General features: G+C 51.0%; 3 protein-coding genes across 3 annotated transcripts; 1 reads left to right on the forward strand and 2 right to left on the reverse strand.

The window, feature by feature from the left end:
* Nucleotides 1-4,618: 4,618 nt before the first annotated feature.
* SDF2L1 (stromal cell derived factor 2 like 1) lies at nt 4,619-6,760 on the reverse strand (the record flags this gene model as incomplete). Its single annotated transcript, XM_080717958.1, has 3 exons — nt 4,619-4,900; nt 6,171-6,367; nt 6,574-6,760. 3 exons carry the CDS (start codon nt 6,758-6,760, stop codon nt 4,619-4,621), a joined length of 666 nt encoding a protein of 221 aa, XP_080574084.1.
* Nucleotides 6,761-11,295: 4,535 nt separating this feature from the next.
* Nucleotides 11,296-16,414, reverse strand: CCDC116 (coiled-coil domain containing 116; the record flags this gene model as incomplete). The annotated part of the gene is made up of 4 exons (XM_080717827.1): nt 11,296-12,219; nt 13,247-13,840; nt 13,935-14,471; nt 16,337-16,414. The coding sequence occupies 4 exons, from the start codon at nt 16,412-16,414 to the stop codon at nt 11,296-11,298; spliced, it is 2,133 nt and encodes a 710-aa protein (XP_080573953.1).
* A 2,259-nt stretch (nt 16,415-18,673) lies between these two features.
* Nucleotides 18,674-20,163, forward strand: YDJC (YdjC chitooligosaccharide deacetylase homolog; the record flags this gene model as incomplete). Its single annotated transcript, XM_080717828.1, has 5 exons — nt 18,674-18,837; nt 18,915-19,074; nt 19,194-19,293; nt 19,368-19,545; nt 19,713-20,163. The coding sequence occupies 5 exons, from the start codon at nt 18,674-18,676 to the stop codon at nt 20,161-20,163; spliced, it is 1,053 nt and encodes a 350-aa protein (XP_080573954.1).
* Nucleotides 20,164-70,774: the final 50,611 nt, after the last annotated feature.

A 70,774-nucleotide genomic window follows, 5' to 3' on the forward strand; every position in this document is an offset into this window, starting at 1 on the left:
GCAAGCTGGTCAGGGCACCTGCGCCAGCAGCAGGAACCCGTGCCCCCAGTACACTCCAGCCGGGCTGGGTGGCTCCACGACACCGGAGAGAAGGCGGCCCCAGGGCACCCAAGCCGCCCCTGCACGCCCCAGCTTGCCATGGAGGAGAGACCCGGGCCTGGGGCGAGGGCCGACGGGCCAGGCGAGGGCGGGGGGCACACACAAAGGAGAGGGGCCGCGCTCGGCCCAGTCCCAAGCCCGCTCGCCTTTGGGGCGGGAGGGCGGCCGCACCCCAGGACCGTCGTCCTGTCCGGCGCGGGACCCCATCCCCGGGCCGGCCCCTTACCCCCACCGTGGCCTCCGCAGTCAGTCCTAACAGACCCCTCTGCCAGGCGACCCGGAAAAATGGGGACTGCCCGTTCTTCTGGCGTCTCCTGCCCCGGGGGCCGTCGAGGGCCGGGAGACCCCTGCACCTGTGGGACGCGGTGGGGCCCGTCCTGCGCGCGCGCCCCCTCCCAGACCTGGCTTCACTCACGACACTCCTCGCCCTGGCAGACGCGGGTTGGTGGGAGGGTCCTGGCCGCAGTCGGTGCCCTCGGGCCCCAGCCCGACGCCGCCGCACCTCGTGGCGCCCTCGGGCCCGCCAGCTCCCTCTTTAACTCGCTGACAGGCGGCGGGGCCGACCCCCCACCCCCCACCCCCGGCTCGGTAGCAAAGCGCCGCGCTCATTGGCTGATGCCGGCGCGGGCTAGGCCTCCTGCACGTCTATTGGCTGCTATTGCAGCGATTTCAAAATAGCCTCCGGGCTCGGATTGGCCCCGCGCCCGAGTCTGCGGCTCCGCGGTTTTAACAATGAGTTCTACAAACACTGTCTCTCCATTCATAACTTATCAAAAGGAACTTTTGCCCTTGTGTGCGTGTGCGTGTGCCTGTGTGTAAATTGGGGTTCTGGGGATTGAACCTTGAACGCAGGGGCATTCTACCTCTGAGCCACACCTCCAGCCCTATTTTATTTATGTTTGTTTGTTTGTTTGTTTGTTTGTGGTACTGGGGGTGGAACCCAGGGGCTTTCTACCTCCAGGATATACTCCCAGACCTATTTTATATTTTATTTGGAAACAGGGTCTCACTCAGTTGCTGAGAGCCTCAATAAGTAGCTGAGGCTGGCTTTGAACCTGTGCGATCCTCCTGTCTCCCAAGCACAGGGATTACAAGCGTGCGCCACCACGCCCGGCTTTATTTATTTTTGGAAACAGGGTCTTGCTTGGTTGCTGGGGGGGGGGGGGTCATCGCCAAATTGCTGAAGCTGGCCTCGAACCTGAGGTCCTTCAGTCTCAGTCTCCCAAATACTGGGCTTACAGGCAGGTGCCACTACTCTCGGCTGCCCGCCCTTTCTCAGCTCCAATCCTGCAAGTTTCTAGCTGTACCAAAGCGAGGTCGCTTCTAAACCGGGTTGGAGGCGCCCGCCGGGGAGGGGGCTGCCACCACGAAGAACGTCCGAACCCGGGGCCAAGCCAGCAGTTGAGCGGGGTTGCAGGCTGCTTCGTAAATCCCCAGTCCAGGAATAAAAAGGTTTTACGTGGTAAACTGGGCAGAGTGGCGCAGGCTTGTAATCCCAGCATTTGGGAGGCTGACACGGGAGGATCCCGGTTTGCAGACAGCCTCAGCTACTTAGCCAGGCCCTCTGCAATTCAGTGAGACCCTGTTTCAAAACAAAGAATAAAAAATAGTGTTGGGAGTGTAACCCGGAAGTCGAATGCCTCTGGGTCCCATCCGCAGTGCCGAAAAGTTTTTATATGGTGCTCTTCCCAATCTACTCCTTCTAACCACTGAGGCCTCTTCTTGGGGCCCTCTTTTATTCTCCCAAGGAAGCATCACTACTCCCAGCAAGTCCCTTAATCCACTGTCTGCTGAGGTCTAAATCCGGGAGACCTGCGGTGCCTGGCATCACCGCTAGAGGGCACCCACATACCAGCAGAGCTAAATGTTTGATTTGGGCCTTCCTATTTCTTCTGCTTCTGCCTTTATTATTATTTGGTGGTACTGGGGATTAAACTCAGGTACATTCTACCTTTGGTCTACACCCCCAGCCCTATTATTTATTTATTTATTTTTGGTGGTACTGGAGGTGGAACCCTGGGGCTTTCTACCAATGGGCTATACTCCTAGACCTGTTTTATATTTTATTTGGAAACAGGGTCTCACTAAGTTGCTGAGAGCCTAAGTAGCTGCAGCTGGCTTCCAACCTATTAGAACCTCCTGTCTCAGCCTACCTACCAAGCATGGGGATTACAAGAGTGCACCACCACGGCCCGCCAATCTTTTATTCTTTATTTTGAAACGGATTCACTAAATAGCTGAGGCTGGCCACAAACCTGTGATCCTCCTGTCTCAGTCTCTCAAGGACTGGAATTACAAGCACGGGGCACCATCACAGTTTATTGTTATTACTAACACTGGGAATAGAACACAGGGCACCCTACCTCTGAGCCACACCTCCAGATGTTTATTAATTTATTTGTTGTGGTACTAGGGTTCATTGTACCTCCAAGCTACATCCCCAGCCCTATTTTTTTATTTTATTTTTTGTGGTACTGGGGGTGGAACTCAGAGGCTTTCTATCTTCGGGCTATCCTACCGGACCTATTTTATATTTTATTTGGAAACAGGGTCTCACTAAGTTGCCGAGGCTGGCTTCAAACCTATGTAATCACCGGGCATGGTGGCGCATGCTTATAATCCCTGTGCTTGGGAGGCTGAGACAGGAGGATCGCGCAGGTTCAAAGCCAGCCTCAGCTACTTAGTGAGGCTCTCAGCAACTTAGTGAGAACCTGTTTCCAAATAAAAATATAAAATAGGTCTGGGAGTATAGCCCTGAGGTAGAAAGCCTCTGGGTTCTACCTCCAGTACCACCAAAAATAAAAATAAAAATAAAAAAATCAAACCTATGCAATCCTCCTGTCTCAGCTTCCCAAGCGCGGGGATTACAAGCGTGCACCACCACACCTGGCCAAGAATGACATTTATCTCCCCAAGTACTGGGGTTACAGGCATGCTCCACCATGTCAAGATTTATTTTTATTTGGAATCAGGGTCTCACTAGATTGATGAGAGTCTCACTACTTGCTGAGAGTGTGTTTGAACCTGTGATCCCCTGTCTCTGTCCCCCAGGTACTGGAATTACATGGATACGCCATCACACCCAGCCTGCTTTTGCCTTTAAATTGCAGTACTGAATCAGACGTGGTTATCTACGCTTGTAATTCCAGCATTTGAGAGGCTGTGACAGGAGAATAGGGGTTCACAGACAGCCTCAGCTACTTAGTGAGGCCCTTTGCAACTCAGTGAGACCCTGTTTCAAAAATAAAGAATAAGCCGGATGTAGTGGCACACGCTTGTAATCCCCGTGCTTGGGAGGCAGAGACAGGAGGATGGCGCAGGTTCGAAGCCAGCCGCGCATGCTGGCTTAGGAGACCCTGTTTCCAAAAATAAAAAAGTATAAAATAGGTCTGGGAGTGTAGCTGGGAGGTAGAAGGGCTTCCAGGAACCCCAGTACCACCAACAAAAAAAAAAAAAAAAAAAAAAAAAAAATAGAATAAAAAAGGCAGGGGTGGTGGAGCACGCTTGTAATCCCAGCATTCAGGAGGCTAAAACCAGGGGATCGCAGTTCGCAGACAGCCTCAACTACTTAGTGAGGCACTCCGCAATTAGTGAGACCCTGTTTCAAAAATGAAGAGTAAAAAATAGGGCAGAGGGTGTAGCTCAGAAATCAACTGACCTGGGTTCCATCCCCAAACCCGCAAAAAAATAAAGAATAAAAAAGTAGGATTAAGCCGGGCGTGGTGGTACACAGCATTCTGGAGGCTGACACCAGAGGATCACGGTTCGCGGACAGCCTCAGCTAAGTGAGGCACTCCATAACTTAGTGAGACCCTGTTTCAAAATAAAGAATAAAAAACAGGGCAGGGGGTGTAGTTCGGAGGTTGAATGCCCCTGGGTTTCATCCCCAGACCCGCAAAAAAAAAAAAAAAAAAAAAAAGAGGATTAGAGTCGGGCGTGGTAGCACAGGCTTGTAATCCTAGTACTTGGGAGGCTGAGACAGGAGGATCGCACGGGTTCAAAGCCAGCCTCAGCTACTTAGGCTCTCAGCAACTTAGTGAGACCCTGTTTCCAAATAAAATACTAAAAAATAGGTCTCAGAGTGTAGCCCGGAGGTAGAAAAGCCCCTGGGTTCCACCCCCAGAACCACACACACACACACACACACACACACACACACACACACACACAAAGTAGGATTAGGGGTGGAGCTTGGAGGTAGAATACCCCTGGGTTCTGTTCCCAATACCACAAAAACAAACAAACAAACTGGAGGTGTAGCTTAGAGGTAGAGCACCCTTGGGCTGAACCCCCAATACCCTTTCCCAGGGGTGCGTGGAGGTGTGCAGCAGCCAGCGGCTGGAGATAGTTTGCACTGAGCAGAGATGGGGAACTGGGGCAGGCAGAGCTGGCATCTCCTGTTCACCCCCAGCCGCACCACAAACATGATCACAGAGCAACACTTTAATCACAAAGGCACTTGAGAGCCCCGAGGAACCAAAGTCTGGCTGAGAGCGGCCGCGCACGCCCAGCCACGTGCTCAGAGTTCGTCGTGGCCTGCAGAGGACTCCAGGCCGGGCTTGATGAAGATGCCCTCCATGGCCTTCCACGTGCTGTGCGAGTTGGCACTGGCCACGCCGTGCACCTCGTGCTGCCCACGGATGGGGTTCCCGTACTGCTCCCCGGAAACCGACAGGAACGCAGAGGTGCCCACGTGCTGGAAGCGCACGGTGGCCGCTCGCTCCCAGTGCTGCCCCGGGCAGCGCACTGTCCACAGGTCCTGGTCATCGCCCTCGCCGTCCTCCCCAAAGGCACTCACTTCCTGCGGGTGGGGAACAGTGGCATCACAGAGGGCATCACCGAGGCCCCTGCCTGCAGTGTGCACTGGGCCTCCAGTCTCATCCACCCCTGCAAAATGGGAGACCAGGATATCCCTCCCTCCCAGGGCTCCTTTCCCAGCACGGGCTCTTCAAATACACACAGCATGCTGGGTTGTGGCCGCTGGAGCCCAGAGAGCCATGGCCCCCTGCCCCTCTAAAGTCCAATCCCTCAGGCTGACAGACCAGTCTCTCTCCAAATTTCTCTCCCACAAACTCCCCCAAAGCACCCTCAATTCCTTTTTTTCCTTGGCACTGGGTATGGAACCCAGGGACATTCGACCTCCGGGCTATACCCCCAGCCCTAATTTTTATTCTTTATTTGAAAACAGGGTCTCACTGAGTTGTAAAGGGCCTCACTAAGTAGCTGAGCCTGGCTGCAAACTGGCATCCTCTAGTCTCAGCCTCCCAAATGCTGGGAGTACAAGCGTGCGCCACCATGCCCAGCTCTGTGCGTGCGTGCATGTGTGTGTGGGTGTGTGTGTGTGTGTGTGTTACTGGGAATTGAACCCAGGGGCTTTCTACCTTCGAGCTACACCCCCCAGCCCTATTTTTTTACTCTTAGACCTATTTTATACTTTTTTTGGAAACAGGGTCTCACTAAGTTGCTGGGAGCCTAAGTAGCTGAGGCTGGCTTCGAACCTGTGCGATACTCCTGTCTCAGCCTCCCAAGCTTACTCTTAATTTTGAAACAGGGTCTCACTGAGTTGCAGAGTCTCACTGAGTTGCAGAGGGCCTCACCAAGTAGCTAAGGCTGGCAGTGAACTGGGATCCTCCTGTCTCAGCCTCCCGAATGCCGGGATGACAAGCGTGCGCCACCACTCCGGGCCTCTCAAGTCTGTTCCAATCCTTCAACTGCAGTGACCTCCATGCCCTAGTACGACCTCCTCCCTCCTCTTTCTCTCGCTGGAGCCTGGGGGCTCCTACTCTCTCTCCCAGACCTCGCCTGAGTTCCTCGTACCTTATGGAGTTTCCTAATCCCCAGCCCAAAGGCTCTGTGGGTCCCCCTCCTGGGTCCCACCTGTCCCCAGAGGACGGGCTGATTACAAAGCCCTCCCTTCCCGCGGTCTCCCTGGAGCTGGGAGCTCGAGGGGGCGGACCAGGCAGTCCCCGGTGTCCCCAGGGGGGCGCGCCCTAAACATTTCTGAGTTGAAAGGCTCGTTGGCGACGCTGTGCCAGCCGGGAGCCTCTGCCGGGGCCCGGGAGGGAGCCTACCTGGTTGTTGGACAGCGGCGACAGGAAGTGGTGCGTGTGCAGGTTCTTGCGGGTGAGCACGTGCGTGAGCCGCACCGCCTGGCCGCAGCGCACCGGGGCGCCGCGCGCGCACCCGCCCTCCGGCCCGCCGCGGACCCGCCAGTAGCTGTTGGCGTCGTCGGACGCCTCCACGCCGGTCACCGACTGCTGGCCGCTGCCTGGAGGGCGACACCGCCCGCCCCGGGCCGTCAGTCGCCGAGCCCCGGGCCTCGCCCCGCGACCCGACGCGGGGCCTCGGCGGCTCACCCCACTCACGGCCCGACAGTTCCCCGGTGACCCGTCCCGCCCCCAAGTCCCGCCGGCCGCCGCCCACCCGCCTCGGAGCCCGAGCTCCGCGCTCCGCCCGGCGGCCCGCCCCGCGCACCCGATCCGTATTTGATGTCGTGAGAGTGCAGCCGCACCCTGTGGTGCGTGTTGAGCAGCTTCAGCACCGACCCGCAGGTCACCAGCCCCACGCCGGTCTTGGAGGCGACGCCGTCCCGCACCAGCAGGGCCAGCAGCAGCCCCAGAAGCGCGGGTCCCGCAGCCCTGCGATCGCCCGCGCTCCACATCGCCGCGGCCCCGCTCCGGCCTCTCCGAGCTCGGCCGCTTCCGCCCCCGCGGCTGGCCAATCCGGCTCTGACAGCGCCGTGCGCGGCAGCCAATCGCCGGCCGGCGCGGCGTTCTGCTTGCGCTGCCATTGGGTAGGTCTGGTGAAGACCCACCCTCAGCTTTCCAGAGCGGTAGCTGGGAGGGGACGGGGGACACGAGGAGAGTTTTGATTGGTCCACGCTCCGGAGGCCTCAACAAATGAATGTAAAAGAACAGGTAGGCGCGGCTGCAGGTGGTAAGCCAGCTTCGGGTAGCCGGGAGGCCCCGGCAGCTGAAGTCGCTGTACACCTGGCACAGCGTCCTAAGATCCTGGCATGGTAGTCAAAAGGTGCATGGGGCCCGATGGGTGTCACAACTCCAGCTGCAGGGGTCTCATATTCATGGATGAGCCATGATAACGCAGGGCAGTCTGAGCCAGTCTAAGGAGCAGTTGCCAAAAACCAGAAAACAGTCCCAAGGATTCCAACCCTGACCACCAAGGCCAGCCCCCACCACTTGTGAGCAACTCGGTCGGCTGTTCCCGGGACCAGGCACTACCCCCTCACTGCCTTCTTTGATATAAAAATTTCTCGCTTCCTCTTAGCGCTGTTCTGCAAAACACAGCCCGGGAGCTTAAAGTACCCTGCAATAAATTTTCCTAATTGAACCGGCCTCTGGGGTCTCTAGTCTCTTGGGTCGCGCCGATCGCCTTAAAGGTAGAACTTAGGGTCATTAGATGCTTGACCGACAAAGGCCAACAAGGAGCTGTGGTGTTGAGAAAGAAGACAAATTCTCAGGAGAAAGCCCCGGGGAGGAGAAAATCACAAGAAAGGAGGGACAGAAAGAACCAAGCCTGGGTGACTGCGTGGCCCTGGTCTCCCGGACACGAGTGGGTTCATGCCTTGCTGCATTCCCCAAAGGTCGTAATTCAGTGTGTGTGTGTGTGTGTGTGTGTGTGTGTGAGAGAGAGAGAGAGAGAGAGAGAGAGAGAGAGAGAGAGAGAGAGAGAGAGAGAAGGAGGAGAAAAAGAGAGACTGAACCCAGGGATATTCTAACGTAGAGCTACACTCTTAGCCCTCCCCCCCCCCCCCCCCCGCAATACTGGGGATGGAACCCAGGTGCATTCTACCTGTAGAATTCTACCATTCTACCCAGCTTCTTAACTTTTTTTTTTTTTTTTTTTTTTTTGCGGGTCTGGGGATGGAACCCAGAGGCATTTGACCTCTGAGCTACACCCCCTACCCAATTTTTTATTCCTTAGTTTGAAACAGGGTCTCACTGAGTTGCGGAGGGCCTCACTAAGTAGCTGAGGCTGTCTGCGAACTGTGATCCTCCGGTCTCAGTCTCCCAAATGTTGGGGTTACAAGTATGTGCCACCACGCCTGGCTCTTAGCACTATTTTAAAATTTTTATTTTGCACGCCTGGCTCTTAGCACTATTTTAAAATTTTTATTTTGCAACGGTCTTGCAGGCAGGCATGGTGGCACATACATGTAATCCCAGTACTTGGGAGGCTGAGACAGAGGGTGGCAGGTTCAAAGCCAGCCTCAACATAGTGAAATGAGACTCATATGGAAATACTGTTAAAAAAATAATAATAAAGCCAGGCGTGGTGGTGCACACTTGTAATCCCAGCATTTGGGAGGCTAAGACAGGAGGATACGGGTTCATGGCCAGCCTCAGCTACTTAGTGAGGGCCTTCGCAAGTCAGTGAGAGCCTATTTCAAAATAAAGAATTAAAGATAGGGCTGGGGGTGCAGCTCAGAGGTCAAATGCCTCTGGGTTCCATCCCCAGACCTGGAAAAAAAAGGGGGGGTTAAGAAGCTGGGTAGAATACACCCCCTGCCCTAATTTTTTTTTTTTTGTGGCACTGGGGGTGGAACCCAGAGGCTTTCTACCTCCAGGCTATACTCCCAGACCTTTTTAAAAATATTTTATTTGGAAACAGGGTCTCACTAAGTTGCTGAAAGCCTCACTAAGTAGCTGAGGCTGGCTTTGAACCCATGCGATCCTCCTGTCTCAGCCTCCCAAGCACAGGGATTACAAACCCGGCCCCTGCCCTAATTTTTTATTCTTTATTTTGAAACAGAGTTTCACTGAGTTGCAAGGGCCTCACTAAGTAGCTGAGGCTGTCCTTGAACTGCTATCCTCCTGTCTCAGTCTCCCAAATGCTGGGATTACAAGTGTGTGCCACCACCCTGGCTCTAATTTTATTTAAAAATTTTTTTTGTACAGTACTGGGGATAGAACCCAGGGTCCTTCTACCTCTGGACTACGCTCCCATACATATTTTATATTTTATTTGGAAACAGGGTCTTACTAAATTGCTGAGAGCCTCACTCAGTAGCTGAGGCTGGCTTCGAACCTGTGCGATCCTCCTGTTTCAACCTCCCAAGTACTATTATTTCTTAATTTTTAATGTTTTATTTATCTTTTTCTGTGGTACTGGGGATGGAACCCAGAGGCATTCTACCTCTGAGCTATACCCTCAGCCCTATTATTTTTATTCTTTATTTTTTTATTTATTTTTACTTTTATTTATTTTTATTTATTTATTTATTTTTTTTTTGCGGGTCTGGGGATAGAACTCAGGGGCATTTGACCTCCGAGCTACACCCCCTGCCCAATTTTTTATTCTTTTATTTTGAAACAGGGTCTCACTAAGTTGCAGAGGGCCTCACGAAGTAGCTGAGGCTGTCTGAGAACTACGATTTTTCAGTCTCAGCCTCCTGAATGCTGGGATTACAAGGGTGTGCCACCATGCCCTGGCTTATTCTTTATTTTGAAACAAGGTCTCACTAAGTTGCAGAAGGTCTCACTAAGTAGCTGAGGCTGTCTGCAAACCAGAATCCTCCTGTCTCAGCCTCCCAAATGCTGGGGTTACAAGTGTGTACTATCAAACCCAACTTTTGTTTTTAATTTTGAAACAAGGTCTTGCTAAATTGCTGAGACTGGTCTCAATCCTTTGGTCCTCCCGTCTCAGCCTCCCAAGTATTAAGATTACAAATGTGTACCTAATACTACATCTAGCAACCCAATTTTATTTTTAGTTTAAAAATAAACTGGCAGAGGCCGGTTGCAAATCTACAATCCTCAGGACTCAGCCTCCCAAGTATGGAGATTACAGAAGTATACCACCAGGCCTAGCTTCACCCTGTTTCAAAATAAACAATAAAACCGGGCCTGGTGGCGCACGCTTGTAATCCCTGCGCTTGGGAGACTGAGACAGGAGGATGGCACGGGTTCCAAGCCAGCCTCAGCTACTGAGTGAGGCTCTCAGCAACTTAGTGAGACCCTGTTTCCAAATAAAATATAAAAAAGGTCTGGGAATATAGCCCGGAGGTAGAAAGCCTCTGGGTTCCACCCCCAGTACCAAAAAAAAAAAAAAAAAAAGCAGGGCTGGAGATGTAGCTCAGAGGTGGAATGCCCCTGGATTCAATCTTTAGTACCCAAATAATCATAATCATAATAAAATAAGATTGGGGTTGAGCCAGACATCGGGGGGCATGCTTGTAATCCCAGTGCCTGGGAGTCTAAGAAATAGAATTACAGGTTTACAATAGGCCTCTGCATCTTTACAAGACCATGTTTTAAACTAAAAATAAAAAAGAGCTACTAGATGATGTGGTGGAACCTTCCTTCTCAGTAAGTCTGCGACAAGAAGTTTGCAGGTTCAAGGACAGCCTCAGCAAGTAGTGAGACTCATAGACCTAGCAAGACTCTTTCAAAATAAAATAAAATAGGGCTGGGGTTGTAGCTCAGAGGTAGAATGTCCCTGGGTTAAATCCCCAGTGGGGTTAAATCCTCAGCAACACACACACAACACTTAAAAAAATTGGCCGGCCGGGAGTGGTGGCGCAAGCTTGTAATCCCTACACTTGGGAGGCGGAGACAGAAGGACTGTTCAGGTTCGAAGCCAGCCTCACTGGCTTAAGAGACCTTGTTTCCAAATAAAAGTATTTAAAAAAGTAGATGTCTGGGAGTGTAGCCCGGAGGTGGAAGGGTTTCCAGGAACCTCAGTACCACCAAAAAATAAAAATAAAATTGTCCAGGCGTGGTGGCACACGCTTGTAATCCCTGCACTTGGGAGGCTGAGACAGGAGGATTGTGCAGGTCCGAAGCCAGCCTCAGCTACTTAGTGAGGCCCTCTGGAACGCAGTGAGACCCTGTTTCAAAATAATAAAAAATAGGGCTGGGGTGTCGCTCGGAGGTAGAATGCCCCTGGGTTCCACCCCCAGTACCGCAGGGGAGGGAAAAAAAGAAGACCCTGGGTTCAATTCCTACTGTGAAGAAAAGGAAAGCAGACAGTAAGGGCAATTGCACAGGTACAAGGGAAGGACAGACCTCGGGAGAGAAATGGACATTTATTTGTTCGCTGTTGGCTCCCTGAGCGGCAGCAGAGCCCCTGGCGGGCCTGCAGCCCATCCGCCTCCTGCGCGGTGGGCAGGGGCAGCTGATGGCCCGCCGCTGCGCTGGGGCCGGGGCAGGGAACGGTGCTCACTGCGGCTTAGGGACCTCACGGGGGGTCGCTGCGGCCCAGATCCACAGAGTGACTGAGGGAGGCTTGCACCCCAGGCGCGGAGGAACTCTGGAGCTCACTCTCGTCCTCAGAGACGTGCTGGTCCTCCTCATCCTCGTCCCCATCACCGCCCTCCACGGTCCCCATGTCCTTGGACTTGAATGAGCTGGAGTTCATGTGGACGATGGAGGTCACGGAGAGTTTGGGATCTGACACACCTGTGGGTGACGGCCCCTGGGATGCAGGAGGCTCCTTAGGGCTGAGCTGCTGGTGGACTGGCAGCTCAACGTTCCGGGAAAACCTGGGCTCCTTGTTGGTGGCAGTGGGGGAGTGAGGATGAGTGGAGGAGCTCTCTGTGCTGGGCCCGGCCGCACCCTCGGCGTTGGGGCTGTGCCGGGGCGTACCCTCGGCGTTGGGGCTGTGCCGGGTCCCACCCTCCGCGCTGCGGCTGTGCCGGGTCCCACTCTCCGCGCTGCGGCTGTGCCGGGTGGTACCCGGATGGGAGCCGAGGTGGGGCGAGGCTCGGTGGGCGGAGATGCCGGCCAGCTGGGAGGAGATGCTCGCCTGGGAGGCTCTGAGCCGGGAGGGGCACCTGGAGGTCTGCTGCACCAGCCGGGCCTCCTCCAGCTTCCGCAGCAGGCAGCTCCAGTCGATCTTGGAGGACAGGCGGATGTGGGAGCCCTTCACCTTCTTGAAGCCCAGGAAGAGGTCCATGAGCACTTCGGTGACCGGGAAGGAGATGAAGCCAAGCTGCTTGTTGAGGTTGTTCTCGAACTTGTACTTGCAGAGCAGCAGGGAGACTGCCTGCTCCACCAGGAAGTTGACCAGCTCCTCGTACCAGGGGCTGGAGAGGTGGGACATGCTGGACTTGGACGAGATGGAGGGCAGTGGCTTCTTCTTCGTGAACTTGCTGCTGGGGACCTGTGTGGCATCCCGGGAGGGAAGAGGAGACATGTCACTCCTTGTTGGCCTCATCCCTCCGCTGCCCCGTGATGCCCATGGCATCTGCTGCCCCACCTCGGCCGCCCCCTCATCCTGCCCACCGCAGCGCCTGCCACACTCCATGTTCACTCTGCTGGTCACTCAGTAGTCTGCCCCGCTGGGGAAGCGGCCAGCAGGCCGCAGCCTGACAGCCTGGGCCCCTGCGCTCACAGCCCGGCCTGTGTGCGAGGGACACGTGCCCGGGCCTGGGGACCCACCAGGGTGGGGCCGCCTGCGTCTTCCACATCCCCTTTCCTGGGCAACTTTCCCTCAGTGCAGCAGAGACGGGGAAGCCCAGCAGTTGTGTTAGAGGGACCTAGCCCCTAGGATGCAAGGTCCCACTGGGGGCAGAAGCTATCGTCCACGAGGGACAGGACCCTCACCATGAGAGAGGGGCTCCAAGATTCACATACAAACGTTAAAGTACCCAGGGTAAAAATAGTCTTTATTCATCTTTGCCAAAGCCCAGCGGTAGGTAGGTACCAGGTTCCTGGTCCCCAGCAGCAGGGACTGTACCAGCAGGTTCCCACCGTGCAAGGAAAGAGACCTTGTCCCTAGGCATCTGCCTGTGGCAGCGGCAACTAGGAGCCCTTCTTCAAGTCTCCCCCGGGGCTCCCAGCCCCGCTCTGGAGGCCGCCACCTCTGGACACAGTGAGTCGAGGGGAGGAGGGTAAGTCCTCACCATGAAGGGGAGTTGGGAGAACATGGGGTTCAGGTAAGAGGCAAGAGGGTGCGGGGGGCAGGTGAGAGGTGGTGGGGCAGGGCCCCTGAGGCAGGCCTGGCTGGAGGCCACCTCCACCCTGACCCCAGGCCCGGGCAGGGTGAGGTGCAGGCCGTGCCAGGGCTGGGCCCTCTGGCTAGGGAGCCAGGACCCGGGTGGTTTCTGTACTCTGGGGTCTGAGTTGGGTGCCTCCTGCCTCGGGTAGAATGGGTGGCTGGGGACGCTGAGCTCCTCTGTGGGTGTCACCTTGAGCTTGAATCTGGTGGCCACCTGGGCACTGGACACAGTAGGGGAGCCCCGTCTGCCCTTGTTTTTTCGTTGCGTGGTCTTGGGGCTGGAGGCCGAGTTGGGGAGGGAGTCATAGGCCTCCTCCCTCTCGGTGGATGTGGCCAGCTTGGAGTCTGGCAGCTGCAGATCGTAGTGAAGTGGCAGCTCTGGGGGCTCAGAGTTAGCAGGGTAGAGGGGGCAGCCGTCTGGGCGGCAGGCTCTGCTGAGCTTGTCCACGGCCTGGCTGACCACGCTCTGCAGGGCGGGAAAGAGGCGGTGCTTGGCCAGGAAGTCCAGGGTGCCACGGGGTTCCCGGAGGGCAGAGCCGCCAGGCAGGTCGAAGGCGGGCGGCTGTTTCAGCAATGACTTCATCTCCTGGTTGAACTTGTTGAGGAAAATCAGCTCCGGCTCTCCAGGTCCCAGCTCTGACGTTTCGGGGGTGCCTGAGCTGGAGCCCAGCAGCTCCGAGAACCAGGACAAGGGCTGCTCCCGGGTCCACTGGCTGCTGGCCTGGCTGCCCAGTGAGTCCCACCGCAGGGAGTCCCTCTGGGAACAGGAGCGGCTCAGGCCTTTCTGCAGAGAGAGGGGATTCTGAGAGGTGTCCAGGAGCAGCCCAGCCAGGTCTGGCCAGAGCTTAGACCCCCCCACCCCTGATCCCGGACCTCACCCCTTTGTTCTCCAGCCGCAGCAGCCGCTTGAGGCTCTTCTCCAGCAAGAGTCTGTCCCTCATCGGAGGCAGTGAGCCCACACCTCGGGCACCCAGGTCACTGTCCCAGCTGTGGGAGCCCACACAGCCCGCCGTGAGGCTGCTGTGGGAGTCAGACACGGAGCTGGAGCAGGATGGGTAATTGTTGGGGCGGCCAGTGCAGAGGCTGGGCTGAGCGCGGTGCCGCCGCACGGTGCTGAGGCTGGGCCGGGCCCGCCGCCTACCGCCGGGCAGCTCTATCGGGTCCTGCACCTCCACCAGCGGCAGCCCGGCCTGGGTCTTCATGGAGGCCATACGCTCGGTCGCCTGCTCCACCACCGACTGCAGGCTTTCCAGCACCTGGCCCTCAGTCAGGAAATCCAGGAAGCTGCCGAAGGCCTGTGGTCCCTTAAGGTTTTGGCGGCGGCACCTGCGTGCTGAGCTGCCATCCGCTGGCGGTGGGTGTGGCATGCGACCCGGCTTGGAGGCTGGCCCCATTTCTGGCAACAGCGACTTCTTGGGTGGGATGCCCTGTGGGGGGGGGGAAGGTCCTTAGGGTGCCATTAGGAGCTGGGTGGGGACAGAGCAGCGGAATGAATTGCATTCTTGTCTTTTGTTTGGTTTTGTTGGTACTGGGGATAAACCCAGGGTTTTTTGGGTTGGTTTTGATTTTTGGTGCTGGGGATTGAACCCAGGAGCATTCTACTTCTGAGCTACACCTCAGCCCTTTTTATTTTTTATTTTGAAACAGGATCTCACTAAGTTGCTGAGGCTGGCCTTGAACCTGTGATCCTCCTGTCTCAGTCTCCCAGGTACTAGGATTACAGGCGTGTGCTCCCACGTCCAGTTGACCCAGGGTCTTGAGCATGCTAAGCAAGGGCTCTACCACTGAGCTATATGCACAGCCCGAGAATTGCATTTTTTTTTATTTTTTTGGTGGTACTGGGGTTCCTGGAAGCCCTTCTACCTCCGGGCTACACTCCCAGACCTATTTTTATATTTTTTATTTGGAAACAGGGTCTCTTAAGCCAGCGTGGCTGGCTTTGAACCTGCGTGATCCTCCTGTTGAGAATTGCATTTTATTTATTTATTTATTTATTTATTTATTTATTTATTTATTTTGGTGGTACTGGAGGTGGAACCCAGAGGCTTTCTACTTCTGGGCTCTACTCCCAGACCCATTTTATATTTTATTTGGAAACAAGGTCTCACTAAGTTGCTGAGAGCCTAAGCAGCTGAGGGTGGCTTCGAACCTGTGCGATCCTCCTGTCTCAGCCTCCCAAGTGCGGGGATTACAAACGTGCGCCACCACGCTTTTTAGAATTGCATTTTAGAGTCAGGTAACCCTGGGTTTGGACCCTGGCTTCTGGCATCTTCAGATTTTGTGACAGTGCCCACACAAGTCCTCTTTTTTGTGGTATTGGGTATTGAATCCAGGGGTGTTCTACTCCTGAGCTACACCCTCAGCCCCCCTTCCTTAAAAAAACAGGGTTTTGAGCTGGGCGTGGTGGCACATGCTTGTAATCCCAGCGCTTTGGAGGCTGAGACAGGAGGATTGCGGTTCGCTGACAGCCTCAGCTACTTAGTGAAGCCCTTTGCAACTCAGTGAGACCATTTCAAAAAAAAGAATAAAGGCCGGGTGTGGTGGCACATGCTGGTAATCCCAGCATTCCTGAGGCAGAGACTGAAGGATCCTGGTTCACAGCCCCAGCTGATTAGCGAGGCCCTTTGCAACTCAGTGAGACCCTGTTGCAAAAAATAGGAAGACTAAACCGGGCATGGTGGTGCAAGCTTGTAATCCCAATATTCGGGAGGCTGAGACCAGAAGATCACAGTTTGCAAACAGCCTCATCTACTTAGTGAGGCCCTCTGCAACTCAGTGAGAACTGGTTTCAAAATAAAGAATAAAAAATAGGGCAGGGCGTGTAGCTCGGAGGTAGAATGCCCCTAGGTTCCACCCCCAGATCTGCATAAATGAATACATAAATAAATGAAAGAAAGAAAGACTAAAAAATAGGGCTGGGGGTGTAGCTCAGAAGCACAATGCTCCTGGGTTCCAATCCCAATACCCCCCCCCAAAAAAAAATAAAAAATAGGGTTGGGGGTGTAGCTCGAAGGTAGAATGCCCCTGGGTTCCATCCTCAGTACCACAAAAATAAGTAATAAATAAATAATGAATAATAGGACTGAGGTTGTAGCTTTGAGGTATAATGTCCCTCAGGTTGTTCCACTTCCAGTACCACAAAAACAAAACAAAACAAAACAAAACAAAGATGAGCAGTAGGGGCCCAGCAGGTCATAGCAGAGGTAGAGGCTATAATCAGGATTTCCCTAACAAGCCCAGTGAGATCTATAGGGAAGGGGAAAGTGGTGGGCCCGGGCACACTAACCCGAGCCATGTACGTGCTGTGGCCAGCCTCGTCGTCGGCCAGGTATCCCGAGTGGTGGCGGCAGCTGGCCATGATGCGAGTAGCCAAGCCCGCTGTCTGCCTCCCAGTTTCAGAGTGGACTCCTCTCTGCGCGGTGTGGGGAGATGGTGTGAGGGTCAGTCCGGGCCTCCGTGGGTCCGAATCTATCTGTCCCTCCCCCATTGTGTCAATGGCCCTGGGGACCCACGGGTTCCTCGCTCCCCGCACCCTGTATCCTTCACGCGACCAGCCCTTCCTCTAGCTCCGAGCCCCTCAGGCGACTGTGGACTGCCCCACTGCGGAGCAGTTGCAGCCAGACACCGGAGGATGTCCGCATCCTGTCTCCTCCGACCATCTCTGGGGTCTCGGTGCGTCCGATCTTCCTCCCAGACCGGGGGGTCCCTTAGAGCCCGCTCCTGGCCCACAGCCCACCCGCTCACCAGAGTCCCCTCGCTCCGCACGTCCCCGCTCGCTTTGCGCCCGCTCGAGGGCGTCTGCACCGAACTGGAGAGGCCCTGCCGATTTCCTGACCGCTCATTTACATACGGCTTCCTGATTGGTTAGCAACAGGCCTCTCATCCACTCGGTCTCCCGACACAATGGTCGGGGCGTGGCCTACGCTGGCTCCTCCTACACCCTGCAGGGCTCTCATAATCGCCCGCGACCGAATGTCCCGAGATGCGGCTGGTCCGGGTTCTGTCCAGCCTGAAGGAGCTCTGGAGCTGGGGCTCCGACCTTGGCTCGTCACCTATCCGAAAGGGAGGCCGAGGGCAAAGCCCACAGCCTCTCCTCGTGACACATACACACCTTTCTCATCGCTGCCTCTTAGCTGCGCCGCCCGAGCCCCCTGCTCTGACCTCTTCTTTCCAAGGGTCTCCTCCCTCCGCCCGGTGCGGAGCTGCAAGGGCCAGCCCCAGCTCCACTCCTCCTGGCAGGACCGTAGTCCCCTTTCGGACCCTTGGTCTCTTTGTGTGTAAAACAGGAATAACCTTACCAGTTTGGACACAAATACCACACTTTCCATTGAGACAATAAAAACATTACAATGAAAATGCTGGCTGTCACCATGGTGACTACTGATATGTCATGGGTTAGGAAAGACAGAAAAAAAGACGACTGAAAGCTAACAGTGGAAAGGGTGGAGAAGATTTATTTTTTCTATTTTCTTTTTTTTTTGTGTGGTACTGGGGATTGAACCCAGGGGCATTCTACCTCCGAGCTACACTCCCAGCTCGCGCTCTCGCTCGCTCTCTCTCCAGTATTGGGGATTGAACCCATAGCTACACCCGCAGCCCTACTTTTTTATTCTTTTTTTTTTTTGTGTGTGTGTGTGGTTCTGGAGGTGGAACCCAGGGGCTTTTTTACCTTCGGGCTACACTCCCAGACCTATTTTATACTTTTTTTTTGGAAACAGGGTCTCACTAAGTTGCTGAGAGCCTCACTAAATAGCTGAGGCTGGCTTCGAACCTGTGCGATCCTCCTGTCAGCCTCCCAAGTGCAGGGATTACAAGCGTGCGCCACCACGCCCGGTTTTTATTCTTTATTTTGAAACAGGGTCTTCTTAAGTTGCAGAAGTTCTAAGTAGCTGAGGTTGTCCTCGAACCTGTAATCCTCCTGTCTCAGTTTACCAAGTACTGAGATTACAAGCGTGGGCCACCACGCCCAGCTCTTATTTATTTATTTATTTCTGTGGTACTGAGGATTGAACTCAGGGGCATTCTACCTACCTCTTAGCTGCACCTCCAGCCCTTTTTAGTTTGGAAACAGATTCTCTCTTCTCTTTTATTTTTATTTTGAGGCTTTTTGGAGGGCTTTTTATAAGCACGTCACTTTTCTTTTTTCTTTCTTTTCCTTCTTTTCTTTTTTTTGCGGTACTGGGGATGGAACTCAGAGGCATTCTACCTCCGAGCTACACCGACAGCCCTTTTTTTATTTTTTATTTTGAAGCAGGCTCTCACTGAGTTTCGGAGGGCCTCACTAAGTAGCTGAGGCTGGGCGGGAACCGCGACCCTCTGGTCTCAGCCTCCCAAATGCGACAAGCGTGCGCCCCACGCCCGCTAGCGCATCACTTTTAAAGCTCCCCTCTGCAGGCAGGGGGGCATGGCGCGTGGGGGCGTGGCGCTGGGGCGTGGCGTGGCGCGTGCGGCGTGGGGGCGTGGCGCTGGCGTGGGGGCGTGGCGCTGGCGGTGGGGCGTGGCGCGTGCGGCGTGGGGGCGTGGCGCTGGCAGTAGGGCGTGGCGGGGCGCGTGCGGCGTGGGGCGGGGCCTGGCTTGTCAGCCTCCGCGAGGTCCCGCGCTGCGGAGCGCCGCGGTCATGTCCGGGCCGCGCGTACGGCTGGTGGTCACCGCCGATGACTTTGGCTACTGCCCGCGGCGCGACGAGGGCATCGTGGAGGCCTTCCTGGCAGGAGCCGTGACCAGCGTGTCCCTGCTGGTCAACGGCGCGGCCGCGGAGAGCGCGGCGGAGCTGGCCCGCAGGTGAGGGCGGCCCCTAGGGTCGGGCAGGCGCGGGCCCTGGGCCGCGGCCGCCCTGCTCCCGCCCGCTCCGCCCGCAGGCACGGCATCCCCACGGGCCTCCACGCCAACCTGTCCGAGGGCCTCCCGGTGGGCCCGGCCCGCCGCGGCTCCTCGTCGCTGCTCAGCCCCGAAGGCTTCTTCCTGGGCAAGACGGGCTTCCGGAAGGCGGTGGCGGCCGGGGACGTGGCCCTGCCCCAGGTGCGGACCCCGTGCGCGCGGGGGTGCCTGCAAGTCTAGGGCGGGGGGGGGCTCGGAGCGGGCGGCCGAGGGGTCCTCCCCGGGCTGGCCCGGACCCCTCGGCCCTGCCTCTTCCCCAGGTGCGGGAGGAGCTGGAGGCCCAACTCAGCCGCTTCCGGGCGTTGCTGGGCCGGGCCCCCACGCACGTGGACGGACACCAGCACGTGCACGTGCTCCCAGGTGCGCGGGCTCCGGCGGGGCGGGGGGCGGGGGGCGGCGGGCCGGGGCGCGCTCCTCACGCAGCGCCCCTGCAGGCGTGTGCCGGGTGTTCGCCGAGGCGCTGCAGCGCTGCGGGGTGCGCTTCACGCGGCTGCCGCTGGAGCCCGGGGTGGGCGGCTGCGCGTGGCTGGACGACCCTGCGCGCGCCTTCGCCTGCTCCGTGGAGCGCGATGCCCGGGCCGCGGCGGGGCCCTTCTCCCAGCACGGCCTGCGGTGAGCATCCTCCAGCCCCGCGCTCTGCCCCCAAGGCCCCGGGTGCGGTGGTCCCGGGCCTGCCCTCCTGCACAGCCTGTCCTGCCCGCCCCACTCCAGCCCCGCTGCGCCCCCTGCTCCGCCTTGCGGGTCCGCCCGGCCCACGGCTGATGCCCTGACACCCGCAGGTGGACCGACGCCTTCGTGGGCCTGAGCACTTGTGGCCGACACATGTCTGTTCACCGCGTGTTGGGGGCTTTGGCGCGGGCTCTGGAGACTGCCCCCGCGAGCCACGCGCTGACAGCCGAGCTGATGGCACATCCCGGGTACCCCAGTGTGCCTCCGGCAGGGGGCTGCGGTGAGGGTCCCGACACTTTCTCCTGCTCTTGGGAGCGGCTCCATGAGCTGCGAGTCCTCACGGCGCCCACCTTGAGGGCCCGGCTCGCCCAAGACGGTGTGCAGCTCTGCGCGCTCGACGATCTGGACTCCGGGAGGCCCAGGGAGTCCCCTGCAAGGCCGCCGTGGAACCTCCCCACCCTGACCCCGACCGCCGGCCGAGCACTAATGCTCCAGAGTGCGGAGGAAGGGCCAGGTGAAGCTGCCGCACAGCCTGGAACCAGGGCCGGGCAGGGCCTGTGACGCCGGGAGACTGCTGGATCTTCAGGGCCTTACACAGCCCCAGCCCCTGACATCCAGGACTAGGGCTTGCAGAGCATTTGGTGCCAACTCTTGTGGTGAAAACACCTGACTGCTCAGGGGCAGTGGGCAGAGATGGATGCATTAATAAAGTATATGTCTTCAGACTTAGGCGGTTTACAAACAGTGCCCTGAAAACCACAGAAACAGGAATGGACACAGAGGAACACCCGGTGGCCCAGACCAAGTTCTCTTAGGTTCAATCCCTAGCACCAAAGCAAACCAAACCACACAATCAGAAATGATATATAAGACTTTATCAGGAGATCACTGGACCAGGCTGCTTCTTGGGAGGCACACAGGGCAACCTCAACATTTAAGAAGGGTCACCTGTTCTGAGTAAGCCACTCAGGGGACAGGTGTGAGGCGGCTCTGGAGGCTTACAGGAGTGTGTTTAAATTCCAAGCTGGCATGGTGGCACACACCTGTAATCCCAGTATTCGGGAGGCTGAGATAGGAGGATCACAGTTTGCCACCAGTCTGAGTTACTTAGTGAGGTCCTGCTTCAAAATAAAGAATAAAAGCCGGGCATGGTGATACATGCCTGGGAGGCAGAGACAGGAGGATCGCGCAGGTTCGAAGTCATTCTCACTGGCTTAGGAGACCCTGTTTCCAAATAAAAATATAAAATATAGGTCTGGGAGTATAGCCCGGAGGTAGAAGGGTTTCCAGGAACCCCAGTACCACCAAATAATGAGAATAAGAACAAGAATTTAAAAATAGGGCAGTGGTGTAGCTCGGAGGTCAAATGCCCCTGGGTTCCATCCCCAGGCCCACACACACACACACACACACACACACACACACACACACACACACACAAATTAATATAGGGCAGGGGTAGCTCAGAGGTTGAATGGCCTGGGTTCCATCTCCGGACCAATACACACAAAAACAGGACTGTGGGTGTAGCTCAGAGGTAGAATGCTCCTGGGTCCCATCTCCAGTACTACAAAAATAAATAAAATTTAATCATTTAACCCCACAGGTCCCCATGTCATAGACCTAGAGGTGGGGATGTCAGAGCAGGGCTCTGAACCTATGAACTCACTTATTTGATGTGCACTGGGCCTTAGCTTGTGTCCAGCCACAGGACCAGGTGCCAAGAGAGCGTGCACCTGACCTGGGTAGTCTACAGGGACATGTGGCTTTCAGAAGGGGTGAAGCTTTTTTTTTTTTTTTTTTTTTTTGTGATACTGGGGATTGAACCCAGGGATGTTCTACCTATAAGCCACATTTCCAGACTTTTTATTATTTATTTATTGCAGGTCTGGGGATGGAACCCAGGGACATTTGACCTCTGAGCTACACCCCCTACTGTATTTACATTTTTTTGGTGATACTGGAGGTGGAACCCAGGGCTTTCTACCTCCGGGCTATACTCACATATTTTATATTTTATTTGGAAACAGGGTCTAAGTTGCTGAGAGCCTAAGTAGCTGAGGCTGCCTTCAAAACTGTGCAATCTTTCTGTCCCAGCCTCCCAAGCATGGGGATTACAAGCATGCACCACCACACCTGGGGTCTTATTTAAAAATTTATAGTACTGAGGATTAAACCCAGGGGCATTCTACCTCTGAGTTCCACCCACAGCCCTATTTATTCTTGGTTTTGGAACAGGGCCTAAGTAGTTGAGGCTGGCTGTTAACCGTGATCCTCCTGTCTCAGCTGCAAAGGACCCTCTCCTTGCCCCTGGAAAAGAGCACAGGTAGCTTTGCTATCAGCAGAGTGTGGCCCTGTCCCAGTGCCTGGCACTAGGAAGGAAACTTGGCCCAAACAAAGCAAACCCCAAAGCGCCCCAGGCCTTCCTGCAGTAGCACTGGGTTGGGAAGAGGAAGGACCGCATGCAAGCTGCTGTGCCCTCACTGGACACAGCAAGGTCCCGCTGCAGGCTTGGGCCGTTTGAACTCTCCAGCATGCCCAGTATTGATTATGCCAGGCTGTTTCCCTCTGGGGATGTAGGAACACCTGTGTGCCTCTCCTGAAGAGGCTGGGACAGGAAGGAGAGATCAAAGCCCCGGTCACTCTTCCTCAGTCTCCAGTAGCATGGGACCTGGCACTGCCCACCACAGAGGAAGAAGAAGCCCACACAACCAGACCAGTGTCGGAGAGCATTTTTATTAAGGGCAGCAGAACGGGATCGCAGCATCTTAGAAGCCTTTTCTCCGCCTTCATGGAGAGGAGCAGGGAGAGGACCCAGGGCACTTCAAGGAACCAGGCACACGTGACTGCCTGAGCCAGCATGGGTCAGCAGTAGGTGGCCGCTCCACGAGCACTCCCCTTCTCCAGGGGACACAGCCTTTTGGGGTAGGAGCAGCCAGCCGAGGCTGGCCGCCAGGCCAGTTTGCGTAAAGCCTGCCCCAGGGTGTGGCTGAAGGGAGGGCCACCTGCTACCTTGACAGCCAGGCCTCTGCTGCCAGGGCAGAGCGTCCCTGAGGGGCTCTCAGCATAAGGGTGCTCTCCCTGGGGAGCAGAGGCAGCGAGGGGTGACAGGCAGGCAGCGCAACGCCGGGACAAACAGGAAGCGATGGGACAGTTTCCAAGAATGACAGTAGTTTTGGACCCAGAGAAGCAACGAGAACAAATGGTAGCTTGTTTGGATAGCTTCTGACAGAATTTGGCATTTTATTACAAATCTCAGTGTGAGTGAAATAAAACCATTACCACCTTTCTACTAGTGAAGAGACAGGTGGAGATGTAGCCCGGTGCTGCAGCCATGCTGGGCACAGCGGCAGCTCCAAAACCTGACCGGCACACATGAGGCCATGCCGGAACAACTGAACAGTGCATGCTGCCCAACCCATCTGGCACCTGGCTGCTGCACAGGCAGGAACCCGGGCCAACTCACATGTCTGTGAGCCTGGACAGATGGAGTTATAAAGTGAGAACAGAAAGCAAAGCTGCTTCAAGTTGTCTTCTCCCCCAGTAGTGCGAAGGGACGCCGTCAGCAGAGGACGGGGGTGATGCTCGGCGCTCGATGGCCGGCTGACTGGGGTGGCAGAGTGGCATGTATTGGCAACTGTTTCGGGGACAGTCCCGCCTGCCTTGAAAAGACATGAACATTCAAATCCTTACAAAGTTTGTCTGATGATAAACTCTAAGGTCAATTTTTATTTCTACAAAAAAAGGCAATCAAAACAATATAAAACACATTGAAAGGATATTACTGAGCGAGCTTCACGCGCAGCTTGACTCTGAGAAGGCTGTGACTTGGAAGAGAGGGAAGGCCATCTTGCTCCTGGGCTGGGCCGGCGGCTGTCCAGTGGAGGGGCCAGCAGAGGTCCCAGCGACCCGAGACCGGCGCCGGCTTCGAAGCTGAGTCCTGATAATCCCGGTTCCCGCTAAGGGCCAAATGGTGCCAAGGGAGAGCTGTGGTGGGCTACGTGCTGAGGAGCTGGAGCTCTGGGGCAAGTTCGGGTGGAGCTCGGTGGCCGAGGAGCTTGCAACTCCACATGGGTGTTCGGGCTTTTGCTTTGCCTGTGATGACCAGGGGACCTTCTAGTCCAGCTGCAGGAAGGCTTGCTGACCTCCAGCCTCAGGAGCATTCCTGGAGGGAAACTGACCACGCAGGGCCACAGCGTCCTCAGCTGGCAGGCCTGGCACCGCAGGGCTTCCCCATGCAGGCCGGCCGGGCTGCAGTCACTCGCATCGGCTAGATCTTACACAAGAGCCAGCCTCCCTCTGCACGGCCTTTTCTGGGGGGCTGGGAGGAGTGTGGTGGTTTGCCTGTTTTGTGGTTTTTTTAAAAGGATGCTGTAAACTAGCAGCAGGAGTTGAAAGACCTCCCACGCGGGCAGTGGACACGGAAGAGAAAAGCCACCACGCCCTTCTTCACCTCTGCCTCTGGAGGAGAGGGGGATGGTCTGGGAAAGTGAATGCATTAGACAGAAACTAAATTAGCCAAAGTGGGATTTGGGGGGGCAGGGACGGGCAAGGGAATCACAACTTTTTTCCCCCAACCTTATGGGCTAAATGTAACTTGAAGATTTTGGGTAAATTTGAACAAGAAAAGAAACACCATCCTTTTAAAGTAGATTGAAGCAGTGGTTTTTAAAACAAAGAAAGCAGAACTAGAACATCTGAAAATTTTAATCCTTTCTTTACAGGTTACCTAGACCACTTTTGATTAAGAAAACTGTAGAAAGTTAGTAACTGCCGCAAGCGGACGCCAGGCGGTGGCCCGCGCCGACTTCCACAGAGTCCTGCTTTGCGGGGTGTCTGAGTGCGCTGCTCGGGGTCTCTGCTCACTCGGTGGGATCACTCGCGGCAGGTTTAGTCCACAGGTCGCTTTTCCCCATATTTCTTTGTAAACTCCTCAGCGTTCTTACAGAATTTTTTACGGTCCTTAGAGTATTCTTCAGCTAGGTCAGCCCGGAGCGGGTGCTCGGGCTGGGGGTCGTTCACCAGTGCTATGAGGGACTGGATTACTGCCAAGAGAAGGACAAGGCGTTTAGAAGACACTCCGGAGCATGACAAGAGGCAGCTGCTACAGGGAAGGAACCGACTTCAGCAGCCAGCCCAAGGCGGTCTCCTCTTTATTCAAAATTCTTTTTTTTTTTTTTTTTTGGGTGGTACTGGGGTTCCTGGAAGCCCTTCTACCTCTGGGCTACACTCCCAGACCTATTTTTATAATTTTATTTGGAAACAGGGCCTCTTAAGCCAGCGCGGCTGGGTTCGAACCTGTGCGATCCTCCTGTCTCCGCCTCCCAAGCGCGGCGATTACAAGCGTGCGCCACCACGCCTGGCTATTTTTTATTTGGAAATGGGAGTCTCACTATGTGGCTAAGGCTGACCTCAAAACTGTGATCCTCCTGTCTCCGCTTCCCAAGTACTGGAGTTATAGGCTTGCTCCACCATACCCAGCTCCTTTTTTGTGTGTGGTACTGTGGGCGATATCAAAGGGCTAGCACTCCAACCCTTTTTATTTTTTGTTCTGAAACAAGGTCTCGCTGAGTGCTAAGAGTCTTGCTCGTCGGCTAGGCTGTCCTTGAACCTGCAAATCCTCCTCATCTCAGCCTCCCAAGTCCTGGAGTTATAGGTATGCACCACCATACCCAGCTCGTTAAATTTTTTTTTGGTACTGGGGATTGAATCCAGAGGCATTCTCCTTCTGAGCTATACCTGAGCCCAATTTTATTTATTTGGAAACAGGGTCTCACTAGGTTTCTGAGAGCCTCATTAAGTACGTGAGGCTGGCTTTTAATCTGGGATCCTCCTGTCTCAGCCTCCCAAGTACTGAGATTACAACTGTGCTACCATGCTTAGCTCCTTCAATATCTCTATATATTATTATATTACATATATATATATTTAAAAAGGATCTCATTGAGTTGCAAAGGGCCTAAGTAGCTGAGGCTGTCCTTGAATCAGGATTCTCCTGTCTCAGCCTCCCAAATGCTGGGATTACAAGCGTGTACCACCACACCAGGCATCCTTTAATATATTTTTTAAGAGGCAAGGGAACATCAGTAACTCAGATGCGAAATCACTTTCACTTGCATAAACAGAAGGCATGTAGCAATAAACATTAAAACAGCCAAGCCAGGTGCAGTAATCTCAGTACTTGGGAGGCTGAGAGGAGACAGGAGAATCGCAGGTTCAAGGCCAACCTCAGCTACTTAGTGAGACCTTGTTTCAAAATAAAGAATAAGAGCTGGGCACACTTGTAATCCCAGGATTTGGGAGGCTGAAGATAGGAGGATATGGACTTGCAAACAGCTTCAATTACTACTCAGTGTGACCCTGTTTCAAATTAAAGATTAAAAAATCAGTCTGGGGGTGTAGCTCAGACGTAAAATGTCCCTGGGTCCCAGCCCCAGTACCGAAAAATCAAAACAAAACAACAGTTAGTGGCACAATCTTATCATCCCAGTACTTGGAGGACTGACATAGGAGAATTGCAGGTTCGAAGCCAGCCTCGGCAACTTAGTGAGGCCCTGTTTCTAAATTAGGAAGCAAAAACCAAAACCGGGCACGGTGGCCCATACTTGTAATCCTTGTAGGTGGGAGGCTGAGACAGGCAGATTGCAGGTTAGTGGCCAGCCTCAGCTACTTAGTGAGGCCCTCTGCAGCTTAGTAAGACCCTGTTTCAAAATAAAGAACAAAAATTCAGCTGTGGGTGTAGCTCAGAGGTAGAATGGCCCTAGGTTCAATCCCCAGTACTGCAAAAACAACAACAAAAACAAACAAACAAACAAAAAAACAAGCCGGGCGTGGTGGCGCACGCTTGTAATCCCCGTGCTTGGGAGGCAGAGACAGGAGGATCGCGCAGGTTTGAAGCCAAGCCATGCGCGCTGGCTTAGGAGACCCTGTTTCCAAAATAAAAATGTAAAAATAGGTCTGGGAGTGTAGCCCGGAGGTAGAAGGGCTTCCAGGAACCCCAGTACCACCAAAAAACAAAACAAAAACAAACAAAACAAAAAAACAAAACAAAAAAATTGAGTTGGGGGTACAACTTGGAAGTAGAGTGCCTCAGAGTTCAATCTCCCATGCCTCAAAAACAAAACCAACAGAGGCAAGTACAGCTCAGTGGTAGAGTGCTTGCCTAGCATATGTGAGGCCCTGAGTTTGGCATCCAGCACTAAAAAGAGGTAGGGGAGAACTCAAATATTAAAAGAAGCCGGGCTTGGTGGCGCAGGCTTGTAATCCCAGCATTGGGGAGGCCAAGACAGGAGGATCGCAGTTCGTGGACAGCCTCAGCTACTTAGTGAGGCCCTGTTTCAAAATAAAGAATAAAAAATAGGCCCAGGAGGTATAGCTCGGAGGTCGAATGCCCCTGGGTTTCATCCTCAGACCCGCAAAAAAACAAAACCAAAAAACATTAGCTGGGCGTGGTGGTGCAAGCTTGTAATCCCCGCACTTGGGAGGCAGAGAGAGAAGGATTGCGCAGGTTCAAAGCCAGCCTTGCTGTCTTAAGAGACCGTTTCCAAATAAAAATATAAAAAATAGGCATCTGGGAGTGTAGCCCGGAGGTAGAAGGGTTTCCAGGAACCCCAGTACCACAAAACAAAACAAAACAAAACATTAAAAGAAGCAGCCAGAGCCAGGTAAACTGGTGTGCACCTGTAATCCCAGCACTTGGGAGGCTGTCAGCACCTTAGTGAGACTCTAATTCAATATAAAAGGGGGGGGGGAAGCTGGCGGTGTATGTAGCTCAGAGGAAGAATGCCCCTGGGGTTCTATCACTAAAAGCATGTGTGTGTATGCATACACAAAAACACACACTAAAATAAATAAAATAAAAATAAACCGGGTATGGGGGAGAACGCTTGAAATCTCAAAATTTGGAAGGCTGAGACAGGAGAAACGTGGTTCAAGGTCAGCCTTAGCTACTACTTAGTGAGGCCCTTTGCAACTCAGTGAGACCCTGTTTCAAAATGAATAAAAAATAGGGCTGGAAGATGGGCGTGCTGGCACACGGTTGTAATTCCAGCATTCGGGAGGCTAAGACCAGAGGATCTTGGTTTGCAGACAGCCTCAGCTACTTCAGCTACTTAGGCCCTCCGCAACTTGGTGAGACCCTGTTTCAAAATAAAGAATAAAAAATGGGGCAGGGGGTGTAGCTTGGAGATCAATGCCCCTGGGTTCCATCCCCAGACCCACAAAATAAATAAAATAGAATAAAATAAATAAATAGGGCTGGGTGCCAGGCATGGGGGCGCATGCTTATAATCCCAGCATTCAGGAGGCTGAGACTGGTGGATTGCGGTCCATGGACAGCCTCAGTTACAGAGTGAGGCCCTCTGCAACTTGGTGAGACCCTGTTTCAAAATAAAGAATAAAAGCTGGGTGTGGTGGCTTCTGCTTGTAATCCCAGCATTCGGGAGGCTGAGACCAGAGGATCTTGGTTTGTGGACAGCCTCAGCTACTTATGAGGCCCTCTGCAACTTAATGAGACCCTGTTTCAAGATAAAAAACAAAAAATAGGCCAGGGCATGTAGCTTGAAGGTCAAATGCCCCTGGGTTCCATTCCCAGACTCACAAAAATAAGTAAGTAAGTAAATAAATAAATAATAAAAAAATAGGCCGGGCGTGGTGGCGCACGCTTGTAATCCCCACGCTTGGGAGGCAGAGACAGGAGGATCGCGCGGGTTCAAAGCCAGCCGCGCTGGCTTAGGAGACCCTGTTTCCAAAAATAAAATAGGTCTGGGAGTGTAGCCCAGAGATAGACGGGCTTCCAAGAACCCCAGTACCACCAAAATAAATAAATAAATAAATAAATAAATAAATAAATAAATAAATAAATAAAGCCAGGCGTGGTGGCATCCTCTTATAATCCCAGCATTCGGGAGGCTGAGACCGGAGGATCATGATTTGGGGACGGCCTCAGCTACTTAGGCCCTTTGCAACTCAGTGAGACCCCGTGCCAAAATAAAGAATAAATGCCAGGCGTGGGGTGCATGCTTATCATCCCAGCATTTGGGAGGGTGAGACCGGAAGATCACGGTTCGCGGACAGCCTCAGCTACTTAGTGAGGCCTTCTGCAACTTAGTGAGACCCTATGTCAAAATAAAGAATAAAAAACAGGGCAGGTGGTGTAGTTTGGAAGTCGAATGCCCCTGGATTCCACTTTCAGACCCACAAAAAATAAAAAATAAAAAACAGAGCCGGGCGTGGTGGCGCACGCTTGTAATCCCCGCGCTTGGGAGGCAGAGACAGGAGGATCGCACAGGTTCAAAGCCAGCCGTGCGCGCTGGTTTAGGAGACCCTGTTTCCAAAATGAAAATGTAAAAATAGGTCTGGGAGTGTAGCCCGGAGGTAGAAGGGCTTCCAGGAACCCCAGTACCACCAAAAATAAATAAATAAATAAATAAAATAAAAAAATAAATAAAAAACAGTACCGGGGGTGTGTAGGTCAGTTCATTAATACCCAGTAGAGGGAGGAGAGACGAGGGAAGAGGTGGAGGAGGAGGAGGAGGAGGAGGAGGAGGAGGAGGAGGAGGAGGAGGAGAGCTGTCCCTAAGTTATCTGCCTTTTTGAAAGGAGTATCAACCTGAAAAATGCAGAAGATTTGGGCTCCCAGGCGGCTGAAGCCTCCCAGCTCTGGGTCCCTGGGGCCAGGCCAGAGGCGCAGGGCTTGCCTGAGCTGCGTGCCTGGACGGACATGATGGCTGAAGAGATGCCGAGCCAGACAGCAGGAAAGGTGCTCCTGAAAGCACGGGCCGTGGCTTCCAACACAGAAGTGGGACCCGGCCGTGAAAGAACCAGGCTGTGTTCTGAGAACAGCGGTGCCGAGCCCATACCAAGTCAGCTCCCGCCGGCCTGCCCGCTGCTCGGCGCAGAGCCGTGGACTCCTCTCATGGCGACTTATTTCCAAGGAGCGAGCGCGACTCTACTTTTGGTGTGAGAGCCTTTCAACTCCATCTCCCAGGCTTCCACCAGAAACGGCCTTTTGTCTTAGAAAACTGAGTTTCTGAAAAACCCCAGTTGCAGCCTCGCCAGGGCAGAGGTTCTCCGCTCTGAAATCTCCAGGGCCTGGTGGTGCTTCAGTTCCGCTCAGAAGGCGTAAGGAAGACTGGCTACTTCGTGAAGAGAAGAGGCACGCGGCGCGACAGAGTCCAACACTCCCCCAGAGGAGCGAGCCCCGCCCTCTCCTGGCGCCCAGGGCCGGGCTCAGCCCTGGTCGCCGCTCCCTCCCGCCGCCCACCTGCGCCCCCGGCTCAGTCTGGCCCTGTGGTCCGCCTGGAAGGGGCTCTCAACCTCCCTTCTCCACGTCAGGTGCAGGCTCTACCTGCCCTGAGCCCACCTCAACCACCGCTCTCGCTCCCCCTTCCGCCAGGCAGCGCCCCCCGCCCGGGTCAGTCTTACTTCTGCACACACTGGACTTTTCTGGACTCTGACATGGCACTGGAAGGGACCCTTGAGTCCCTACCACAGCAGTGTTTCCAGAAGAACCCAAGGAGGGCAGACCCAGGGGCGCGCCTACCTTGGTCAGTCTTGGTCGCTGGCTTCCAGTTCTCAGCACTAATCACCGGTAGGCAGACCTGCCCTTTTTCATCGATGTTTGGGTGATAGATCTTTGTTTTAAATGTGATCTTCGGTGGTTTGAATGGATACTCTGCTGGAAAGTTGATTTCAATTCTGAAGGCCCCCTTATCATAGGGAGGGTTGTCCTAGAAAGAAAGAGAGCTCAAGATGAGCATCCCACAATCCACACACTTGGGGCCAGACAGGACTGCTCAGTTCTTCACCTCAACGATTTCAAGTGGAACTCCACAATCAACCACTGTTTCTCCAGCAAGGGACGACATGCCGTGAAAAGGTCTGAGACTGAGTCCTGCTGAGGCTGCCTGGAATCTCCTATCCTCCTGTGTCAGCCTCCCAAATGCTGAGAAGATTCCAGGCATGCATCACCAGCCCAGCCGGCCTCCATACCTACCGACCTACCATTCATGGAGACTGAACCCAGGGGCATTCCACCTCTGAGCTATACCCCCAGCCCTACTTTATTTTGATTTTGAAACAGAGTCTAGCTAGGTTGATGAGATTCTCAGTACTTGCTGAGGTTGTCCTTAAACCTGTGAACCTCCCACATGCTGTGATTACAAGCGTGTGCTACCATGCCCAACTTAGTTCTTTTGTCTGTTTTTGAAGCAGGGTCTGGCTAGGTTGCCGAGTCTTGTGCAGCTAAGGCTGTCCTTAAACCGTGATCCTGTTTTAGCCTTCCAAGTACTGGAATTACAGGTGTGCGCCACTATGCCCAGCTTACTGTTCTGAACAGGGCTTTGCTGGATTGCTGAGGCTGGCCTCAAACCTGCAATCCTCCTGTTTCCGCCTCTCAGGTAACGGGATGACACTGCTCCACTAACACCTAGCCAGAGAGCGGGCACTTAGGGCTTCTGTGTTTAAACTTTTATATCAGGGACTGAACCCAGGGATACTCTACCGCTGAGCCCTTTTTATTTGAAAACAAGGTCTTGCTAAGTTTCTGAGGGTCTCACTAAGTTGCGGAGGCTGGTCATGAACATGTGATCCTACTGACTCTTATTTTTCATTTTGAAACAGGGGCTTGCTAAACGCTGATCTCTAATCTGCAATCCTGTCCCAGCCTCCCAAATACTGGCATTACAGGCCAGCACCACCAAGCATGTTAGGTCACTCCTGGTGCTGTGCCTTTTATGGGTCTGTACAGCTATCATACAAGATAATCAGAACCATATACTTCGCAGCTGCTACGGTCTGGTGCGTGTATCCTCCCAAAATCCATTAGAGCCTTAGCAGGACTGGGGTAGAGTTCAGTGGCAGAGTGTGGGGTTAAAGTCTAGAAGGCGCAGGCGGGCGTGGTGGCGCACACTTGTACTCCCAGCGTTCGGGAGGCTGAGACCAGAGGATCGTGGTTCGCGGACAGCCTCAGCTACTTAGTGAGGCCCTCTGCAACTCAGTGAGACCCTGTTTCAAGATAAAAAACAAAAAATAGGGCAGGGGGTGTAGCTTCGAGGTCGAATGCCCCTGGGTTCCATCCCCAGACCCACAAAAAAAAAAAAAAAAAAAGGTACAAGACCCTGGGTTCAATCCTCAGCATTAAAAAGCAAATAAAAAATGCATATACAAAATCACCTATCACCATCATTGTGCCAGGGCCTGGGGTCACTGGGAGGCGAGCAGGTTAAGATGGATTGTGCTTTGATGAGGTTCTACAGGGGACACAGCAAGAAGACCATGGTGGACAGGGGAGCCAGCTCTGACGCCGAGAAATGACCTTCTGTTGTTTGTAAGACACAGTTCACGGTACTTGGACACTAAGACGCAGCCTCTCAGGGGGGCTGCTTCTCCTTAGAACCATGCGTGCAGTGGGCTTGTGGGCTTTCAGAGCCGAATACTATTTGGACATACCACAAATTATTTAATCATTCACCTAGAAAGACATCCTGGCTGCTCCCAAGTTTGGCAATTATGAATGCAGCTGTACACATCTGTGTGCAGGTTTCCATGTGGACATAAGCTTCCAACTCATGTGGGGAGGCTGCACGGAGCTCGGACGCGGGCTGTATGGTAAGTTTGTTTAGTTCTGCAGGGAATTGCCCAGCTGTCTCCCTGTGGCCGTCAGCTCGCACCCACCAGCAACGACTGGCCAAGGGCTGCTGCGCCGCTCCAGCGTCTGGGGTTGGTGGCGGCACTCCAGTATTGCACTGTGTCTATAAAGTTCCTTGAAGACATGCAACGTTGAGCTGCTTTACTATCTCTATCTTCTCTTCTATTTTATTTATTTATATATATTTTTGTGGGTCTGGGGATGGAACCCAGGGGCATTTGACCTCCGAGCTACAGCCCCTGCCCTATTTTTTATTCTTTATTTTGAGATCAGGTCTCACTGAGCTGCAGAGGGCCTCACTAAGTAGCTGAGGCTGTCCGCGAACAGCGATCCTCCAGTCTTACCCTCCTGAATGCTGGGATTACAAGCGTGCGGCACCATGCCAGGCTCTATTTTATTTATTTAAGTACTGGGGACTGAAGCCATGGGCATTCTACCTGTGAGCTACATCCCCACCCCCCCTTTTTTATGGTGCTGGGGGTGGAATCCAGGGGCTTTCTACCTCTGGGTTATACTCCCAGACTTATTTTATACTTTATTGGGCAACAGGTTCTCACTAAGTTGCTGAGAGCCTCACTAAATAGCTGAGGCTGGCTTTGAACCTGTGCGATCCTCCTGTCTCAGCCTCCCAAGTGCTGGGATTACAAGCGTGCGCCACCACGCCCAGCCTCCAATCCCTTTTTTAAATTTCAAACATGGCCTTACTAAATTGCTGTGGCTAGGGAGTGTAACTCAGAGGTAAAATGTCCCTGGTTCAACCCCCAGGTCCCACAAACTAAATCAATAAAGGAAGGTAGGGAAGAGGGAGAGGAGGGAGGAGGAAGGGAGGAGGAGGGTGCTGGGTTCCATCCTCAGTGTCAACACACAAAGGATTTTCTGTCTAATCAATCAAAGAATCTCTTACACCTTTTGGGGGCTACTTTTGCAGACCAAAGACAAGTTCAGATTACACACTCACGTGTAATGCTCAATTTTACACGCCCCTGGCTGCTTTCTGGGCCATTTCCTGGTGGTGGAAATCTCCCCTGAAGACCAGGTCCTCGGCACTCCCGCGGCTCCCCAGCTGCAAGCCTCAGCGCAGGCCCTGCCGCAGCAGCAGCTCAGCTCCACTGCGCCCGCAGGTTCTGTCATTCTCAGTGGCCCTGTTCCCCTACTTCAGAGTTCCAAGATCTTTCCAGATTTTGTATAATAATTCTTTAGCAGCTTTTTTTGGGCAAATCCGTTCTTCCTTCCTTCCTTCCTTTGTGGTACTGGGGTTCCTGGAAACCCTTCTACCTCCAGGCTATACTCCCAGACCCAATTTTACATTTTTTATTTGGAAACAGAGTCTTCTTAAGCCAGCGAGGCTGGCTTTGAACCTGAGGCTGGGTTCGAACCTGCTTGATCCTCCTGTCTCCGCCTCCCAGCGCGGGGACTACACTGTGCGCCACCACGCCCGGCCTGTAAATCTTTCATATTCAATAGCAATAACAGCCCACCCCACAACATACCACGAGCGCCGGGCAGGCCAAAGCAGCTACCTGAGCTGCAAATCTAGTCTCCTCCTGGGTCACTGAGCTGGCCCGTGGACACCCAAAGGTCGTGCCTTCCCTCAAGGCCTGCACACTGTGCTGCCCAGGACAGAGCTCTTCTGTCCTTTCCCTGGCCCATCAACTCAGAGCTCTGAGTCCTCCACAGAGGAGTTGTGTTACTAGGGTTGCACGCAGGGCCTTCTATCTCTAAGCCACACACCTAGCCCTACTAATTTTTTAGTTGGAAACAGGGTCTCATTAAGCTGCTGAAGGCCTTGAGCCTGAGATCCTATCTCAGCCTCCCAAGTACTGGGACTCCAAGTGTACACGACCACATCCAGCTGAATCTACTCTCCTCCCGGGACAAAACTTCAATAATTCCAAGTCTCTACAGCCAGGCTTCATGGTGCACACCTGTAACCCCTGATCTTGAGAGGCTAATACAGGAGGACTGCAGGTTTGAGACTAACACCAGCAATTTAACAAGACTCTCAGCAACCTAGAGAGACTAGGTTCAAACAACAACAACAAAAGTGGCTGGGGGTGTAGCTCAGATAGAACACCCCGAGTTCAATCCCCAGTACCACAAAATAAATATTAAGACTCTACCTGTCTCTCCTTCTCTGAATCATCCGACAATCCCACAGAAGGCAGCAATTAGTGTCACCCTGCAAAGTTGTGAAAGCAGCACACAGAAGTCAGGACAGGCCTCGGCTCCCCAATGCAATGCGGAGCCGTGCCCTGGCCTGCCTGCCCACCAACTCGTGGCCACAGCTCAGAGGACGGGATCCTGGTTTGGAGCTAATGCCTGTGCTGACCCCTTTCTAAGCGACTGGGCCTCAGCAGCGCCCTCTCGCTGTGGCTTTTTCACCCAGTGCCTTAGCAAAGGTGAGCCTCCCTAGGACGAGGCTGTCGAGCTGCCTAGCACCCACCGCCCTGCAGGCAGGGGAAGGTGGGCCGCCCTGCTCTGTGTGCCAGTCTGTTTCTATGCCCCAAGCCCTCCAGACCCGCCCTGGGATGGAAGCAGCATCTTACCACCCTACAGTATCCGAAATAAACGCCCAGACCCACCCACCTGGATCGCATCCCTTCCCGTTGGAAATCCCCTGGGTCTCTACTCTGAAGAACAAGCTTCCCCGTCACTAGAACTACACACCTGCCGAGCCGCGTCACGAGTGCAGACGTCGGCTCGAGAATGACTTGTCTGTACCAGAGTCGTCAACCTGGTTCCCGGGACTTTTCATACTCCAACGTTACACAGCCCCTCCGTGACTCCCGCAAACAGACATTAGAAAGAATAAGTGTCTTCTGAACAGGTTTTCCTACTGAATTATATGTAACCCAAGACCACATATATTAACTGAATCCACCAAGGACTTTGTCTCCTGTGAACTCACATAGTCGACTACACCTCTTTCTCAAAGCATAATTCACTCCCACTTCAAGAACCCAAAAATACAACATACATTCCCAAAAGTGAAGTATTAGAGAATCAGGCAGGGCCTGGTGGCACACAACTGTAATCCCAGTACTTGGGAGGCGGAGACAGAAGGATCACAGGTTTGAGGACAGCCTCAGCAACTTAGTGAGACTTTCAGCAAACTAACAAAACCCTGTTTCCAAATAATAAATAAAATGGGACTGGGTTTGTGCCACACAGATAGAATGCCTCTAGGTTCAATCCCCAATATCACAAAACAAGTAAATGAATGAATGAATGAATGAATGGAGCAGCTCAGAGGTAGAACACCCCTAGGTTCAATCCCCAGTACTAGGTTCAATCCCCAGTACCACAAGAAACAAAAAGGGGACTGGGATGTAGCTCAGGGGTAGAATGCTCATAGGTTCAACCTCTAATACAAAAACAACAAAACAACAAAAAGCCACTCCCAGCAGACACTGCATCGATCAGCAGGATGAGCGCCGCCCTTGTCCCTGTACAACCACAAGCAACCTGCATGGGCGACAGGCCGCCGCCTGCACGTCCACCGTCTCCGCTCTGGTCTGCAGGGCCGAGGCTGGCACTCTCCCCCCGAGCTGTGCCTTGGCCCTGGCCCAGACACTGGACTCTGTGCCCTCTTCTGTTTGGTCCACAAAACCCGGCTCCTGGCTGAGCCAAGGACCCAGCGGCGGTCCTGCCACATGGGGTATGCTTTTTCCCGTAAAAACAATCCCAGTACACCCTGTGGTTTATGGCAAAGTTACTATTTTTATTTATTTATTTATTTATTTTGTGGTACTGGGGTTCCTTGAAGCCCTTCTACCTCCGGGCTACACTCCCAGACCTATTTTATATTTTTGAAACAGGGTCTCTTACGCCAGCGCGGCTGGCTTCGAACCTGTGCGATCCTCCTGTCTCCGCCTCCCAAGCGCAGGGATTACAAGCGTGCGCCACCACGCCCGGCAAAGTTACTATTTTTAAATTTTTATTGGTGCATTATAATTATACATAGTATGGCAAAACTGTTTTAAACATGTGGCTCTTTATCAAAAAGCAGGACTTCCTTCAACCATTTTATCAAGGCCACCTCTAGTTGGCTTACTACTTACTTCCTTTCCAGAAAAAAAAAATTACTCAAGTATTCCCTAGAAACCTATCCTCCTTCAGTGAGTAGCAGAGCCGCGCAGTGAGAAATCTGTACCGTGCGCCTACACACGGCGTCGGCATGCCCCTCCCCAGGGGTGGCACTGCCTGCTTTGGGCACCGAGGCTGGGGAGGGAGAAGGAAGAGCAACTGAAGCCGAAGCAGGAGACCGCGAAGCGGACACTTGGGCAGCGCTGTGCCAGGGAGCCAGGCTGCGCCCCATCCAGGCCAGGGTGGCAGCGAGGCGAGGGAGGAGGGTGCTTTCGGCTAACTGCTCCTGGGAGGGACTTAAAAGGAGCTGGGGCCTAAAGGCAGACCTCAAGGACAGGGCAGGACGTGGTCGTTTCTGCCCCAAAAAGCTGAGAAAGCACACACTTGCTCTGTTTTCTAAAACTCAGCCTCCATATATATATATATATATATATATATATATATATATATATATATATATATATATATGTATATATATATATTTTTTTGCAGGTCTGGGAATGGAACCCAGGGGCATTCAACCTCCGAGCTACACCCCCTGCCCTATTTTTTATTCTTTATTTGGAAACTGGGTCTCACTGAGTTGCAGAGGGCCTCACTAAGTAGCTGAGGCTGTCCGCGAACCGTGATCCTCCAGGTCTCAGCCTCCCGAATGCTGGGATTACAAGCATGTGCCACCATGCCCGGCTACTTTTTTTTTTTTTTTGCAGGTCTGGGAATGGAACCCAGGGGCACCTGACCTCTGAACTACAGCCCCTGCCCTATTTTTTTATTCTTTGTTTTGAAACCAGGTTGCACTGAGTTGCAGAGGGCCTCACTAAGTAGCTGAGGCTGCCGATACTTTATATTATCAAATAAAGCATGTGATATGGGCAGGCACAGAAAAAACACACTGCAGCAGCCACCTCCTTGAGCTGCCGGGCCAGCATGCACACACGAGTACGTGTGGACTGCACACTGGGCACCGGCCCCTCCACGTCGCAGCGGTGCTGACCTGACCAGCGCGCTCCAGCCGCCCGGCTCAGCACCCTGGTGCAGAGCACCTCACAGCACGATGCCCGCAGCCCCCATCGCCGCCACAGGGCACAACCCCCACTCCATTCCATCTGTAAAGGCAAAGTCAACAGGGTTGTGGCGATCTGTAAAGGCGATGCCAGCGGGGTTGTGGCACACACATGCCTATTATCCCAGTACTTAGACCAAGACAAGGAGGACTGCAGGTTTGAGGCCAGTCTCAGCACCTGAGCAAGACTCTATTTCAAAATAAAAACTTTAGTCACGCATGGTGGCATTCAGGACCACAGTTCGTGGACAGCCTCAGCTACTACTTGAGGCCCTTTGCAACTCAGTGAGACCCTATTTCAAAATAAGGAATAAAAAAAAAAGATGGGGGTATAGCTCAGAGGTAGAATGCTCCTAGGTTTCATCCCCAGTACCACAAAAAACAAATCAAATAAAAACGACAAAAAGGGTTGGGAGTAGAGCTCAGAGGTAGAATAACCCTGGGGTGTCCCCCCCACACACACACACACACGAGAAAGAAACATACATACACGAGAGAGGGGAGCGTGCACGTGTGCGCACGCGTCACTCGCATGCTAGTCACTGTGGAAACACACTACACAGGTCTCTATTCAAAGGCAGCACACCAAACGTGGTGGTGCACCCTTGTGATCCCAGCTTTGGGAGGCTGACACAAGAGGATCAGGGTTTGCGGACAGCCTCAGCTACTTAGTGAGGGTCTTGGCCACTTAGTGAGTGAGACCCTGTTTCAAAATAAAGAATAAAGGCTGGGAATGGTGGCACATGCTTATAATCCCAGCACTTAGGAGGCTGAGACAGGAAGATTGCACAGGTTCAAAGCCAGCCTCAGCTACTTAGTGAGGCTCTCAGCAACTTAGTGAGACCCTAGGTCTGGGAATATAGGCCAGAGGTAGAAAGCCCTTGGGTTCCAACCCCAGTATCACAATAAAATAAAATAAAAATAATAAAAAATAGGGCGGGGGGTGTAGCTTGGAGTTAGAATGCCCCTGGGTTCCATCCCTAGTAACACACACACACACACACACACACACACACACACACACACACGGATAAAAAAAAAAATAGGACTGGGGGTATAGCTCAGAGGCAGAATGCCTCTGGGTTCCAGGGTTCCATCCCCAGTACTGCAAACACACACACACACACACAAAAACACACAGCACACAAGTGCTCAAGACACCATGGCAGGCCTTGGGAGCCATGAAGAAAAGACCAACACCCGCTCTAGAAGCTGGAGATGGGGAAGTACTGGCCAATGCCCCCTTTTCCTTCCTTTTGGGTGGTACCCAAGAATGTACCCAGGGCCAGTCTAGCTTTGAGCTACATCCCAGCCATATTTTTTTTCATTTGGAAAGAGAGACTCACTAATTTGCCGAGGGCCTCACTATGTCACGGAGGCAGGTCTCGAACCTGAGATCCTTCTGTCTCACCCTCCTCAGTACTGGGATTACAGGTGTGTGCCAGCAGGACAGGTTCAAAATAAAAGAAAGTCCACAATGAGCCCTTGCTTCAAAGCCATTATGATGGCTACGAAGGCAAAGGTGGGTATGAGCAAGTGCGGGCGAGGGTGTAATGGGAGGAGGGGACCATGTGCTCTGTCGGAGCACAGCTGGGCAGGTCTTCAGATGGATAAACACAATTCCCACACGACCCAGCAACTCTACTCCTAGGTAAGTGTGCAAGAGAAGCGAAAACACGTGTCCACTGAACACCTGTACGCAAATATTTACGGTAGCATCTTTCATAATACCCAAAAGTGGGAGCAGACCAAATGTCCATCAGCTGATGAAGGAACACATAAACCAGGGTAGAGCCAGATAATGTATCAAGTGCAATACTGACAGTCACAACATGTGTGAACCTGAAAGAGGTCAGAAACAAAAGGTCATATAAGAAAAGAAAGGTGCAGAGCGGCTCTATCTATAGATAAAGTAGACTATGGTTGGCTAGGGATGGCTAAGAATAGGGGGTTTCTTTTGGGAATAAAAAATGCTCTACCCTTGACTGTAGCAGTGGGTCCACAACACTGCATATACAAGCCACTGAAACTGAATGGGTTAACTGTGAATCTCAATAACACTGTGTAAACCAGGCATGGTATTATAAGCCTGTAATCTCAAAAAAGTATGAAGCCCAAGGCAGGAGAATCAGTTTGAGGCCTGCCTGGGAAATTGAGGGAGACCCTGTTTCAAAATAAAAAAGGGCTGGGAATGTAGCTCAGAAGTAGTAGGCCCCGAGTTCAATCCCCAGTATCAAAGACAAACATAGGCCAAGGTGTAGTGGTGCACATTTAAAACCCCAGTACTTAGGAGGCTGAGACAGGAGGACTGCAGGTTTAGCCAGCTTCAGCAACAGTGAGGCCCTATATAACTTAGTAAAATCCTGTTTCAAAATAAAAAGAACAGCCGGGCGTGGTGGCACAGGCTTGTAATCTCCGTGCTTGGGAGGCGGAGACAGGAGGATCGCGCAGGTTTGAAGCCAGCCTTGCTGGCTTAAGAGACCCTGTTTCCAAATAAAAATATAAAAATGGGTCTGGGAGTGTAGCCCAGAGGTAGAAGGGTTTCCAGGAACTCAAATACCACCAAATAAATAAGTAAATAAATAAAAAGAAAAAGAATAAAGCCAGACGTGGTGGTGCACACTTGTAATCCCAGCATTTGGGAGGCTGAGACAGAAGGATGGTGATTCTCAGATATCCTCAGCTACTTAGTGAGGCCCTTTGCAACTCAGTGAGACCCTGTTTCAAAATGAAGAATAAAAAAAAAGGGCTGAGCCGGGAGTGGTGGTGCACGCTTGTAATCCCCGAGCTTGGGAGGCTGAGACAGGAGGATCACACAGGTTCGAAGCCAGCCTCAGAATACTTAGTGAGGCTCTCAGCAACTTAGTGAGACTCTGTTTCCAAATAAAATATAAAATAGGTCTGGGAGTACAGCCCGGAGGTAGAAAGCCCCTGGGTTCCACCCCCAGTACCACCACCACCAAAAAAAAAAAAAAAAAAAAAAAAAAAAAAAAAAATTGGGCTTGGGGTATAGCTCGGAGTATACATAATGCCCCTGGGTTCCATCCCCAGACCTGCAAAAAATAAAAAATAAAAAAGTAAAGGATAGTAAAATAACAATAAATAAAAATTAAAAAATAAAGCTGGAGCCAGGCGTGGTGGCACACGCTCGTAATCCCAGCATTCGGGAGGCTGATACTGGAAGATCGCAGTTCGTGGACAGCCTCAGCTACTTTGTGAGGCCCTCTGCAACTTAGTGAGACCCTGTTTCAAAATAAAGAATAAAAAATAGGGCAGGGGGTATAGCTTGGAGGTCAAATGCCCCTAGGTTTCATCCCCAAAACCTGCAAAAAATTTAAAAAATAAAAATAAAATAAAATAAAGCTGGGCATAGTGGCACACACTTATAATCCCAGTACTTGGGAGGCTGAGATAGGAGGATCACAGCTCCAGCAACTTATGGAGATGTCCACAGAAACTTAGTGAGAACATGTTTCAATATAAAAGAATAAAATCGGGCTGGACAGCTCAGAGGTCAAATGTCCCTGGGTTCCATCTGCAGTACCACAGTAAATAAATAAATTAACTAATTAAAATAGGGTTGGGAGAATAGGTTGGAGGTAGAATGCCCCTGGGCTCAATCCCTAGTACAGCAAAAATAAAGTAAGAATAATAAAATAGGGCTGAGGGTGTAGCCGGGTTTCATCCCCACTAAGAAGAGACAGACGCACAGACACACACGAGACAGCGTGCGCGGGCAAGAAAGACCGACAGAAGTTGCCCTTCCTCCCCACACTGGCAGGTCTGTGTGGTTCTCCTATCATGGAACCATGATTTGAACGTGGAGATGTGACAGAATGGAACAGAGCACAGGAGAAGAGAGAAACAAGAGGAATCCAGGTCTGGCTCCACCACTGAGCTACTGGGTTAACCACCTCAGGAATCTGTCGGGTCTGTTAAATTTCCTTTTCTGAACCAGCTTGGCTGGGGGTTAACTTGCTAGTGCACGTGATGACTGGATGAAACACGGAGCAGGTGGGATTTCGGGAGACCGAGGGATGGGATGGGAGGCATGGGGAGCAGCTCAGAAGACGCAGGAGGATGGGAGCCCTAAGCAGAAGCTGTGTCCGTGGCTTCTGCACAGGAAGTGGAAGCATGTTCCTAAAGGAGGCCTGCCCCCCCACAAAGTAATAAACAGATTTTTTTTTGGGGGGGGTACTGGGGACTGAACCCAGGGGCATTCTACCTCTAGGTTACTCCCCCCACCCCCTCTCCATTCAATTTCTCATTTGGGAACAGGGTCTCACTGGGTTGCTGGGAGGCTTGCTAAGTTGATAAAGCTGGCTTCAAACCCGAGATCCTCCTGTCTCAGCCCCTGAAGTACTGGGAATGTGGGCAGGCATCACCAGTCTGGGCTACAAAACAGACATTTAACTCAACCATCACTCAGTCTTCAGTGCCCAGGCCTGGACCAACTCCAGTGCAGTGGTGAAGGCACTGCCCTGTGGCCCAGGAACAGGACACAGAGCTGACCACTGAGCTGGCCTCTAAGCCCAGGTGGGGGAGACTGGAGGGTGAGCCTGCAGGGCTCTGCAGAGAACCCTAGCACTGAGGAAGGCCACAGAGGCAAGGGCGGTTTGGTTTTGGAAAGAGACATTGTAGGCGCGCCTGATGTCCACCCTCAGAAATCCTCTAAAGGAATGACAGGGGTGGACTGTGTGGGCACAGAAAGGGAAGCATCACCCCAGGAGCCAGCGGGGCGGGGCCGGCAGGACCGGTCCTGGCAGAGACCGCACCCCCCCAGCGGAGATGGGGGGGAAACACCAAGGCTCTGCAAGGTCTCCCCAGAGACCCTTCACTCTGCTTGAAATGCAATTACTGAGCAGACTTTGATACACAAGGCCTCAGGGATATAACGGTGACTCATGTCTGGTCTAACTAAAGTCCAGAGGCAGAGAAGCTCGAGAGCAGCCCGGCTACAGCATCAATAACCACAACAGAAGCTAAATAAAGCCTGTGCTTTGTTCCGGCCCAGGGCGTTACCAACTTCTTCAGCCCCGACCACGGCAAGGGCAAGTACTTATTATTCGCCCCACTCCACAAATGCATAAACGGAAGCAGTTAGGTGGCGGTCACTGCTGGAGTGCACTGCCTTCTCCAAGGAAGGGAAAACCATCACATCAAGTTCAGGGTGAAGAACACAGGCACAGAACAGCCAAGCAGGAGAAGAATTCAGGCCAGGACCAAGTCCCACCTCAAAGAACTAGCTCCAGTCCAGAAGTCGGAAAGAACAAAGCAGCAGGGCCTGGTGAGGCCCACCCGCAATCCCAGGGCTTGGGAGGCTGAGACCTATGGATCCCAGTGGCTGGTTCCAGACGCCCCGCAATGACTCTCAAGAACCCGAGAGGCAGGAACCTAGTGAGGCCAATCAAAGCACAAAGGGCTGGGGTACAGCTTGGAGGCAGAAGAGCCCTGGGCCCGCTCCCCAGTATCACAAAACCAACAACAGAATCCCCCAACATAATTCAGCAAAAGTTGACAGACTTGGTCAGGGCGTGATGGCACATGCCTAATTCCAGTACTTAGAGGATGAGCCAGAAGAGTTGCAAGTTCAAGGCCAGCCTGGGCAACTTAGATCATCTCAAAATAAAAACATAAAAAGGGCTGAACTGGGTCTGGTGGCGCAAGCCTGTAATCCCATGCCTGGGAGGCTGAGATCAAAGGATTGTAGTTTAGAGACCAGCCTCCGCAATTTAGTGAAACTCTCAGCAACCTAGTAAGACCCTGTTTCAAAACAAAAAATAGAAGCCGGGTGTAGTGGCGCACGCTTGTAATCCCAACATTCGGGAGGCTGAGACAGGAGGATTGCAGTTCGCGGACAGTCTCAGCTACTGAGTGAGGCCCTCTGCAACTCAGTGAGACCCTGTTTCAAAATAAAGAATAGAAACTAGGGCAGGAGGTGTAGCTCAGAGGTCAAATGCCCCTGGGTCCCATCCCCAGACCTGCCAAAAACAAAAACAAAGAAAAACAAAAAAATAGGGCTGGAGGTAGCTCAGAGGTAGAATGCCCCTGGGTTCAATCCCCGTAATGCTAAAACAGCAAATAAATAAATAACGCCCTGGGTCCCAACTCCCAGTGCTGCAGAAAAAAAAAGAAACGAACTTGAATTACAGCGGTAACAGGGCACTGTTTGCAGAGTGCCTGAGCCCAGCCCGCCGCCCTTCTCTCGGCCTTCTCTCTGCACGGCGGCCTGGGCCTTCCCCGGCATCTCCCTAAGGACCAGCATCCTGCTATAAGGCACAGGGCGACCTCAACGGACTCCGGGTGAAGGGCCCCCACGCTGGCCCACTCACTGCGATACAGGAAGCCCTGGGAACCAGGTGTGGGCACAAGTGCAGATCTACGAGGGTCAGCTGCCACGAACGCCAGTCACAGCAGAGAAGGAAGAAATGCTTCCTAGAAATGCTGCTGGCACCAACCCAGGGCCCTGGAGAGCAACTTGGCGGGAAGCGAGACGGGGCTGAGAAGACGGCGGTCCAAGCAGGGACGAGAGCAGCCCGGCCCAGCTCAATGTGCTGGCCCAGTTCCTTCAATAGAAGTTGAGACTTTGACCTGGCCACTCGCCCACCCTTTAGGCCAAGCACTCTGGGGTTCAAACAGCCATTCGCAACTTTGGCCTTACTGGAGGCCTTGGTATGAGCTGGGCCGGAGCCTGTTGACAGAGACAGATACTCAGAGCTGTGGGCTCTCGAGACCACCTTGGCCTAGCTTCTCCTTTCTTTGGGGGGACGGAGGACTGGAGATGGGTATTGATCTTTTTTTTGGGGGGGGATACTGGGGATTGAGGCCAGGGGCATTCTGCCTCCAATCTATACTCTCAGTCCTATTTTTTATTATTTATTTTGAAATGGACTCATTAAGTTGTGGAGGGCCTTACTAAGTAGCTGAGGCTGTCCACAAACCTGTGATCCTCCTGCCAGCCTCCCAAGTACTGGGATTATAAGCTGGTGCCACTACACCCAGCTAGAGACTGGGGATTGAACCCAGGGGTAGTCTACCTCCAAGCTACACATCTTTTTGGAACAGGAATGGAACTGAGGGGTATTCTACTTCCAAGCTACACTCCCAGTGCTATATTTTATTTGGAAACAGGGTCTCAGTTCCAGAGGGCCTAAGTAGCTGAGGCTGTCCACAAACTGTGATCCTCGTGTCTCAGCCTCCCAAATGCTAGGATTACAAGTGTGTACCACCATGCCCAGCCTTCCAGCCCCATTTTATTTTCATTTTTATTTTTTTTGTGTGTGTGTGGTACTGGGGATGGAACCCAGAGGCTTTTTACCTCTGAGCTATACTCCCAGCCCTACTTTTATTTTATTTGAAAACAGGATCTCACAAAGTTGCTGAGAGCCTCACTAAGCAGCTGAGGCTGGCTTTGAACTTGTGCAATCCTCCTGTCTCAGCCTCTCAAGCGCAGGGATTACAAGTGTGTGCCACCACGCCTGGCCCCATTTTATTTTGAAACAAGGTCTTGTTAAATTGCTGAGGGATCTCACTCAGTTGCTAAGGCTAGCCTTGAATCTGTAATCCTTCTCTCTCAGCCTCCAAATTTATAGGTATCACCACATCCATTAACCTAAACCATCCCACTTATTCCTACCATTTTTCAAAAGAGCCATGAACTTTTTTTTTGCAGTACAGGGAATGGAACCCAGGGACATTTAACCTCCGAGCTCCACACCCAGCACTACTTTTTATTCTTTATTTTGAAACAGGGTCTCACTGAGTTGCAAAGGGCCTCACTAAGTAGCTGAATCTGTCTGGGAACCACGTTCCTCCCGTCTCAGCCAATCTCCATTAGACAAGAGACAAGTGACCAGATGACCCCAGCAGACCTACTCTGCATCTAACAGGCCATGATGGCAGACAAGGGCTGCAGTCACTGGCTGGCCCCTGGTCTCACCACCTCAAACCTAAGGAAATCCAAAGAGCCAGATGTGGTGGCACACACCTGTAATCAAACTACCTGGGAGGCTGAGACAAGAGAATCAGAAGTTTAAGGCCAGTCTCAGAAATGCAGCAAGACCCTCAGTAACCTAGTGAGACTGTTTCAAAATAAAACCTAAGCATGGTGGCACACACCTACAATCTCAGTACTTGGGAGGATTAACCAGGAAGACAGAAGGTTCATGGATTGTGCCAGAGGAGAGATGAGAGCAAAGGAACAAAGAAAGAGAAACGCCCCTGACCACTGCCCTGCTCTGAGATGAGCCAGTCACCAGCACACCCACTGGCAGCCTACATGACTGCTCCTGTACGCCAGCTTCCTTGCCGCATAGAAAGCCCCCAGCCAGTAAGGAGGTGGGCTCCTAGCCCCTGAGCTGGAGGGGGCTCGTGGACTTGGCACTTGTGGACTCTCTCCTGGGCAGCTGCCTGCTTCCAGGTTTTATTCCTAAATAAAATCTGTTCCCAGCTGACAGCTGCTCTGTTTGTCTCCCTATAACTGGACAGGGACAGCCTCAGTAAGTAAGTGACACTCATCAATCCAGCAAGACCCTGTTTCAAATTTTTTTGTTTGTTTTGTGGTACTGGGAATGGAACCCAGGGGCCTTCTACCTTCGGGCTACACTCCCAGACCTATTTTATATTTAAAACAGGGTCTCACTAAGTTGCTGAGAGCCTCACTCAGTAGCTGACTGAGGCTGGCTTTGAACTTGCATGATCCTGTCTCAGCCTCCCAAGTGCTGGGATTACAAGCGTGCACCACCACACACCCCACTTCAAAAAAAATTTTTTTAAATTAAAAAAAAAAAAAAAAAAAAGGCACGGTGGTGCATGTTTGTAATCCCAGTACTTGGGAGGCTGAGACAGGAGGACCAAAAGTTCAAAGCCAGCCTCAGCAATTTAGTGAGGTTCTTAGCAACCTAGTGAGACCTTGTTTCCAAATAAAATATTAAATAGGTCTAGGGGTGTATTCCAGAGTTAGAAGGCCTCTGGGTTCAGCCCCAGTACTACTCCCCCACACCAAAAAAAAAAAAAAAAAAAAAAAGAGCTAGGGGTATAGCTTTAAACTAGAATGTCCCTGGGTTCAATTCTCAGTACGGGGTGGGGGGTTGCACACTCTTGTAATCCCAGCATTTAGGAGGCTGAGATAGAAGGATCATGGTTCATGGACAGCCTCAGCTGCTTAGTGAGGTCCTTTGCAACTCAGTGAGACCTTGTTTCAAAATAAGGAATAAAAAATAGTGCTGGGGGTGTAACTCAGAAGTAGAATGTCCCTGGGTTCCATCCCCAATACTGCAAGAAAAGAAAAATTAAGTAAGAAATACAGTAGAACTAGGATGTAGCCAGAAAGTAGAATGTATCTAGATTAAACTCCAATACCAAGAAAAGGAAGAAAGAAAAAAAATCCTAAGTATTCATTTTCAAAATTAGACTAGAGGCTCCACCGCCAGCCGGGCGTGGTGGCGCACGCTTGTAATCCCCACGCTTGGGAGGCAGAGACAGGAGGATCGCGCAGGTTCAAAGCCAGATGCGCTGGCTTAAGAGACCCTGTTTTAAAAAAAAAAAAAAAAAAAAAAGTATAAAATTGGATTGGGAGTGTAGCCCGGAGGTAGAAGGGCTTCCAGGAACCCCAGTACCACAAAAAATTAAAATAAAAATCCAGAGCCTATCTTTCTTTAATCATCCAATTGATTATGAAAATAAACCACAGCCTGGCATGGTGGCGCATGCTTGTAATCTCAGCATTTGGGAAGGTGAGACCAGATGATCACAGTTCACAGACAGCCCCAGCTACTTAGTGAGGCCCTCCCTTCACAACTTAGTGAGACCCTGTTTCAAAATAAAGAATAAAGGCCGGGCATGGTGGTGCACACTTGTAATCCCCACGCTTGGGAGGCTGAGACAGGAGGATCGCACTGGTTCAAAGCCAGCCTCAGCTACTTAGTGAGGCTCTCAGCAACTTAGTGAGACCCTGTTTCCAAATAAAATATAAAAAAGGTCTGGGACTATAGCCCGGAGGTAGAAAGCCTCTGGGTTCCACCCCCAGTACCACCAAAAACAAAAACAACAAAAAAATAAAGAATAAAAAATAGGGCAGGGGGCATAGTTCGGAGGGCAAAAGCCCCTGGTTTCCATCCCCAGACCCGCCAAAAAAAGAAAAACCTACAAATTCAGTATTGGCTGTCCAAGTTCCAGAAGCTTTAACAAAAAGTAGAAGAAAGCGCCTGAAGTAGATGCATTCTGTGTCCTGCTTTGACAAAGGAGCCCACCTTCCCATAAGAAAGCATTCTATATGATAATGATGGGCCTGGCGCCTGGGTGGGAGAGTGGGAAGAAAAGGAAGACAAGACATGTGGGTGTGGGATGTAGGAAAGAGAGCATTCCACAAGGCCAAGGCACGAGCGAGTGCACGCAGGCAGCCAAGCTGCTGATGCCCAAGAGCAGCCGCTCTGGAGGAGAGTTGGGCGCGGAAGCCTGCCCGTGCAGCGCGCACCCTGGGGTGCGGAAGACACGGGCCCAAGCCAAGACAGAGGAGAGGATGGCTCAGACCCAGACCCAAGCGCAGAGCAAAGACGCTGGGGGAAGGTGGTGACTGCGGGAGCCCGCAGGCCTGGTGTGAGGAAGGGGGACTGCACACTCGGGTTGGAAGGTCGAGGCTCTGCAAGGGAGGGGGATCAAAGGATGGAGAAATGGGGCGACACCAAGTCAGCAGGTTAGTAAGGCCGAGGCAGAGCCTGTCAGGAGGAGCCTAAGCCTGTCTGAAGGCCGAAGTCCCCGTGATGCAGAGCTGAGGCTGCGGGGGCAGACTCTGAACACACAAACCCCAGAAAGCGCTAGCAGAGGAACACGTGGCCAGTTAGCAGTAAGGACTTGAGACATACAGGAACATCGCAGGTTCCAGGGACGGAACCAGGAACGCTGGCATCCCGAGGGTAAAGAGGCCGATAGGAAACGCAGGGGCGAGCAGAAGACTGAGCAAAGCCAGCTCTCCCACAGGAGGCCAGAGAAGGAGTCTTGTCCTGACAGACAGAACCAGGCATCCCGAAGCCAGGGAAGATGGGAGAGAACAGAACACAGACACGGACTCCACTTCCCTGTGTCAGTTACCACAGACCTGGTAAGCCCAGGACCCCCCAGTGCAAAACCATCTTCTATGCAAGAGCCCGAGACTCTGCCCTACCCAGCCAGTCACCCTGCAGCCCCAGCACGCTCCTGTGCGTATGGCTGCCCAGACTACGACCCTGCTCAGAGCAGCACGCACACCACCTGCAAGAACAAGCTGATAAGAAGTGGAAGTGTTCAATACTCACAGGAACAATAAGCCCTTGCCAAGTCAATAAATTAGCTTCATCAACCTGGATGTTACGGAAGTTTTTCATTCCACATTTGCGGATCTCTTCAAGCTCCTGTTGATTGACAAAGCATAAAGGGGTGTCAAATTGGGGAAAGCACCACATATTAAGATCCCGCCGGACTCCCTCATAAACCAGGTCAACACCACCCATTTGGGTGAGGACCAGACCGCGCCGGTAGTTAAGGAGGCGCGGAACCGGGAGAGTCCCCTCTGCGAGGTCGCTGCCTGCCCGGGGACCGAGACAGCTCCCACTGATAGGACAGGGAGACGCCGCATCCTCTGGGTGGGCTGCTGTCCTGTGTAAGCGCTCTCAGTGCCCTGCAGGCACAGGCTCTAAGCAGAGGCTAGAGACCTGACTTCTTCCAGGCAAGATGCCCCGGGAGCTGCCTCTGAATTCAGTGGACGCCACAAATACAATGATGAACAAAACTGGTCTTGGAGCTGAGAGCAGGTGCACGCACCCACCAACTCTTCTACCCAGGACTGTGGCTGCAGCTTCAGGACTCCCCCAAAGAGACACACCACCCAGAGTGGGATGGGGGAGGGACAGGAGACCGGCACTGAGTGTTTCCTCCGCTGTCAAAGAAGGTAGTAAGACCCAGTACCGCGGCCAATGAAAACCATGTTTTAAGCAACAGGATTCCACGCAAGTATGAGGTCATTACTTATATATTAATCGTCAATGTGGCAAATCCCACTCCACCCAGAAAGCACAATCCTGTGGTTAATTACTTCAGGACCCTGGCTGAGGTATCTAATTGCCTGGCATTGTACCGGCCTGGCATGTCCATGGCTCCTCTCCCCCACTGTGTGTGTGTGTGTGTTGCAAAGGGCCTTTCTAGTAGCTGAGGCCTGCCAAGATTCCAGATCTTCCTGTCTCGGCCTCCCAAGTACTGGAATTACAAGCATATGCCACCATGCCCGGTTCTTAATGTTTATTTTGAAACAGGGTCTCACTATGTTGCGGAGGCTAGCTGCAACCCTCCTGTCTTAGCCTCCCGAATACTGAAATTACAAGTGTGAGCCACCATGCCTGGCTCTATTTTACTTTTTATTCTGAAAGAGTCAGCTGGGCGAGGTGGCACACGCCTATTATCCCAGTACTTGGGAGGCTGAGACAGGATCAAAGGTTCAAGGATAGCCTCAGCAAACAATAAGACTCATCAACCTAGTGAGATCCTATTTCAAAAATAAAATATAGGCTGGGGGGCAGCTCAGAGGTAGAATGCTTCTGGGTTCAATTCCCAGTACTGAAAAAAAAAAAAAAATTAGGTCTTGCTATGTTGCCGAGGGCTTTACTAAGCTGCTGAAGCTGAGGCAGGCTACAAACCTGTGATTCTCCTGTCCCAGTCTCCCAAATACTGGAATTATAGGTGTTTGCCACCAAGCCCATCTTTTTTTTTTTTTTGGTGTTAATAGAAATTGAACGCCCAGGGGTATCTACCTGAGCCACACCCTCAGCCCCTTTTTCTATTTCTTGTTAGAAACAGGATCTTACTAAGTTGCTGAGAGACTCACTAGGTTGCTGAGGCTACCCTCAAACCTACGGTGCTCCTGTCTCAGCCTCCCAAGTACAGGGACTACAGGCATGCACCACCACGCCAGCAGGCTGCTTCCTTTCTGACTGAACCCATGCATCCTCTAGAAAAGGAATCCCCCTCCCACCATGGAGCCAGGGCTCCCAAGGGCTCAGAGGTGCCCTACATTAGCAAGCCAAACTCTGCACCCCACCCTCCATCCAGCAGGGCAGTTTATAAGGCACCCTGGGCTGCACAGACACGGAAGGGGGGGGGAGGAGCCAGTGACACAGGTTCTGGGTGGAGGCCAGCCACAAGAGGGCTGAAGAGACTCACTGAGGAATGCGGGACCTGGCACTCCACAGGAACCACGGGCACGAGTGTCTCCCCACAGGTGCTTGCTGCCTGGCAATCCCACATGCCCACCACAATCTCCTGGACCTGCGCCCAGCCCCAGAAATCCTGGTCCAGCATGTATAGGTGGAGCCTGAGCAAGCAGTGTGAGGAGAGGCGCTGCTGAGCTGAGAGCCAGCCCATTTCTAAGGAAGGCCTAGCACTGCTACCAGGGCCTGTGACCCCTGTAGCAAAAGATGGGGTGGTCTGGCTCCTTGAGAAAGCATGAGTCTGAGGACCACCCTAACCCGCCCAGTGCCATCTGGTCCTCCTGCTAATCCCCTGACTCACCAGAAATACTCCCCTGGGGATTATGAACCCTGGGCAGATGCAGGGAGGAGAAGAGGTCTTACACCCACCAGCACTCCAACTATTCCCCTAGCACAATGCCAGCTCGAGGAGAAGGAGGTTGAGGGCAGGAATCAGGGAGCCCAGCAAAGCCTGGGCTTAGCTCATGATGGAGCTCAAACATCTGCTTTACCACTGGGTTGGTGCAGGGCTGGGGGGGAGGGGCTGGGCTAGGGACGCACTATAAACAGAACACCACAGCTGATTTTTGAAGCCTCTCCTGGAGGACTGAAGGTTTGAGGACAGCCTCAGCAAGTAGTGACATTCTCAACAACCTAGTGAGATCCTTTTTCAAAATAAAATAAAATCAGGCTGGGGGTGTAGCTTGAAGGTAGGGGGCATAGCTTGGATTCTATATATAGCATTCTACCTCAGAGCTATATCCCCAGCCCTATTTTTTATTCTTTATTTTGAAACGGAGTCTCACTGAGTTGCAAAGGGCCTCACTAAGCTGAGGCTGTCTAGTACCTGAGGTCTAAAAGCACAGTCCTCCTGTCTCAACCTCCCAAATGCTGGGATTACAAGCATGCGCCACCAAGCCCAGCTGCAAGATTATTTTTTAGTGTGAGTCTTATAGATGTGTGTGTATGGATGTGTGTGTGTGTGCGCGCGCGTGCACACACACACACACACACACACACACACACACACGCGCAGTTCTGGAGATTGAACCCAAGGATGTTTCACCTCTGATCTACACCCACAGACCTATTTTATTTTTTATTTTAAAACAGGTTCTTGAGCCAGGTGTCTTGGGGCACACTTGTAATCCCAGCATTTGGGAGGCTGAGACCAGAGGATCGCAGTTCACGGACAGCCTCAGCTACTAAGTGAGGCCCTCCACAATTCAGTGAGATCCCGTTTCAAAAGAAAGAATAAAAAATTGGGCAGAGGGTATACCTTAGAAGTCAAATGCCTCTGGGTTCCATCCTCAGACCCACAAAAGAAAATAAAAATGGAAAAAAAATAAAACAGGTTCTTGCTAAATCACAGCACGTTGGTTTATTAACTGCAATCCTCCTGTCTCAACCTCCCAAGTACTGGGATTATACATAGGCATGTGGCACCACACCCAGCTTAGAGTAAGATTCTTGGCAAAGGACAGGAGATATCTTAGCCTTTAAGGCCTGAGTCACACTAAACTGCCAAAATGCTTTAAATAAAATACAGAGAGGGGAAAAAATTTCCAGGAACAACATCAAAACTAGACAACCAAAGCCATGCATGGTGGCACACGCTTGTAATCCCCGAGCTTGGGAGGCTGAGACAGGAGGATCGCACAGGTTCCAGCCTCAGCTACTTAGTGAGGCTCTCAGCAACTTAAGTGAGACCCTGTTTCCAAATAAAATAAAAAATGGGTCTGGGAGTATAGCCCAGAGGTAGAAAGTCTCCACCTCCAGTACCACAAAATAAATAAATAAATAAATGAATAAATAAGTTAAATTAAAAAGGACTATGCCAGACATGGAGCATGCTTGTAATCCCAGCTTTCGGGAGGCTGAGACAGGAGGATCACGGTTCAAGGACAGCCTCAGCTACTTAGTGAAGCCTTTTGCAATTCAGTGAGACCCTGTTTCAAAATAAAGAATACGCCAGGTGTGGTGGCTTATAATCCCAGCACTTGGGAGGCCAGGACAGGAGGATCCCACAAGTTCGAAGCCAGTCTCAGCTACTTAGTAAGACCCTGCTTCCAAAAAAGTTATAAAATAGGGCTGGGGGTATAGCCCGGAGGTAGAATTCCTTTGGGTTCCATCCCCAGTACCAGGGGGAGAGGGCGCTACATACTAGCTAGGTGTGGTGGTGCATGCCTACAATCTCAGTACTCAGGAGACCTCAGGACCTCAGGAGGACCTCAGGTTCAAGGACAACCTCAGCAAGTAGTGATTCTCATCAACCCAGTGAGATCCTGTTTCCAAATATGAAATCAAATTGGGCTAGGGGCATAGCTCAAAGGTAAAATGCCTCAGTACCACAAATGAAAATAAGAAATTCACATACTAACAATATGGAATATACCTTTGAACACAAAGTAAATTTCACAAGAATTACAAAAAATATGGCAAGATGGCTTCAATTTTAACAGCGCTGTAAGAAAACTGTCTTGCTCAAGAAAAAGGAGGAACCTGTGGGCACAGGTGCAGAAAAGGCATGTACTGGTCAAAGATAAAGCGACTCTCTGGCCTCAGGGCTGAGCTGGGAGGCTCTGGGATGGCAAGCAGGGCCATGAGGTGAACTCTCGGCTTACCTTTCAGTCAGGCTCTTCCAAGGAAAGGCAACTTCCTCTGCACAATTCTAACCAACGGGAAGAACCGATTAAAAGGTAGAAGTGAGAGAAACCGAGGCAGACAAGTCCAGTCACCTCAGGGAATGCTCAACACCTGCAGGTTTCTCAACAGGGTGTCTCCCGGGTCCAGGCGGGACTGTGCACTGGAGCATCCTGAGCCCAACCCAAGAGCCAGATGCTGGGCCTGGTGGCCACACCCTACCCAGATTTTGCAACACTCTCTAGAGCCCCAGCTGAGCGCCACCAGCACAGTCAATGGCCAAGATGCTAAAAGCTCTGCATTGCATAAGATGCTCCACATCAGCCCTAAATGCCAATTACACCTCCTACACCGAGAACAACTTCAAGATGGATTCTACTCTCTTAGAGGACAGACAGATTCCATCTAAAGATCTGAGAAGCCAGGCGTGGTGGCTCACGCTTGTGATTCCAGCATTTGGGAGGCTGAGACAGAAGGATCACGGGTCGAGAACATCCTCAGCTACTACTTAGTGAGGCCCTTTGCAACTCAGTGAGACCCTGTTTCAAAATAAAGAGTAAAAAATAGGGCTGGGAGTATAGCTCAGAGGTACAATGCCCCTGGGTTCCATCCACAGTACCACAAAATAAAATATAGGGCTGGGGATGTGGCTCAGAGGTAGAATGCCCCTGGGTTCTATTCCCAGTGCCACAAAAATAAATAGCCAAGTTCGGTGGTGCATAGGAGGATTGCAGGTTTGCGGCCAGCCTTAGCAACTAAATAAGGCCTTCTGCAATTTAGTGAAACCCTGTTCCAAAATAAAGAATAAAATAGAGCTGGGAGTATAGCCCAGAGGTAGAATGCCCTGAGTAGTTCAGTCCCCAGTACAGAAAAAAAAAAAAAAAAGTTTAACTGTGAAAGAATGACTTTCTGCCCAAAAGTTTATATTTATATATATTATATATGTATATAACTCAGGACCAGTTAGTTATCCACATAGCTCAGAACATCCTAGTACATAATGCCATTTCCATGTGGCACAAGCCCCCTAGGGGCCTGGGGCAGCAAGATGGGTAGAGGAGACCAAGTAGCTACTAGGCAGGACTGTCAGGAACTGCTGCTTACATAGCATGACAGACGGGATTGACATTCTGCCCTACGACCAGAACTTAAGTGCTCTTAAGTTACAACTGAGGATGTTTACGGTTGTTAGCACAGAGCTTTCAGAAGAAGCCAAGGCACAGGCCTGGCTAACAGCACATCGCCATCACACCCCTCTAGGCAGCACCAGTTCAGAGTGTCGTCCCCTTCAAACTCCCACCAAAGATCAGCAAGAGAGAAAATCACAGCACCAGAACCGGCAGGCTCCGACCACGCCCACATGGTCTACGTCACAGCACGCAGGTATGATCAGAGCCTCCTGCCCCCATGTGGGCAACTCAGGCCGATTAGCCCCTCGCACAGAGGTAAGCCCAAGGCCGAAGCCACGGAACGTTCAAGGAGCAGGCCAGGACTAGAACCAAATCCAGGACGCCCTTTCGTGAGCCTCTTGGCCACCCACAGACGTGGGTTAGGGCGGTCCAGGCTTCTATCAGATGCCGGTATCTATATGGAGGTACTATTATAATTCTATGTTGGTCTAGTAGGATTCAGCTCACTCTGAATAGTACTTCTCAACATTTACTCCTCCACAGCTAGTCAGAAAGTATCTAAGTTGTGCAAGGAATGTTTCTGGTTCCTTCTACCTGTCTAAAACAAAATTTGGCAGATAGAGACAGGTGCCTCAGAAAACTTACACAAACCTGCCTTAAACCCAAGTGCAATGACACTATCAAATACCAGCTACATACTGCTAGGATAACGATAATGTGAAACATCAAGTCCCTACTTCTGTGTGGCTCAAAATGACTAATTTTAGCAAATGTGCAAACCTTCCAGGGTTAGACAACAAATGCTTGGCAATGACACTAAGTCACAACTTTAATGTGACTCAATACATAGAACATCTGCTGGATGTCGTGGCACACACCTGTCATCATAGCACTTGGAAGACTGAGACAGGAGGACCACAGGTTTGAGGACAGTCTCAGCAACTTAGCAAGGACCTCAGCGACTTAGTGAGATCCAGTTTCAAAGAAAATAAGAAAGCCAGTCAAGTACTGAAACTAAGCAACCTAAGACCCTGTTTCAAAATAATCAAATAGGGCTGGGGGTGTAGCTCAGAGGCAGAATGCCCCTTGGGTTTAACTTCCAGTACCCCCACACACACACACACACAGGGCAAATCTAAATATAAGGCGTGAGGTCTTGAATGTGATTCCCACTTCAGCTCAAAGCCAGGAGCGGGGCAGAACTTGTGAAGACCGCCCTCCCATGGGTCGGCAGCACGTGAGCGCCTTCCACTCAGTTACCACCGTGACTCTAGAAAGTCACTTCAGTGTTCTGGTTTCTGAGAAAATAACAACACACATGAATTAAAGGTAGAAATCAACATCTACGTCAGGTCCCTATTACTCAACCATATCATAACGCCTCCAGGCAGGTGGCTCGCTCCTCAGAGGTCACTTAGAGAGGACAGAACTAAAGAGCCCTCAGCACAGGCTTCCCAGAGGGCGCCGGCCACACGCCTAGGGCAAGCGCGGCCCTGCTGAGAGGGCACTAGCTCGGCACGCAGGCAGCTCCTCAAATACTCCCTCCACAGTGCCGGTCCCCATCAGGCTGTGCGGCCCACAGCATACACTCCAGACGGAAAGCCTCTTGAGGGTGGGCATTAGTCTCTTCTATTCTACCCACGAGAGAGCCAGACACAAGCATGGTGCACTCCGAGTGGGCGGTGGGCCGCGCAGTGCACAGCACTCACTAGCAGGCTTGCCTGGGTTTGATCCAAACAAACCCACTGGCTCCTTCTAAGCCTATGTTCTAAGTCTGGCTTTATGTTTTCCTGAGGTAAAGCTTACAAACCACCTCAGAAAAGGCTGTGGTGCTGTTCAACTTCTGAGTTACACCCCCCATGACAGTCAGGCGGTGTTCCCTTTCAGAAAGATCAGTGCCCTGCCATGAGCACTGACTTTGACATCAGTGTCTGTTCTGTTTCAAAATGTGCCTACTGAGCTAGGGGCTGTCAAAAGAGAACTTCACCCCTTTGCTAAACTCTGCTAAGAAGGTGGAGGCAAAGTCTGACAATATAATTAAGGGCATAAAACTATAATCAGCAGAGACCCAGACTGTTAAAAAACAGAATAAGCCGGGCATGGTGCACTCTTGTAATCCCAGTACTTGGGAGGCTGAGACAAGAAGATCTCAGGTTCATGCCAGTCTCAGCAACTTGTTAGGTCCTCTGCAACTAGTGAGACCCTGTTTCAAAATAAAGAATCAAATAGGCTGGGCGTGGGGATGCACGCTTATAATCCCAGCATTCTGGAGCCTAAGACCAGAGGATCACAGCTCGGGGACAGTCTCAGCTACTTAGGCCCTCCACAACTTAGTGAGACCGTGTTTCAAAATAAAGAATAAAAGCTGGGCGTGGTGGCGCATGCTTGTAATCCAGCATTTGGGAGGCTGAGACCTAGAGGACTGCGGTTCGTGGACCGCCTCAGCTACTTAGTGAGGCCCTCTGCAACTCAGGGAGACCCGGTTTCAAAATAAAGAATAAAAAATAGGGCTTGGGGTGTAGCTCGGAGGCAGAAGGCCCCTGAGCTCCATCCCCAGTATCTTCACACACAAAAAAGGAACAGCTCAGTGGTAGACATGTGCCTAACATATGCGAGACCCTGCGTTCCTTCCCAATACCAAAAAACCCCAAACACAGAACAACAATACCCCGAAACAACAACTCCTCCTGTCCCTCCTAAAAGCCAAGAACAGCCATATACACAGCAGGAGCATGGTGCTAAAGGCATGCCCCGGGAGTCGAGGCAGTGGGCTTGGCTTGCCAGCCTCTCAGCTGTCTCTTCCTCCTCTGTACACTGAGGCCACCACTGCCGCCTGCCCTCCGAGGCCCCTGCGGTTCTGGAATTCTAAACAGCCGTGAGGAGACTGAGCCTCCAGCAGAACTTTCAACTTTCTACTGTGAGGCTGAAGGAAAAGGCTTCTTGGGGTCACAACACCTTACTCAAGGGCTGCCTGCCGACCGCCGCACAGCACCACGCCTGCAGAGCACCCGCGCACGGCTCCAGACAGTCATGAGGGTCCATGCGCAGGACACAGTCTGGCAGGAGGGAACACACACGATGAGAATGGGATACAGGGAAGACATTTTGAGTTTAAGAGTGTCTAGATTTTGTTAAGAAAAGTAAACATTTTTGTGTGTGTGCGGAATATTAGAGATTTGACCCAGAGGCAGTCTACCTCGGAACTACACTCCCAGCCCTACTTATTTATCTTTTGTGGTACTGGGGAATGGAACCCAGGAGCATTCTACCTCCGAGCTACACCCCAGCCCTATGTTTTTGTTTGTTTGTATATTTTGAAACAGGGTCTCACTGAGTTGCAAAGGGCTTCACTAAGTTATTGAGACTGACTTCTTAGCTGTGATCCTCCTAAGTACTGGGATCACAGATGTGCGCCACCATACCAGCTACAAGTAAACATTCTAAAACAAACCTGGCTGTCTCCGGCAGGAGAGGACCCAGGCTGAGAGGGCCTGCCGGGGTGGTGCGGAGTCCAGGAGGCCTGGCTCCTCCCTGCACCCACCCCTCAGCACCGCCTCCTAGGCTGGCCCTCGCTGCCTTGGAGCATGACTTGCTCCCTCCCAATGAAGCATCCAAGTACCTTAGCAGGTACCGAGCGCCCAACAAATGCTAGCGCAGTTAACTCCCACACACGACGAAGCTGCAAAGGAACGGAGAGGGTAACTTGCTCAGGATCACTAAGCTGTGGCAGGCCCAGGTTCAAATTCAAGGACCTGAGCTCTTAACCACTAAGCAAGTCTCCGGCTGATTGGCTTTCGGCTCAGGGAAGGTCCCCCTCCTCCCCTCAGCAGCGAGGGGAGTGAGTCCCGTCTCTATCTGGGCAGGCTCAGCCAGCACCAGCAGAGGAAGCACCGCAGGCAGAGCAAGTGAGGGGCCTGCTGCTCCCCCCCAGGCCACAGACAGCTCCGCCACCTGCCCACCACCTGTCCAGTCTGAGTGCTGCCCTCCCAACCACCCTGCCTGCCCAGGCTGGCCTCACAGGAGGAGGGGTGCACACGATGATCCTGGCGCTTCTGGAAGCAGCTCAGGAGCTGGCCCCACAACCCCAGTAGGGGGCGGTGCAGTGGGAAGGGATCATCTGCACAGGGAGCAGGCAGGCACCTCTTGGCACCAGTGCCCACAGCCAGCCAATCTCACCAGTGCACACTGCAGGCAAGCTGAGGCAGGCTATGGGAGACGGGCCGTCCCACAGGGCAACGAAGGCAAGGCCGCGTTCCACCTCCTCAGCCAGGGTTCTCTCCCTGCGCTTCACCATGCAGCTGAACGCACCCAACAAGCAGTGGCCAGGCCGGGATTTGGGGTTCCAGGTACATGTTTCTCTTCCGTGCTGACCTATTCCTCAAGGGCTGGCTCCAGAGCAGGTGTCCCTTGAACTGAGCCTCAAAGGACAAGAAGTCAGCCTGGTACAGAGAAAAGACAGGGATGCCAATCAAAAGATCCAGAGGGAACCTATCAAAAGATCCAGAGGGAACCTGGTGTGGTGGGGCATGCTTATAATCCCAGCATTTGGGAGACTGAGACAGGAGGACTGCAGGTTCCAAGACAGCCTCAGCTACTTAGTGAGGCCCTCTGCAATTTAGTAAGACCTTATTTCAAAATAAATAATAAAAATAGGGTTCGGAATGCAACTCGGTGGTAGAATGCCCCTGGGTTCCATCCCCCGTACCCCCACACACATGATCCAGAGAGAGCACAAGGTGGTTGCACATGTTTGTAATCCTAGTATTTGGGAGGCTGAGACAAGTGGATCTCAGGTTTGAAGCCAGTCTCAGCAATTTAGTGAGGTCATCAAAAATTCAGTGAGAGCCGCGCGTGGTGGCGCACGCTTGTAATCCCCGCGCTTGTGAGGTGGAGACAGGAGGATCACGCAGGTTCGAAGCAGCCTCAACTACTTGGTGAGGCTCTCAGCAACTTAGTGAGACCCTGTTTCCAAATAAAATATAAAATAGGTCTGGGGGTGTAGCCTGGAGGTAGAAGGGCTTCCAGAAACCCAGTACCACCAAACAAAACAAAACAAAACAAAAGATCTGAAGTGAGCCAGGCATGGTAGCATGTGCTTGTAATCCCAGTACTTGGGAGGCTGAACTGGGAGAAGCACAGGTTTGAGGACAGCCTTAGTAAGTTAGTGAGGTCCTCATCAACATAAGAGACTCCACTTCCAAATAAAAATAAAATAGGGAAAGCCGGGCGTGGTAGCCACGCTTGTAATCCCCGCGCTTGGGAGGCTGAGACAGGAGAATCGCAGATTGTAAGCCAGCCTCAGCTACTTAGTGAGGCTCTCGTCAACTTAGTGAGACCCTTTTTCCAAATAAAATATAAAATAGGTATGGGAGTATAGCTCGGAAGTAGAAAGCCTCTGGGTTCCACCCCCAGTACCACAAAAGAAATAAGAAAATAATTAGAATAAGATAGGGCTGATGTTGTAACTCTGAGTTAGAATGCCCCTGGGTTCAATCCCCAACACCAAGAAAAAAAAAATTATCACAGTGGCATACACCTATCTGTAACCCCAGTACTTGGGAGACTGACACAGGAGAATCGCAGTTTTGAGGACAGCCTCAGCAACTTAGTGAGACCCTGTTTCCAAATAAAAATTAAAATAGGGCTGGGATATCTTTAAGTCATCAAAAACTTGGTATCAGACAAATGAAACTGTTATGTGAGATTATCATTTTTAATTTTGGATAAATTGCTATAATACTAGATGTCAACCACTAAGCCAAGCATGGGAGGGAGGGATGGGGAGAGAATGGGGTGGGGATCGGGTGGGGGCTGACTGGGCGATGTGTGCATGTATGTCTACAAAAGTTTGTATCCCACTATGATGTATGAATACAGTGCACCAATTAAAAAAAAATAGCCATTCTTCAAAAAAATAATACAAAATAAAAAATAAAAATAAAAATTCCCATAAGTAAAAAAAAAAAAAAAAAAAAAAAAATAGGGCTGGGAGAGCCAGGCGTGGTGGCGCACGCTTGTAATCCCTGTGCTTGGGAGGCTGAGACAGGAGGATCGCACGGGTTCAAAACCAGCCTCAGCTACTTAGTGAGACCCTGTTTCCAAATAAAATTAAAAAAAAAAAAGGTCTGGGAGTATAGCCCGGAGGTAAAAAGCCTCTGGGTTCCACCTCTAGTACCACCAAAAAATAAATAAATAAATAAAATAGGGCTGGGAGTATAGGTCAGAGGTAGGATGCCCCTACATTAGTAGGCTGGGGATGTACTTCAGTGGTAGAGCTTTTGCGAAGCTTGAGTTCAATCCCTAGAACTGCCAAGGGGGTTAAAGAAAAGGCAGGCGCGTGGTGGCACACGCTTATAATCCCAGTACTTGGGAGGCTGAGACAGGATGATTGCAGATTCATGGCCAGCCTCAGCTACTTAGTGAGGCCCTCCACAACTTAGTGAGACCGTGTTTCAAAATAAAGACTAAAAAATAGGGCTGGGGGTATAGCTCAGAAGTAGAATGCCCCTGGGTTCAATTCCTAGTACCACCATAAAGATTAAAAAAAAAAAGATGATTATGATCATCCAGTGTTTAGGGGATTCCACAGCCAAGGGGGAAAGAGACAGGCCAGGAAGATCAGACCTTACAGAAGGAGGCTGCAGAATGTGGCCTTGTTAACCCAGAGCCCCAGCCCCGGCCTATGCACTGCATTCAGTTCCTCTCCGAGCAGAGCCTGGGCAGATGAGCTCCGTTCCAGCACCAGGCACCACACACTCCTCTGCTCTGCTGCGGCGCCAGGATTCTGCAGGACAGAGGACAGGCTGACTGGTGAGAAACCCAATGCAGGTGGCCCACTGCATATGGGGATGACCTGAACTATGTGACAGAGTGGACGGAGGGAAGACAACGGTGGAGAGCAGACATGAACAGCGTAAATACAGCAGAATCTCACAGGTGCCTAGAGGTGGGAGGCAGGTCCTGGGTTTTCCCTAAGATTACTGAGTAGACAAGAAGACCACTAAATTAAGAAGGCAGAAGGCAAAGAAAAGGGGCCAGGAGAGTCACTGGAAACGCTCAGACTCAGACACCTCTGAGCCTCTGCATCATTCCAAGGAACACTCTTGACATGCTTAGATACAAGAATCTACACTCAGAAGGAATGTCTCTGTGGTTCTCCAAGCTTTACCTCGTAATTTACCATTGTAGCAAAGAAAACAAACGTGTCTTGAGTATTAGTGACAGCTCCTAATAGGACAACAATACTTCTGAGTGATCTCATCTACGCACACTGAATCAAGAGCCTCTTTCTCACTGGGTGTGGTGGCACATGCCTGGAATCCCTGTACTTGGGAATCCTGGCTTTGAAGCCAGCCTCAGCAACGCAGTAAGACTCTTAGCAACTCAGCACGACCGTTTCAAAATAAAATAATAATTTAAAAAAAAAATAAAGCCAAGCTGGGCATGGTGGCGCATGCTTGTAATCTGAGCATTTGGAAGGCTGAGACGAGAACTGAGGTTTGAGGACAGCCTTATCTACTACTTAGTGAGGCCCTATGCAACTCAGTGAGACCCTGTTTCAAAATAAAGAATAAAAAATAGGGCTGGGGGGTATAGCTCAGAGTTAGAATGCCCAAGTTCCATCCCCAGTACTGCAAAAACAAATAAATAATAAGCCAGGTGTGGTGGCGCATGCTTGTAATCCCAGCATTCGGGAGGCTGAGACCCGGTTCGCAGACAGGCTCAGCCACTTAGTGAGGCCCTCTGCAACTTAGTGAGACCCAGTTTCAAAATAAAGAATAAAAAATAGGGCAAGGGGTATAGCTCAGATGTCGAATGCCCCTGGGTTCCATCCCCAGACCCACAAAATATAAATAAACAAATAAATCAAATAAAATAAAGCCAGGCATGGTGGTGCACATTTGTAATCCCAGAATTTGGGAGGCTGAGACAGGAGAATCATGATTTGAGGCCAGCCTCAGCTACTACTTAGTGGAGGCCCTTTGCAATTCAATGAGACCCTGTTTCAAAATAAAGAATTAAAGAGCAGGGCGTGGTGGCACACGCTTGTAATCCGAGCATTTGGGAAACTGTGAGCATTTGGGAAACTGAAACTGGAGGATCGCAGTTCCTGGACAGTCTCAGCTACTTAGTGAGGTTCTTTGCAACTCAGTGAGACCCTGTTTCAAAATAAATAAAAAATAGGGATCCCCGCGTTTGGAAGGCGGAGACAGGAGGATTGCGCAGGTTTGAAGCCAGCCTCGCTGGCTTAAGAGACCCTGTTTCCAAATAAAAATAGAAAAATAGGTCTGGGAGTGTAGCCTGGAGGTAGAAGGGCTTTCAGGAACCCCAGTACCATCAAAAAAAGAGGAAAAAAAAAAATAGGGCAGGGGGTGTAGCTCAGAGGTCGAATGCCCCTGGGTTCCATCCCAAGACCCGCAAAAAAGAATAAATAAAAATTTAGAAATATATAAAATAGGTCTGAGGTGTAGTCCAGAAGTAGAAGGTCCCTGGGTTTTATCCCCAGTACCCCCCACACACACACACACACAGCCTCTTGCTTACTTTCATTTTGCTGGGTTTTGTCTGTTTGGTTTCTGACAGTGCTCAGAATCAACCCAAGGGCCTTGCACACATACTACTCTACTTCCCTTCCGATTCTTTTTTTTTTTTTTTTTTTTTTGCAGGTCTGGAAATGGAACTCAGGGTCATTCGACCTCCGAGCTATACCCCCTGCTATATTTTTTATTCTCTAATTTGAAACAGAATCTCACTAGGTTGTGGAGGGCCTCACCAAGTACCTGCGGCTGTCCACAAACCGTGATCCTCTGGTCTCAGCCTCCCATGTGCTGGGATTACAAGCGTGTGCCACCATGCCCAGCTCCCTTCTGATTCTTTTGTGTGTGTATGTGTGTTTGTGTGTGTGTGTGAGATACTGGGGATTGAACCCAGAAACAGTCTGCCTTTAAACTATACCCAAGCCCTATTTTACTTTTTAGTTTGAAACAGGGTCTTGCTAAGTTGCTGAGGGCCTCACTAAATTGCCTACGCTGGCTCCAAACCTGTAATCCTCCTGTCTCAGCCTCCCAAGTGCTGGGATTGTAGGCGTGCACCATCACACTTCTTAAAGTTGAAACAAGGCCGGGTATGGTGGTAAACACCTGTAATTCCAATAGCAGGGAGGCCAAGACAGCCTTGCAGGTTCAAGGACAGCCCTAGCAAACTAAAATCCCAGTACTTGGGAGACTGACAGCCAGCCTCACTACTTAGTGAGGCCCTCCACAACTTAGTGACACCCTGTTTCAAAGTAAAGAATAAAAAATATGGTTGAAATAAGACCAAGGAAAATCTCCACTATCCTGAGACAAGCGTTTTTTTCTATACCTTAAGGAAAGGCCCAAAATGTTATAATTATTAAGTATCTGTTCCAATCCTCTTTCCACAGAAGAACATTTACAAAGAATATCATTAAGTTAGACTGAATTAGTCAGGCGTCCTTGTGCACATTTGTAATCCCAGCTTTTGGGAGGTTGAGACAGGAGGATTGCAGGTTTGAGGCCAGCCTCAGTTTAGGGAGACCCTCCATAACTTAGTGACACCCTGTTTCAAAATAAGGAATAAAAACTGGGACTGGGAGTATAATTTGAAGGTAATATGCCCCTGGGTCTATCCCCAATACAAAAAAAAAAAAAAAAAAGTCAAGACTGAATTAGTCCCAATTTACTGAAAATGCATGATTTCAGGAAAAAAGATGCAAATGCTTTTTGGAATTCCCCAAACCCTAAAATCCATTCCCAAAATAGATTCGGGCCATTTACCAGCATAGCCCCATGTGTAAAGCACCTTACCTCCCTCCCCCAACACTCGGACTCACCATGTGGCCCAAGCTGGATTCAAACTTCTAGGCTCAAGGGACCCTCTAGAGCATCTGGCTTGTAGCACCTCGCTTCTACCCCTCACACTACCAGACACCACTGCTCCACAGTGCTCCTTACCCAGTCGGTGAATAAAGGCCGTATCACGAGCAAACCAGCGCGCTGCATAGGACAATTAATTCCTAGGAAAGAACTGGTATCTAGCTGCTCCTCCCACTCGCTCACCGCTGTGGCCTGAGAAAGCTCAGCTCACACTGTGCAGATGCTGCATGTGCTACTTAAACAGCATTCAGGAGCTGCTCCTAATTCCTTACCTCGATATGAGCCACAGAACTAATAAAACATTACCTTCCCTCTGTATGCACAAATTTCCTCTAGCAAAGCCAGCTGGGAAGGCGCTTGGCTGGGCGGCCCAGGGGCTCGGGGTGCTGCCACTCATGCTGAATTAGCTGCCCAAATTAACATGCACTTAAGGCATTACCTCTGGAATCCCCAGGAAGGGTTCTGGAGAAAAAGGTTAGTCTCTTTGGCTGATGCTTTTGAAATTAAACACTTGATCAATACTTTGCCTACGTTATCCCTCTACCAGATATATGCAAATTGCTTTTTTTTTCCCCCTAGTGGTACTAGGGATGAACCCAAAGTCATTCTAACTCTGAACTACACCCCCAGACCTATTTTTTATTTTTTTTTAATTTAAAGAAGTTTATTAGAAAGATAGAAACACAGAAAATAGAAATACAGCCCCATGCCAAAATAGCATGGGGGGTTTCTCGAAATGAACACACCTTATTCTTTATTTTGAAACAGGGTCTGAGTTGCAGAGGGTCACTAAATAGCTGAGGCTATCAAAGAACCGAGACCCTCCTGTCTCAGCTGCCCAAGTGCTGGTATTACACGCGTGCACCACCACGCCCAGCTTTGCTCTACTTTATTTTTCTGGTACTGGGGGTGGAACCCAGAAGCTTTTCTAACCTCTGGGCTATACTCCCAGACCTATTTTATATTTTATTTGGAAACAGAGTCTCACTAAGTTGCTGAAACCCTAAGTAGCTTAGGCTGGCTTCGAACCTGTGCGATCCTCCTGTCTCAGCCTCCCAAGCACCGGGACTGCAAGCGTGCCAAACCACACCCGGCTTTGCTCTACTTTTAATACTGTATTTTATGCTATCTGCAGATAGCCAACTGTTAACAAAGGAAACTTTTTTGGGGGGATGTACTGGGGTTCCTGGAAGCCCTTCTACCTCCAGGCTACACTCCCAGACCTATTTTATATTTTTTATTTGGAAACAGGGTCTTTTAAGCCAGAGTGACTGGCTTCAAACCTGCGTGATCCTCCTGACTCTGCTTCCCAAGCACGGGGATTACAAGCATGCGCCCCCACGCCCAGCTAACAAAGGAATCTTTGATATCAAGTGTCCAGAAAAACACTTTCTGAAGAAATCTAAAGTTTTGTATTATATAATTTGATCATTTAAGTCTGTTTGCTTACTCAGCCTGCAGCACTGTTACAGGTAAATTCCAAATTTTTCACCACTGACAATCCCTTTTATAGTCCGGTATGGTGGCATGGTGGTACATGCTTGTAATCCTAGTACTTGGAAGGCTGGGACATGAGGATTACAGGTTTGAAGCTAGCGTCAGCAATTTAGTGAGGCTCTCAACAACTTTGTGAGACCCTGTTTCCAAATAAAAAATAAAATAGAACTGGGCATGGTGGTGAAACCCCCCCTTTTTTTGGCGGGCCTGCGGATGGAACCCAGAGGCATTTGACCCCTGAGCTATATGCCCCCAGCCCTATTTTTTATTCTTTATTTAGAAACAAGGCCTAAGTTGCGGAGGGCCTCAATAAGTAGCTGAAGCTGTCCTAGAACCATGATCCTCCAGTCTCAGCCTCCCCAATGCTGGGAATACAAGCGTGTGCCACCACTCCCAGCTGGTGTACTTTTTTTTTTTGGTGGTGCTAGGGTTCCTGGAAGCCCTTCTACCTCCGAGCTACACTCCCAGACCTATTTTACACTTTTTTATTTGAAAACAGAGTCTCTTAAACCAGTGTGGCTGGCTTCGAAACTGCACAATCCTCCTGTCTCTGCCTCCCAAGCCTGGGGATTACAAGCGTGTGCCACCACACCCAGCTGGTGCACCCTTTTAATTCCATTACTTGGGAGGCTGAGACAGGAGGATCACAGGTTCACAGACGGCCTAAGCAACTTGTAAAGACCTCTGCAAATTAGTGAGAACATGTTTCAAAATAAAGAATATAGCTGGGATTGCAAATTAGTGCAACCACTTTGGAAAACAGTATGGAGAATCCTCAGAAGAATGGGAACAAATTTACCATTTGATCCAGCAATACCACTGTTGGATATCTACCCAAAAGAAAAGAAACCAAACTACCAAACTAATGCATGTGTATCTATGTTCATAGCTGCACAATTCACCATAGCCAAACTATGGAACCAGCCAAGATGTCCATCAACAGATGAATGGATTACAAAACTGTGGGATATGTACACAATGGAATTTTACTCAGCCATCAAAAAAAAAAAAAAAAACTCAATTACATCATTTTCAGGGAAATGGATGGAACTGGAGGGCATTATGCTAAGTGAGATTAGTCAGTCACAAAAAATAAGAAATCAGATGCTTTCCCTAATATGTGAGAGTTAGGGAGAAATGGGTCATAGGAGGAACTCTTGAAAGAGGAAATTCTATAGAAGAGCAAACAAGACAACCTAAAGTAGGAGAAAGGAGGGGGGAAGAGGAAAATCTCTAAAACACATAAAGTACTTAAACATATCAAAGTCAATCACTAAGCCAAGCAAGGGAGGGAGGGACGGGGAGGGAGAGAAACAAGATTTTCCATCCAAAAGACAACTAAGATTAGTTATCTGTGGAGATTCATTATTTATGTTAGTCTTTTACCTATCTAAATTGTATTGTTTGCTTTTATTGTTGTTAATTTTTTAGGATTTCTAGTTGGAATATTAATATACCTTCAGATATAGCATTTGGAAATATTTTATCCCATTCTATCAGTAACTTTTAACTGTTTACATTGTCTTTGGATATACAATATTTTTTTTTATTTTTTAGGGAGTTTGTTTACCCTTCTGTTGCCTGTGCCATTGAAATCATATCCAAGAAATCACTACCAATTTCAATGTTGTGAGGCTTATGACCCAGATTTTCTTCTAAAAGTTTATAGTCTTAAGATTTATATTTAGGTCTTTTATCTATTTTGAGTTAATATTTGTATATGGGATTAGGTAAGGGTCCAATTTTATTCTTTTTCATGTAATTTTAATTTTTCAACAATATTTAGTTAAAAGATTATTATTTCCTCCACCAAATGTTCGTGGAAACCTTGTCAAATATAACTTGACAATATATGGAAGAATTTAGCTCTAGGCTTTTATTTAGCTCCAATAGTTTATATATCTGCCTTTAGAACAGTACTACACTGTTTCAATTATTGTAGCTTTATATGGTTTGAAATCAGAAAATATACATCTTCTTTGTTCTTTTTCACGATTGTTTTGGGTATCTAGAGTCCATATTCCATATTAAGATAGATTTTTTTCTGAAAAATAAATATATAAATATATGATAGTTTCACCTAAAAAGAAAAAATATTCTCTGGTAAGAAAGAAAGCAAAAAGAAATATTGAAATGTTATCTTTAAGTTATCAAAAGCTTGGTATCAGACAAATGAAACTGTTATGTGAGATTATCATTTTAATTTTGGATAAATTGCTATAATACTAGATGTCAACCACTAAGCCAAACATGGGAAGGAGGAATTGGGAGGGAATGGGGTGGGGATCGGGTGGGGGTTGACTGGCGATGTGTGCATGTAAGTCTACAAAAGTTTTTTTTTGTATCCCACTATGATGTATGAATACAGTGCACCAATAAAAAATTTTAAAAAAAGAAAAATAAAATTAATTCAGCCACACACACACACACAAAAGAATATAGCCAGACATGGTGGCGCACCCTTGTAATCCCAGCATTAGAGAGGCTGAGACAGGAGGATCCAGAATTTCGCTGACAGCCTCAGCTACTTAGGCCCTTTGCAACTCAGTGAGACCCTGTTTCAAAATAAAGAATAAAAACTAGGGCTGGGGGCATAGCGCAGAGGTAGAATGCCCCTGGGTTTATACCCAGTACCGCAAAAAAACAAATAAATAAATAAATAAATAAATAATAGGGCTGGAGCCGAGCATGGTGGCGCACACTTGCAATTCCAGCCCTTTGGAGGCTGAAAGAGGAAGATCCCACAGGTTCGAAGCCAGCCTCAGCTACTTAGTGAGGCTCTCAGCAACTTAGTGAGACCTAGTTTCCAAATAAAGTGTAAAGCTGGGTGTGGTGGCGCACGCTTGTAATCCTTGCGCTTGGGAGGCTGAGACAGGAGGATCATGCAGGTTCAAAGCCAGCTTCAGCTGGCTTAAGAGACCCTGTCTCCAAATAAAATATAAAATAGGTCTGGGAGTGTAGCCCAGAGGTAGAGGGCCCCTGGGTTCCATCCCCAGTACCACCAAAATAAAAAAAAAAAAAAAGTATAAAATAGGTCTGGGATATAACCCAGAGGTAGAAAAGAACCTAGGTTCCACCCTCAGTACCACAGGGGGGGGAAAAAAAAAACAGGGCTAGAGGTGTAGCTTGGAGGTAGAATGCTCCTGGGTTCCATCACCAGTACCAAAAAAATAAATAAATAAATAAATAATGGGGTTGGGGTTCAGAAGTAGAATGTCCCTAGATTCAAAAAGCAATAATGAGCCAGGCGTGGTGGCGCACGCTTGTAATCCCCGTGCTTGGGAGGCGGAGACAGGAGGATCGTGAGGATCGCGCAGGTTCGTAGTCAGCCTCACTGGCTTAAGAGACCTGTTTCCAAATAAATAAAAAAAGGTCTGGGAGTGTAGCCCGGAGGGAGAAGGGCTTCCAGGAACTCCAATATCACACACACACACACACAAAAAAAGCAATAATGAAATGAAGCCGGGCATGGCGGTGCACTCTTGTAATCCCAGCATTTGGTAGGCAGAGGCGAGGGGATGGTGGTTCGCAAGCAGCTTTAGCTACTAAGTGAGGCTCTTTGCAACTTAGTGAGACCCTTTTAGAAAATAAATAAACAATAGGGCTGGGGGTGTAGTTCAGAGGTAAAATGCCCTGGATTCCATCCCAATACCTCAAAAAAACGAAGAAGAAGAGAAAAAAAAAAGAAAAGAAAAGAAAAGGTCTGGATGTGTAGCCTGGAGACAGAACTCCCAGGTTTCATCCCCAGTACACTCACCTCTCTTATTTTTCCACCCCATGTACTAAAAAAACTGTCAATCTCCTATATCAATAAATGTTATTTTAGCCAGGTGTGGTGGCACACGCTTGTAAGCCCATCACTGAGGAGGCTGAGACAATAGGATCGCGGTCCGCGGACAGCCTCAGCTACTAAGTGAGGCCCTCTGCAACTCAGTAAAATAAATAAATAAATTTTATGCTGGGCATGGTGGCACATGCTTGTAATCCCAGCATTTGAGAGGCTGAGACCAGAGGATCACGGTTTGTGAACAGCCTCAGCTACTTAGTGAGGCCCTCAGCAACTCAGTGAGATCCTGTTTCAAAATAAAGAATAGCTGGGCGTGGTGGCACACGCTTGTAATCCCAGCATTCGGGAGGCTAGGCCAAAGGATTACAGTTCGCGAACTCCCTCAGCTACTTAGTGAGGCCCTCAACAACTTAGTGAGACCCTGTTTCAAATTAAAGAATAAAAATAGGACAGGGGGTGTGGCTCAGAGGTCAAATGCCTCTGGGTTCCGTCCCCAGACCTGCATAAATAAATAAATATATAAATTTTATAGCCGGGCATGGTGGCACACGCTTGTAATCCCCATACTTGGGAAGCTGAGACAGGAGGATCACACAGGTTCGAAGCCAGCCTCAGCTACTGAGTGAGGCTCTCAGCAACTTAGTGAGACCCTGTTTCCAAATAAAATATATTTTAAAAAGCTGGGCGTGGTGGCGCACGCTTGTAATCCCACGCTTGGGAGGCTGAGAAAGGAGGATCGCGCAGGTTTGAAGCCAGCCTTAGCTGGCTTAAGAGACCCTGTTTCCAAATAAAATATAAAATAGGTCTGGGAGTGTAGCCTGGAGGTAGAAGGGCTTCCAGGAACCCCAGTACCACCAAAACAAAAATAAATTAATTAATTAATTAATTAATTAATTAGGGCTGAGGGTGTAGCTCAGAGGTAGAATGCCCCTGGGTTCCATTCCCAGTACCACAAAAAAAGAAAAAAGGAATAACCTTGCACTTGTGTTAGACATGGTGGTGCACGCTTGTAGTCCAGTACTTGGGAGGCTGAGACAGGAAGACTGCAGGTTCACGGCCAATATCATCTACTTAGTGAGGCCCCGTGAAACTTAGTGAAAACCTGTTTCAAAATAAAACTAGTAAAACCAGGCATGGTGGTGCACGCTTATAATCCCAGTACTTGAGAGGCTGAAACAGGAAGATCATGCAGGTTCAAAACCAGCCT

The sequence above is a fragment of the Muscardinus avellanarius genome, assembly GCF_963383645.1.
Source record: "Muscardinus avellanarius genome assembly, chromosome: 21".
Classification (NCBI taxonomy): Eukaryota; Metazoa; Chordata; class Mammalia; order Rodentia; family Gliridae; genus Muscardinus; species Muscardinus avellanarius.